Source organism: Tenrec ecaudatus, chromosome 12, assembly GCF_050624435.1.
Source record: "Tenrec ecaudatus isolate mTenEca1 chromosome 12, mTenEca1.hap1, whole genome shotgun sequence".
NCBI classification, from domain to species: domain Eukaryota; kingdom Metazoa; phylum Chordata; class Mammalia; order Afrosoricida; family Tenrecidae; genus Tenrec; species Tenrec ecaudatus.
The window spans coordinates 61,496,787-61,568,875 of NC_134541.1; the positions used below are offsets into that span (position 1 = coordinate 61,496,787).

Below are 72,089 nucleotides of genomic sequence, written 5' to 3' on the forward strand. Positions count from 1 at the left end.
GCATACAGATTGAATAAGTATGATGAGAGGATACAACGCTGATACTTCTCTTTCGTGATTTTTAAACCATGTAGTATTTTCTCGTTCTGTTCATACAACTGCCCCTTGATCCATGCACAGGTTCTTCATGAGCACAGTTAAAAGTTACTAATACATTTGATACTCAGCTTCTTTGTATTTGGGGTGCAGACCACACCCCCCAAAGAATATCCCTTTCAACTGACTAGCTGCTCGTCATGTGTATGATTACATTGTGGCAGCTGTTACCCACAGACGGTCGCTATGAATAGGTGTGTTAGTCCAGGTTGACTAGAGAAACAAATCCAGAGACCTTCATATATGTATAACAGAGAACTTTATATCAAGAAGCATTTATACAGCAATAAAATATCTCTTACCAGTCCAGATTAAGTCCATGAATTCTATATTAGTCCATAAGTTCTATATTAGCTCATCAATTCAATATTAACCTTTGAATTCCTCTTGAGACTCACGCAGCTCATGCAATGATGCCAAAGGCAGGAAGATCACCAGCCAGTGGGTAGAAAGTCTTGTCGAGCCAGTGGCTGTGAAGCATCTCCACGTGACTCTAGCTCCCTGTCTCAACAGCAGGAAGGTGAAACAGAGAGAGTGTGCCTAGCCACCAGTGAGCTATTTATCTCCATCTCATCTCCAGATGAGGTCATGAAGCCCCATCCCTTAATACTCTCAATTTGCCAGGAGATTATGTAACTATCATAATCAGCATTGACTCGATAGCAGTGAGTTTTGTTTGTTTTTATTGTTGGTGAGGCCACTATGTAGGTGATTGTATTCCTTGTTGTGCACCACATGTTTAGGCTCATAAAGCCATGTCCCACTTGCTCTGAAACTGTGTGATGAGACTCTTTGAAGGTGGCCTTGAGGAAATATATGCTGTCTTATTGTTTCTTGCCCGTAGAATGCAGTTGGACCACAGGCTCTTCCCGTTTGGTTTTCTTTTCCCGTAAAGAGCTACAGTCTTGGAAACCCAAGGGGGCACTTCTATCCTGTCCTATAGGGTTGCTATGAGTCTACATGGTTTTGCAGCATCTTTATAAACAATTGTGGATTCAACTCTTCTCTCAAGTTTTCTCTGTAATTATTTCTTAATTAGGGCATGCTTTCTCCCCTTTGAAGTTCAAAGTAACCTAAGCTAGTTGAGGTTTCTGAACACTCGTTTCATTTGGTTGCTAGATGATTTCTGGAGCCAACTCCCAACTCTAAAATTCGCAGAAGATGCTCCACTATAAAACATATCCAGAAACCAATCAAATGAGTAGGTTTCTTTTAGAAGACATTATAGAAAAATCTTAGGCAAGTTTTGATTGTGTAAACAGGTCTGTTAGGAGCCAAGAACAAGGTTTCAAGAACGTGCCCTTAAATCATTGGAATAAATCTTTTAGGTAATTGTTTCCTGCCTTACCAAGGGGCTGTGACAGATTTCCATCATCAGAGTGGAACAGTTCTGCAAGAAAGAAAAAAAAATTTTTTTGAGCTTGCATCCTAGATCTGCCCCTCTCTGGGATAACATTGTGCAAGTGACTTCATCTTTTAAAACTCTTCTCAGCACCAGTAAGACCTCACTGGTAAGTCCTCTGAGGACTGTTGTGAAGATCAAATGGGATAATGATGTGGGTGGGACAATGCTCATGACAGAGTAATGTCATCATAGCTCAGGAAAAAATGGTTCCTTCAAGCCTCATTGCCTTCTTTGGAAGGGATGGTCCTAAATTTTCTTATTATTATTGTCATTGTTATTTTGTGGTTGTTGAGAATATACACAATTCTGCGGTGTGTGCATGCACACTGATGGCAATGCAGTGTCATTGACTACATGGCTCCATCCCTCGTGTTCTGATAAACGGTCCAGAGCAGACCTGCACCTTGGAACTGCTCGATGACCACCCCACTCCCTGTGCCGAGAGCTGAGCAAGGTGCTGGGTATAATTCCTAACTCACGTCCCAAATCTATAACTGCAGTGCCAACCAAAAGAGTTCTTCTTGCAGTCAGCGCATCCTCCTCAACATATTTCCTTGAGTTTCCCAGCGTCTCTTGCTTCAAAATCCCCCACAAAATAGCAGCAAAGAACCCCACATCCAGATCCTCCGTGAGATGACCCCTGATAGTCTCACCTGCTGAGACTAGACTCTCATGGTATGTGGTCATCCAAAGGGGGTCCCATCAGAAGGCGAGCCCCTTGTGTACTGTTGGAGATTGTGGCCAACTCTGGGGAGGGAGGTGAGAAGAGCTGGGACAGGAGGAGGTCATGTGTAACAAATCAGGCACCTGATGGAGCTGTAACTATTCACATGAAAACATTCCCAGAATCTTTCTAAATCAAATTTTATGTAAGGTGATTCCCTTCTTTCTTCCCCACTATCTTTCCCTGTTGGCCAGTTCTGATCTTTGGAAGTTGGAACAAACAGGATCCCTGATATGAAAAACGCACTTGGGTGCTAATGAAATGTGCTCCAAGTCCACCAGCCACCCTGCAGGAGAAACATATGGCGGTCTGCTTCCATAGAGATGCTTAACCTTGGGAATTCTGAAGGGGGCGGGGGGTCTACTCTGTGTTATCGAGTCCCCAGGAATAGGAAAGGACTTCATGTGGCAAAGGGTTCTGGGCCTGCTCCATCTTTGGAATGCTTCTGGAAGGCAGGCGCCCTTTCTTCTCTCTGAGCAACCTTGTGGTTCTTGTTTGGAATGTGACGGACAGTACTGACTGCGAGCAGAAGAGACCTTGAGAACACACAGTGGGAGGCTGTCTATGGCTGAGCAAAGATGGACTGGGCTGGGAGGGACAGATTTCCTGAAAGCGCCTTGGTTGAGGAGTGGGACAGGGGCAGTTTCTGGGGAAGCACCAAGTATGCAGTTTGATTCTTTCCCTGCACTGGCTGTGATGAGGAGCGCGGTGGGAACTTCGGTCCAGTATTGCCATAGCTGCTGCGGAGGGGGGGGCGTGGGGGGGTGACACGGTGGCAACTGAAGGGCATAGAAGGGGTGTTCTGCTTCTCTCCTCACGGACACATTGCTAGAAGGCATCGCAGGCATCCAGGCTGACTCATCCGAGGAAAGCTGGTCTCAGGCCAAGGGAAGATGGAAAGTCTCTCGGGGTCACACATGCTGCACTTGTCGCCCTGCTTGGCCCGCATGCCAGCCAGCTCGCTGATCAGAAGCAGCGTAGCCAAGAAATGTGAGACCATTGTACAATTATCAAGGCTTTTTCCACTTCAGCAAGAAAGCATTCTCCACCCAAGGATGGATTACAAAGTAAATCACTCCTGCCTCACTTCAACAGTCAGTGAGGTAAGGAACCTGGTCGTCCTTTCTCCAGAAAGCTTCGTGACGTCGCTCGGTTTGTCTGCAGGAGATAGCTTCTGGGTAAGCTTACCCGAGCCTCCCTGAGCCTCCAGGCCTGGGTCCTAATAGGCTCAGCCTCCTCCGCTTCCTCATTTATGTGCTGACCCACAACCAGCCCACTGGGTCTTCTCCTTATAAAAGTTCGACAAGTCATTGCCACAATAGAAAGCAGCACTATCAACAGATAACAACCCCAGTCCAGATACAAACGACAATATGGACGAGTGTTGGAAAACTTATGCTCAGTCAACCAAGCGGAACACTCTGCTCCTTTGTAGATGAAGTACGGACGCCAGGCAAATGCCATCAAGACCAAAATGTATTAGTGGTTTGTTTGCTTGTTTGTTTTGCTGTTGTTGTTTTGACAGGGGAGAGAGGAAAGAGGAATGAAGATACCGTTCCTTCAGGCACTGAGCTCTGTTAAGGATAATGGAAATTCTTAGAAGTGAACAGTGTGACTCATTGAACAACCTAATGAACATAATTGATATCACTCAATTGCATCTGTGAAGGATAGGAAATGATCATGTTTGCTATAGAAAATGTTTGCTACTGCCCCAACAGACTGGACTGGAAAACGCTCCTAAGGGCCAGCAAACGATCCCTGAACTAACTACAAGCTTTTCTCTTGTGAACTGTTTTGTTCTGTTCTTTTTCAGTGGTTTGTTTTGGTTGTTTTGTTGTCTGGTTGTATACTGTTGCTTTGTTTTCCTCTGTCTAGTTTTCGTGCATGTTAGTGACTCCACAGGTCTGTCTGAATAGGACAGGCTGGATGAACTATCTGGAGGTAAAACAACGGGACCGACAGTTCCGGGGGGACTTGGGGTGGGGGGGTGGGGGGGTAAGGAAGTGGTGTTAACAAACCCAGGGACAAGGGAAAAACATGGGACCCCAAATGGTAGAGAAGGGGGAGTGGCAGGCCTGGTGGGAAATGATCAAGGGTAAGGTTGCTTAGAGAAGAGGTATACTCTAGCCCAGGTGGCAATGAAGCATGGTAGTAGGGCAGGAGGAAGGTCAAGGGAGATGGAGGAAAGAGCTAGGAGTCAAAGGGCATTCATGGAGGTCTAGACAAAGACATGTACATGCAAATATATATAGGAGGATGGGGAAATAGATCTATGTGTCTATATTTATAGGTCAAGTATTAAGGTGGCGGAAGGACCTTGGGCCTCTACTCAAACACTCCCTCAATGCATGAATACCTTCTTTTATTAAATTGGAACTCTATGATGCTCACTCTCCCAACACAACGGCTGGAGCCAAAGTGGGTGAACAAGTAAATGTGGTGAAGAAAGCTGATGGTGCCCGGCTATCAAAAGAGATAGTGACTGGGGTCTTAAAGGCTTGAAGAGAAACAAGCGGCCATCTAGCTCAGAAGCAACAAAGTCCACATGGAAGAACACACCAGCCTGTGTGATCGAGTGGTCCCAAAGGGATCAGTTATCAGGCATCAAAGAACAAAAAATCATATCATTGACTGCACACCTCCATGATAGGATCGCTGAAGACAAATGGGTGCACAAGCAAATGTGGTGAAGAAAGTTGATGGTGCCCGGGTATCAAAGGAGATAGTGTCTGGGGTCTTAAAGGCTTGAAGGTGAACAGGCGGCCATCTAGCTCAGAAGCAAATAAGCCCACATGGAAGAAGCACACCGGCCAGTGCGATCACGAGGTGCCCAAGGGACCAGGTATAAGGCATCATGCAAAAAAAAAAAGATATGTGTGTGTATGTATGTGTATATATGTGTATATGTATATATGTATGTGTATATGTGTATATATATATCATATTAAATGAAGGGGGAAGTGCAGAGTGGAGACCCAAGGCCCAAGTGTCGGCCAATGGAGATCCCCTCATAGAGGGGTTTAGGAGAGGAGATGGGTTAATTAGGGTGTGAGGTAGTATCGATGAAGAACACAGCTTTCCCCCAGATCCTGGATGCTTCCTCCCCCCAGCTACCATGATCCGAATTCTACCTTGCAGGGCTGGATGGGACAGAGGCTGTACACTGGTACATATGAGAGTTGGAGGTACAGGGAATCCGGGGTGGATGATACCTTCAGGACCAAGGGTGTGAGGGACGATGCTGGGAGAGTGGAGGGTGAGTGGGTTGGAAAGGGGGAACTGATTACAGGGATCCACATGTGACCTCTTCCCTGGGAGAGGGACAGCAGAGAAGGGGGGAAGGGAGACTCCGGATAGGGCAAGATATGACAAAATAACAAGGTATAAATTACCAAGGGCATATGAGGGAGGGGGGAATGGGGAGGGAGGGGGGGGGGAAGAGGACCTGATGCAAGGGGCTTAAGTGGAGGGCAAATGCTTTGAGAGTGATTGGGGCGGGGAATGTGTGGATGTGCTTTATACAATTGATGTATGTATATGTATGGATTGTGGTAAGAGTTGTTTGAGTCCCTAATAAAATGTAAAAGAAGAAAAGAGAAAAAAATGATTAGGGCAAAGACTGTACAGATGTGCTTTATACAATTGATGTATGTATATGTATGAACTGTGAAAAGAATTGTATCAGCCCCAATAAATTGTTAAAATAAAAAAAATTTTTTTAAAATAAAAAAATAAAACTCAAAAAAAAAATGTTTGCTACTAACATACTTTATGTACACACACATACACCTATATATAGTATACACCCCAGACATATCCCCATGATGTGAACAATCTTACAGTGACCACAGTTGCTTTCTTTTGGAATTTAAGATTAACCTAAGACTCCATTCCGTTACTCCAGACCTCAGCAAGAGCCAGGAGGGCTCTCTGGCTAGCTCCTCCTTCCACCGGGATTTGCTGCCTTTTGCTAAGGGGTGCTTGGACCAAGCCCTGCTCTAGATCCTCCCCTCTCCCCCACTTGCATAGACCTAAAGTTACCCTCAGGCTACTGTTGGCTTCCAAGAAAGCTCTTCACCCTCAGGACTTGCTCTAAAGGAAGGTGTGTGAGTCTGGCTGGATTAGAGAGACAAATCCATGGACACACATATATGTATAAGAAAGAGATTTATATACAAGAGCAATTGAACATTGAGAAAACATCCCAGCCCAGTCCAGATCAAGTCCATAAGTCCGATATTAGTCCATACGTCTGATACCAATCTATAAAGTCCTCTTCAGACTCACGAAACACATGCAATGACGCCGAATGTAGAAGATCACAGGCCAGTGAGTAGAAAGTCCTTGAATCCAGTGGCATTGGAAACATCTCAGCGCTGACAGGGGTCTCTGCTTTGGAAACATCTCATTGCTGGCAGGGGCCTCTGCATCAGGGTGGGTCCATGTGTCTTGTCAGCTACTATGTCTCCCAGGGTGTGAGCAGAGAGTCTCCAGCCTCCAAGAAGGAAATACTGGATTTCCCAGAAATCTCACAAGGCCATGCCCACACAGAGGCCTCATTGGCTATGATCTGATTGACAGGCTAGACTCCACTCCTACATCGTTAATCCTCAAATTTACAAAAGATTATATGCCTACCACAGACGGGCAGGAGCAAAGCCCTTTCACCTCTAAACCCCAGCCTGTCACCAAGCAAATGAACTGTGCCTTGTGACCAAGACTGTGCAATCTATAGACACTGCTGGAGAATGTGAAACTGACCTCTCTCACTTCACAGAGTTCCTGGATGAAGCACACATTTAGTACTTGGCTGCTCGCTGAAAGGTTGGCAGTTCAAATCCACTCAGAAGTTGCCACTGGCTTATTTCCACACACACACAAAATCAGCTTCTGGGAAACTGGACAATCGTGCTCTGACATATGTGAGGTTGCCGTACGTCGAATCCACTCTGCACAGTTGTTTTCTTTTCTTACTCTGCAGACAGGAGATGAGATTCCGAGAGAAGGGCTTGGATCTGAGACCAACACTTAAGTTGCCAGACGTCTCATCTGCTGTTCTTGCAGACTAGGTACTTGTTAGAATGGTTGGACTAAACCGGAACTAGGAAAATGAGTCACGTTCTCCGGCTGAAATGTCATTTCTCTTGCAAAACTTAATGTCTCCTCTTAAGACAGGTGCCTGGTACGACTGCATGGTGGGGTCCCTCTGGCCTTTCCTTGTGTCGCATTCTCATCCTCTGTTCTCACCACAGGACAGGCCCGGGGCTGGGGTCTACACATGTAGGTACTTTCCTCATGACAGCCTACTGTGTCTCATCCTGGAGCTGCGGCTTTCTCTGGGAGGGCTGTCCCTGGTCACTCTACCCTCTAAACACACACACACACACACACACACACAAACATTCTTTGACTTGGCCTCCAATTGGTTTCTTCTTAGCATGTAACCACAATCTACAATTCCTCTTTTGTTTGCTTGTTTCCTCAAGCCAAGTCTCTTACAGTCCCTTGCCATTTCCATACCAACTACCAGCACACAGCTGGCATGCAGTGTTCCACAAGTGTGCAGAATCAGTGAGTGGATGAGATGAGGTCCCAAAGGCAAGACACAGGTTTTAGACACCACTTTATTAGGAGCAGGCTGCTCTTACCATGGCAACCAATCCCCAGGTATACACAGTATACACAGCCAGACCACCCCCACATTCGTCAGTCTTTTTGTATTGCATAGACTGAAAAAGAAGCAAACTCATAGGAGAAGGCTAGGAAGACCCACGATGATAGTGCCCTGCACATGGGGGAGGTCACTCCCTAGGAGCAGGGAGGTTCCTCAAACTGTCCTTAGCGCTTCCCGTCCCCATTCCAGCACGACAAGGTCCATAAAGAAAGAAGTTGGGTCAGAAGCCTCCAATCAGTGCACAGAACAGGCGAAGGAAGCAGGGAATCCTAAGGCCAAGTTCTTCTTGGCCTATATACCACTGAGGAAGCTCCAAGAGCCTCCGGGTCCCCCTCCTTCCCTAACGTGAGATACCACTCCAACTTGTTATCCCAACTTTTTACATCTGCCCCTCGAGTCTTGTCTCTGCTCTGCCCTAGAGAACACAGATGGATCAGCAAAAGGTTCCAAGACAAGACCACCCTCTTACGTTGTCTGGGTGTCACACTTCTTTTTAAAGCGGCAGAGGGGGTGGGGCGCGGGCGGGGGGGGGGAGGACTGAGGGGGGGAGGGCTGCGGTAGTCACCATGACTGAAGAGTATTGAGGCCTGGCTTGTATCAGGAACAAGCCTGGGTGTTTTCCCTTGAAATGGTTTGTAAAGTGACTGATAGTAAGAGTTGCTCTGCTAGGGGCAGTCAGCCCTACTGAGGCATGCCCACCCCCGCCCCCTCCCCGCCCATGCTGCACAGCCCCAATGCCACACCCTCCTCTCCTGAAAGGACCACCCCAAGCACAGGACAGGGCTGTCGTCAGCCACCAAGTCTCCATTGCTGCACTGGTGGCCCCGTCTTCTGTTCACGGGCATCGGTGGGAGGCTTCCTCACCTCCCTATGCCCCCTAAGAGAAACTCCCACCTACTGGCCTCCTGCAGGAGCTCTCTCCTAGGTCTCCAGACTATGAAGGGAAAAAATGAAATAAAAAGCCGGAAGCCCTTTCCTCAGGAAAAGCCCTTGCTTTGGTACCACCTATGGCAATGCTCCATGGAAGTGGTACCGGAACTTGCTACACTACCCTCAGAACGAACTGCTCCAACGACATGCTAGAGTATGTGCGCCCTCAAGAAAGACTCTGCTTGGTCAAATGGTCCCTAATGCCCAAAGCGTCTCCGGACTTGAGCTCTCCGAAATATCCTGATTGTTCATCCCTGAACATGTCTCCGTGAACCCTGGTGGCGGTGTGGCTTCAGTGTGGGGCTACAAGGTCGGTGGGTCAAAACCAGAAGAGGCTGTCTACCCCTGTAAAGATCTACAGCCTCGGGGACCTTAAAGAGCGGTTTCGCTTTGCCCTGGAGGGTCACTAGGAGTCAGAGCAACTCAATGGCTATGGGTTTGGTTGAACATGTCTCTTAAGACAGACAATTTCAAGCACTTTCTGATTGGCAGCGGCTAAGGGTCTCCAGGGCAAGCCATTTATTCCTGATGCTTCCAAAACTCTTCCCCCAAGGAACATGACGAGAGAAACGGCTTCCAAAGTGGCCTCCAGAAGGTGGCCTAGTTGTGGAGGGGACAGGGAAGCATGCCCTCTGTGTGGTGGGCAGCTTGGTCTGAGTAGCCGGACATGTGGGCTGGCAGAAGCAGCAGGGAAGGGACACGGGCTGCTTCCCAGAGAGCATCACCTGAGGTAGCAAAGAGGGAACCCCATCGGCTGACTGAAAAAGCCAAGGCCTGGGGCAGCCAAACGAAGTGCCCAGGACCAAAGAGCCTCAAGCTGTCAAGACTGAAGCAGAGTCTGTGGACAGCCGGGTGTTCCACACCTCACGCTCCTAGGTCTCTCTCATCCCCCTCTCCCTCCTTGATGGGTGCATGCTTGTGGCCACTGTGCGGGTTCTCTGAGGTAATACAGAGATGTGGTCTCTCCGAAGGAAGAAGCCATACCAACTGGACCCTCCTCACGAGGTGAGACCTGGTCTTGGCAACCAACGGCTGACCCAGGACTCAGAGGGCCATTTCCACTCTACCCCAGGGACAGCATGCCCTCACAGTCCCTCCTCAGATGCCCTTAGCCAAGGAATCCGCCCCTCACAAATTCCAGCATCTTCGTTTAATAACTTGATCCCTTCTTGCAGAAGATCACAAGGTCCCTATTGATCTTCTACCTTGGTCTGCATGGTAACCACTTAGAACACCTGGCGTCCTGAAACGGAGCGGGGGAAGAAGGTTCTCTAAATGCAGCAGAGAGTGGCAGGAAGACCTCGGGGTTCCCTGTCCTTCCCATGGTGCGGGATAGTGGACCCTGCACCAATCATGCCTCATCCCACTCTCCCCTCCAACCGGCCTCCTCCCATTCCAGCAAGTTTTCCTTTGGTCTTCATCCCCCATGTCAGTCGGGAACGGAAAGTGGGCTGAAAACACCGTAAACTCCTGCCTTATTCAGAGAGGGTCAAAGGGCCTTTGGGGCCACCTGAGGGTGCCAAGCTGCTGGGCCATGGCTCTTCCAACAGCCTGTGACCTCCCCTGAAGGGGGGATCAGGGTCCCTGAAATTTGGCTTAGAAGGTGCCCATCCTCCAGGCCCCTCTGGATCTGGGCCTCAGGGCCTCTGCCCAGTGTACACACCTCTCAGCCCTTCCCACACTGGATGGTGGGGAAGTGGGCATGAGGTAGACTGAAGTCAGCAGCCTCCCATCCAGGCCAACGAGATGGTGGAACTCTCTCGACCTGGTCCACGGTCCTTGTCCCTGGATGCTTCAGGGTGGGCCCCAGGCCATTGCCCGCTGCCAACTCTTCCTATTGGCTCGATGGTGGCGGCACCAGTGAGGAGCAGAGAGTGAGAGGCAGAGAGGGTCTAGTTCAGCATGGCCTCAAGATGCAGAAGTCGAGTTCCTGGGGCTTCCGGTGCAGGTTGCACTGGTCCCGAGCCAGCAGTCGCCCCGCCTGGCCCACACACTTGAGCGGCCGTCTCTTAAATCCCCGACCACAGCTCTTGGAGCAAGGTGACCACGCCCCAATCTCCCAAGCTGGGCAGGGCTCCCCGCAGTCCCGTGTCACCGCGGGCCGATGGGCTGCATCACAGGCAGAGTCCGAGAGCTGCCCCGGGGAGGCGCGGCAGTCCACGCGCCGAGTCTGTGAGCCTTTGCCACAGCTCGCGGAGCACGGCCCCCAGCTGCCCGCCACCCAGCGGCCAGGGGGCCTGCCGTCGCGCTGCTCAACCTGGTTGGAGAAGCTGAGGACGCTGTTGTGCAGAACAGAGGAGCCCCGGAGGTCCTTGTGATGGGAGGACTTATCTTCCCGAGGCTCCTTGGGCAGATAGAAAGAGTAGCGCACCCGAGGCGGGGTCATCTTCCCCACAGACAGGACCTCCACAGTCAGTGGCTCCAGGATGGGCCGGGACGCCTGCAGACTCTCCACCGAGGTCGCGGTTCCGCTGTACCGGAGCAGGCTGCCCTTCACCACCAGGTCCCGCTCCACAGCAGATACCACGAAGTGCCCATTGAGCAGGTACTTGCCTTGGCCGTTCTTCAAGGCCAGGTAGTTGTCGTCGCCAATGAGCCCCTTGTAGCCCCGCTGGCGAATGTCGATGCTCGAAGCACCTGCAGGGATGGCCACCACAAAATTGTAGCCGTGCCTGGAGTTGGGAAAGAGGAGGTGGGAGAGATGTTAGACAGACACCTGGACAGAGGACAGCGAGCCCTCATGCCCCCTAACAGCTATAACTCTTCCCCCTTTCACAAGCCACAGGGCCAGGTCACTGTGATGACAGTAGACAAAGGACAACTAGGTTTGATGGCATTGACTCCTACAAAGCTCACCAACAATCTACCCCCCACCCCCAGACAGTCTGAAATGGCCTCGTGATCTTTCTTCTGCTGCAAACTTATCTTCGGGTGATTTCTGGCATGTAAGTGAAAGCACAAATTGGGGGATCAGACACATCCCTACCATTTCCCTAGTGTGTGTTAGGTTTCTGAGCTTCTCCTGGCTTCTAGTTCCTCGCTGGTAAATAGGAGATCACAACAACACATGGCCCATTGCAATGAGGGTGAAATAAGCTTAGGCAATTGCCATCAGGTTTGGGCCACAGTAATCACGCAATAAATATTGACTACAGAGTGAAGGGAAGAATAAATCGACACTGTCCATAACTGTGATAGGTAGGCTTATTGTGCCAACCTGGCCAGTAGGAACATGTGGGATTAATAAAGTTGCAGTATGATCGGAGGACCAACAAATAAATGGTTCAGGCCTTGGTGATTGGACCAGCATGCGGCTGCTTTAGCTCATTCTCTGCCTCAACTTGTGAGCTATACTACCTGTGGGAGAGCCAACCCATGGACTGTCACTAGAGCTTGAGGTTCCTGCAACACCTGCTTCACCATGCTGCTGGTGTGCAAATAGCTTGAGCTTGAGGCTGGTGGACCCTGTCTTGCTTTGCTTGAGTTCGATATCCCCTCCGGGCCTGCTTCACTAAGCTCCTGAGCTGCTGACTGTTGATGACCCGCCCAGCTGTTTACCTGCATTGCCCGTGGGAAAACTCAGTTGTCTGCTTCCTTGACCTTGGACCCAGCAGCCCTCATAAGTTGAAGGACTTCCAGTATATTAACTGTTCCACAGAAATGAGTTGAACTGAGCGCTCTGTACTGCTGTGTGAACTAATTAGCTGTTATATTCCTTTGTGCTGATTAAATATATATATTATATGTAATATATATATAATCATAAGTGCCCTGGTTTTGTTTCTCTAGAGAACCCTGCTTAACACAATATTCAGGCCTAGGAATTCTGTGGGAGGGAACCAGATCTAGCCCCAGGCTCAGGCGCAACCCAAATCTACCATTGGTATTTCAACAAATACATTTCTCTGGGCATCAGTGTCCTCCACTATACAGTAAGCTAGTTAGGCTGCAATTTTTCTAAGACTCCTTCCAGTCTCAGCATGTAATATTTGCTACTTAATCAATTAAGCAGGTCTGGCAGTATTTACATTTAATTCCCTGTGTTCCTTTTGAAAGAATAGTCTAGAATCCATCTACCTGTAGTGCCCAAGGTCCCAAGATAAGGATCTAAGAACTCTAGCAGATGGAACCACGTCCAGGGATGAGCGCTGAAGCGCAGGATGGCCATGTGGGCCTTCCAATCATCAGCATCTGGATCAGTGTGCTTTCCAAAGACAACATGATCTGCCCCCCAAATGAGACCCAGGGGACCTACCTGTCCCCATTTCTTCCAGAAAATGGATCAGGACTTTCAAAGAATGGACACACACCCCCCAACCCAGACAAGAAAAGGGGAAGTGCTCAACATTAGAAACCTCAAGCTAGAGAGTTCCCACTTAGGAGGACAATAGGAAGGCCCCCAAAATGGCCCTGCAGCTGGATCCCAGTGTGTTCCCCAAGAAGGGGAGACGCCTTCTAGGCTAACTCCCTGCCAGTCTCTCCTAACCCCAAGCCCCAAGGTTCAGGCTTCGGGTCTGAAGGCCTCCAATCACAGTAATGTATATCATTTGCCCTTTTTGAGCATCCACTCTGCACCAGGCACACTGCTAAGCGTGCTCCTGAGACGAATTAACATCATACTCCCAGAGCCAAACATGAAATAAATTAGTATTATGTCTGTATTCTTAATAAAAAAAACCGTAGGGATGATATCACTTGTTCAAGATCATGCAGAACGTGGTGAACTGAGATTTGAACTTGTGTCTCTTTTGCAGTTGAAATCTTGGCGGGCTCTAGTTCACACTACATCGACCCTCCCTGCCATTTCTCTGACACACAGCACACGCTAAACGATGTCTGTCCTGAGTAGCCATCTTTGCATTCAACCCCATCAGATGGTTGAATAAGTGCGCATAAGCCTTGGTGAAGGTAAGTATGGCTTCCATCACGAGGGCATTGGCCAGGATCTGGCATTGATTCTCCTCCAAACTCCCAAGGCCTGGAAGGAATCCCAAGTACTCTCCCTCCCCTTGTCCTCCACTGCCCCTTCCAGGCCCGGAACTCACATGGGCTTGGTGAAGAGTCCTGTCACCTTCTTGCAGCTCTTGTTGTCCCCACCACACACTCCACACTTGTCGAACTTCTTCTTGGAGCCCAGGTTCCCGTCACAACCTGCCTTGATGCACTTGCCTTGGACACAGACAGAGGTGGAGTCCAGAGTGCATGAAGTGCCATCCACCACCTGCAGGAGCAGGGGGGAAAGGAAGAGGATGCTCAGAGGGGAAGAGGGGCCCCTAGCCCCATCTCATCTCCTGCCCGGTGCTCACCTTGGGAGCCAGCACGTAGAAGTAACCAGTGCCGTTGGCTCTGCAGATGAGCTTGCACTTGTCCCGGGGAGACACACCTGAGTACTTGGGCACCCAGGACACTGCCAGGGTGAGCCGATTGGTGCTGTGGTTGTAGCCGTTGAAAGCCTCACACTGCTCCTCCCGAAAGCTCTTGCCAGAGGCTGTGGAAAGAAGAAGTACACACTGATAGCTACAGTGAGGAGCCGAGGAGCAGGCAAGGGAGGACAAGGGAGAGCAGCTTTTCGGGGTGGGGGGAGACACAGTTGTTCCAGGCCTCAGGCAGCTCATCCATTCTACCCTTGGCCTTGTGACCCCTCTCACAAAAGCCACGGCTGCCCTGCCTCCAAGGACTTAAGCAGGCTGGCCCCAAAAGATCAGCATATGGGCAACGCCACAGTGCCCAAGCTGTGTGGCACCTGCAGCAATCTAGCCTTACGCTCCCTTTTTGACAGGAATCCTAAACTTGGTCGGTGCTATGGACCCCTTCCGCAGCCTAGCAAAACCATTGGTATAAAAATGTAAGCGCATAAGATAACTTACATGAGATTATCAAGGACTGACATTATATCGATGTGCTAGGAGCCTTCGAAAAGTTTGTGGGGGAAATCCCATATCTTTTCATGTTTTCCCACAAATATTTTGAAGCTCCTCATACAACGTTTGATACGTTTAAAGCATGTTCATGATGCGTGGGCAGCTTTATTGAAGCACTACAGGGAGCGAGCCTACGAGGACGAGAGCGATTGGGATTCTGGAAACGTGAGGAACGCAGACGGCATCTTGTGTTACTTATAAACTGAAATATAATATGAAAATAGGCACGATCCCGACCAGTGACAAAGTCACAGATACAGTTGCTACTACTGTGGTTAGTTGCCTACATTTCCAGTTCAAGAAAATACTACAATCTAAAGTGCTTAGTAAAAAGAGAGAGGTATTTTTCCCCCTTGCTCAAATGCATAGGTTCCAGTCTAAGAATCCTTGCTTATAAAGATGGGCTTGGCAATATTCACAAATAAGAGTACTGCTAATAGTTTAGGCCTTGAACCATTTCGACTCCCAGTCTACGCATCCATAGGAGAATGAGTCAAAGATGGACAGAGAGGAGTGACTCTGAGCGGTATCTGCAGTGCTGCCTTTCCGGGGCTTGTCCTGCGGAATAGTCTTGAGTGCAAACACTCGCTGGTCACATGGAGGCAGGGAACGATTTCTAGCGAGTCTTGCCTCCCTTATCCCCGCTGCCCTGCTATCCTGCCCTCCTCACCTGAGCTGGGGCATGGTTCCAGGTTGCAAGATCGATATTTCACCCGTACTCCCTCGCAGTACTTGCCCCCATTGGCAGGGGCCGGGTTGTTGCACTGCCGCCGAGCCAGCTGAATGCCCCCACCACAGGTCCGAGAGCAGGGGCCATAGGGCTCCCACTTGGCCCAAGAGCCGTCCACCTGTGAGAAAGGGTCTGTTAACACTTCTGCAGAGCTCCTAGGTTCCACACCAGCACCTTTAGTCCGTATGAGAGCTAGTATAGAAGACCAGTATATGGCTATACTAGTCTCCTCACAGCCAAATTCGTAGCTCGCTGGAATAAAATCAACTTTGTATCATGAGGAGGGAAATGATGAGCCGATTGTCAGTTTGTCTATAGCCCACAAGCATTGCAATTAATTGACAGATACAAGCTTCTCCTATTATCAATCAGACAGCTTAGAAGAGAGGCCTCATCGAGCGACCGAGTCAAGTTGAGAAGTTTTACAATCGGCTCTGCCTCTAACAGATGGATGATCTTGAGCAAGGAGCTAAACCTCGTACATTTTAAGTGCTTCGTCTACAAAAAGGGAGCTAATCCTATTCAGAAACAAAGTTGCTGTAGCATGTCTTGCCACAGAGCAGGAAGTCAAAGGTAAACGTACTTATTTGTTAGTGTCTTTTTAAGAATCTCTAACTGTAAGGTATGGCCAGTCCGATTCCTTCCAACAGAGAGCCCTGGTGACACAGTAGTTATGCATTAGGTTGTAATACTCAAGATCATCCATTCAAATCCACCAACCACTCCTCAGGAGCAAGATGAGGCTCTCTACTACCATCAACAGTTACAATATTGGAAACTCAAGGGGGAAGGTCTACTCTGTCCTAAAGGGTCACTGTGAGTCGGCATCAACTCCAACAAGCTATATAACCATGAAAAGAAGGAGGAGAAAATGGTGCAAACAAGTCAATGCCAACTCATGGTGATACAGCCATGTGTCACAGCCTAAAAATACTCCATAGGGTCTTCTTGACCATGTCCTCTTTGTACCTGGGTGAGTTTGTACCGCCCGCCTTTCCATTATTATTCAAGCACAAACCATGTGAGTGAGCCAGGCATCTTATATCCTAACCAAGCCCACTGCCATCGAGTCAATTTGATGTCGAACTGCCCCAGTGGGTGTCTGAGACGGAAGCAGAAAACCTAGTCTTTCTCCCACGGAGGCGCCAGTGCCTTCAAAATGTGAGCAGGCCCACGCACAGCCCACGAGACCACCCGCACACTGAATATCTTCATTTCTAAGTGTTCTATCACTCAGACATTTCACAAGCACACACTTTTAAAAAAAGTCTGATCTTGACCTCAATCAAGGGCTGCATTCTAAAGAGTTTTACTGTAAGTGGTTCTAATGTTTGTGTTAAGAGGAGATGGAGATAATAGGTTGTTTAGCAATTGTAAAACTCTATTTGGTTTGGGGGTAAACTATGCCCTGTTGGGCTTTTTTGTTTGTTTCTTTTTTTTTAAGAGGGTAACAAGAGGATAGACATTTTATAGCTCTCATTATGTTTTCTGAGACTGACGGTAAAATGAGTATTAATTAGTTCCCTGAATGCATATCAGTTGAGCAATAGAGGAAGCGGCCTAGTGGCACAGGCCTGGGACAGAAACCCAGTCACAGTAATCCATGAAGTGAAGAAGCCACATGGAACTCATCGGAACTGACTTCACATCTCACATGTACGTTAACGTGTTTATCTATTCGGCATATTCATTCTAGCTGTTCTCACGTCAGGTCAGGTTTGCTCATTGTGGCATGTGGATGTTATCCTTTTAAACATCACTTTCCCGTAACCATGATTCCTCCTCAAAGCAGAGCTCCGCATCCTTTGGCCCCATAGATGTAGGACCGTCGGTGCCTGGTTTCTGGCCTCACTTCTCAATCCCTTTCAATTAGGGTTTCCTTCCCAACCTGGAAGTCGCTCCCCCGAATATCAACAGTGACTTCCATGCCCAATGACTGAACAAGACTAGGCTTAGGCATGCTTTACTCAGTGATGTCTTCCGTATCTAACTGTCCCTCGGGCTCCTGGGACAGCGTGCCTCCCTTCCTCCTCAAGGTCATTTCTTCTCGCTCATCTGCACAATAAATGTCCAAGGTGCTCCTCCCAGAGGCCACTCACTCGTAGAGCAGTCAGTCAAATCTGCCTGCTCTGTGCCAGGTACCATTGGAAGCAGATCCCTGCCCTCAAAGTGATTCCGTCCTAGTAGTTTCCGTCAGAACCAACCCAGCGCATGGAGTGTGTCTGGTAGCTTTAAAGGCAAAGAGAGACAGGAGGCTACTGTGCGGGAAGACTGTGGGGTCAGAGCGCCTGCTGTGCGGGAACTGAGGGGGCATTTAAGGAGAGTCTAAAGGAAGCGAAGGAAGGGGGCCAGGCGGACCTGGGAAAGGCGGTCCCAAGCAAAGGAAGCAAGAGGAAAACTCTGAGGAGGGACCTTGCTTGAGATTGCCAGCTTCCCAGGAGGCCGAAGCAGAAGAGAGTGTCTGAGAGCAGGGGGGCGGGGGTGGGGGGGGTGGGAGGGGGGTTGTGGCTGTCTTTGGAGAATGCTAGGCAGAGAAGCACCATGATCTCACTCACATTTCTTTAAAATCCTTTGAAAGCAGATGATAGCCATGGTTGCTCAACATGATTGATGCATTTGGTGTCCCTGAGTTTCGCAGATGAGACGATGTTGACTTGGCAAATGTCATTGTTATCTGCATTTTTAAAACTATTTAAAAAGGGAGGACCCTTGGCTCTAGGTGGGGAATCGTCTGAAAGGAATGCGATCAGAAGCAAAGGGTAATTCCAATAATCTGTGGTAGGTGGTGGTGACACACAGAGGCATGCACCAGATACAGCAGGGGAGGTGGTGACAAAAGGATTCTGGACATGTTTTGTAGATAGCTTCGACAGAAATGGCTGATGTATCAAATATGGAGTGTGAGAGAAAAGGGGGTTTGACCTGAACAACCGAAAGTTGCTGCCAGTGACCAAGTGGGGGAATACTGCAGACGAAGCAGGTTTGGGAGAGGCGACTGAAAGTTCAGTTTGCAGCTGTTATTTTAAGAGCTTATTGGACACCCAAATGAAGACATCGCAATAGTTAGACATCCCGCTCTGTGGATCAGGAAGAGGTCTGTGCTGACAGTAGAAATTCGAGATTCTTCAACATCGAAAGGGGTCCAAAAGTCATGAGTCTAGAGCAGGGCTGGGGAACATCCTGGCTGAGGGCATAAAAGGCCAGTGAACGTGAACTCATCAATACCAGCTAAGCCCTCGAAAGAAGAGAAGCCAGAAGCCGTCCCAGCCATCAAAGTAGGGGTGAGTTACTGAAGTGTCGTGAGGATGGTCCTCGAAGGATGTTACGAAGCTCGAAACGGCTCTTGGCAGAAACTAAAAGGGTTCCCTACCCGTAGTCTACAAGAATCCCTGAAGAGATGGAACGTGGTTCAAGAAGGCTGAGCCGTGGTGCCTGGGGCCGCCGTCACAGGAGGGGGGAAGCCAAGAGGCAGTGGGGCCTAGGTGCTCCCAGGAAGGAAGCAGACCACCGTACCAAACGCTACTGCTAGTAGGGAGGCAACATGATTTCTCGCTGAATTTAACAAAGTATACACTATTTGGCTATTTAATCCGAGTTATCTTGAAAGGATGATGGAAGTAAAAGTCGACGGAAATGGATTCAAAAGAAAACTGGAAGAGGAGGATGTGGAAAGAGCCGGTTTCCGCAATTCTTTCAAGGAGTTTGCTACATATTCAGCAGGGAACTTGGATGTGATTTATGAAGCGGACGGAGGGTCATAAGAATATTTCTTTAAGATATAAAAAATTTATAGCAGTTTTATTTCCTGAAAGGAATGGACCAACTCAAGAGAGAAGAAAGAGTACAAGAGAGAGGAGAACATAGAGTGAATCCCTGAATAGACAAGAGAGGGGGGCTTTCCAGTGCAAAGGGCAGCTCACCACAACAGGACACAGGTAAGTGCGGTACAGATGCCTTTCAATCTAAGCCCACGGCTGCTGCAGTCTTGCCCCCAAACTATCTTCCCAAAGCCGTTTCCAGTAGAGCCTCTGGTCTCCTAGCCCTCGTCTCAGATGCACCCAGAAATGCCTGACTTCCTGCCTGAGCCCCAACTCGTGGCAACCTCACAAGAAATGCCTGGGGCGCCAGCCACCCCTATGATCTGCTGAAGAGCAACTTGTTGTGATCCATACGGTTTTTCCGGGTTAATTTTCACAATTAAATCACCAGGCCATTCTTTCTTCCTTCCTTCCTTCCTTCCTTTCAACCTTTAAATAGTAGTTTTATCGGCAGGCCTTTCCTTTCAGTCCAAAATCTCTGCTGAAACCTGTTCCACATCCGCACAACAAGAAAGCCTCGCGGACAGACGGCAGTGGCCGCGCATGAGGTGCATGGGCCGGGAATCGAACCGGGATCTCCCACGTGGGAAAAAGCAAGCATACTACTGCTGAACTATGACTGCCCACAGTTGCTCCTGCTAGAATGTCCTTTTCTCCAGACCTTACTGATCCCTCGAGGCGCTACTCAAACACCACCTTCTCAGCACAGTGTTTTCGGGCTCTGTAAATCATGAATGAGTCCCTCAGCGGTTCAAGAGGTAACACAGCTTGACGGCTGTGACCTGCGTGAGGGCAGGGGAGGCTGGACTGCATCAGAGGCACCCTGAAAGAAAGGCCTGACCACTGGCTTCTGGAAAAGTAGCCACTGAAAACACCACAAGCCAGTTCTCCTCTGATTCACATGCAGTTACTATTCATTGGCAAGGACTTGATGGCAGTGGAAACAGACATGATCATAAATGAGCTCTCTCTGTTCTCCCACGTCGGGTCTTCACGCTTCCACCCTAACTCGTTCCTCGCTCTCGCCTCTAGACTGTGAGCCCTGTAAGTCTGTGATTTGGTTCTTTTTCTAGCCACCTCAGTACCGAGCGCAGTAACCTGAACATGGGAGACAACTGCCTTTGAAAGTCTACTTAAACATAGATTCCCAGAGCACAGGGAAAATATATATTTCAAATCATTGTCCACCATTGCCATCCCGGGAAACTGGTAAGGTATTTAGTAAATGCTTCCTTCCCACTCCCCAGTATTGCCTCTTCCCATATAAAACACGATGCCAATCCTCCGCCAGCAGCCAGGGATGGCCATCCAATGAACCAAGGGACTTCTCACCATCTGGAAAAATCACAAACCTTTCGCTACGCAAACCAAAAACCTGAAGATCGAAAGTCCTTGTGATAGTCAGAGACTAGTTGAGGTCCTGAATATGTAGTTGCCTGATTGCTGTTTCTATTTTTCAGGGGTGGGGGGGAGAAAAAAGGTTTGTCCAAAACAGCCAATAACAAACGTCGGCTCTGCATTCTGTTCTGGTGGCCAAGAGCCAGTCTAGTCATCTGTCTGCCTGTGGAGCAAATCCAAAAATATCTGAAGAGGAAAGAAATGAGGGAGTGACTCTCAATCTTGAACACTGAGCTCCAGATGCAAGGCTCCTCCACAGTGGCACCGGGTGCCGAGCTCAGGGCTAAGAGCCCAGCCTGTGTTGGAGACTCTTGCCCTGCGTTGAAAGAGAGTCCAATTCTCTGAGCTGTCGTCGTTGCTCCCTAGTCCACAGAGTTAGAGAGAATCGTAGTAAGAAACAGTGCAGCAATCTGTGACTGGACAGGCTCCTTGCAAACCAAGGGAAGGGAGAGTTCTGAGCTCAGCTGCCCTCCTTCCCACAGCACCCACCTACCCCCCACACACACACACACACATACACCCCCGGAGGCAGACTACAGCACTCACCTTGTATTTATTGATGTTGTGCCGCTCGACACAGACCCCCTTGAGACAGAACTTGCTCTCGCCACAGCTGGTGCCATCTGCCCAGGGGAAGTGGCGAGTCTGGCACACCATTTGTCCCTTGGCCTTGCCAGTGCACCACAGCTTGGCGCAGTACTGCATGTAAGGGCAGGGCTTGGAGCCAATGCCAAAAGCCAGCTCGCACTGCTGCTTTAGGGAGTAGCTGGTGCCAGGCAGGTCTTCAGGCAGCGAGATGGGCTTACTGGGCTCGTCCAGGAGGCAGGCCCCTGCAGAGAGCCCAAGGCAGTCATTACTAGGGGGGAGGGACCCCAGAATTTCAGGGTAGGGATCGAATGAACCAAGATATAACTGGGTCCCCTTTGAAGCCCCGTTCTTTGAGGTCATGCACAAATTACTGAGAGCCACAGTCGGTGACAGCCGCCTACCCCCAGCTGCCCCGACCCCTCAGTGCTACCCAGCTCACCATGGCCGTTGTCCAGGAAGTCGGTGATGATGGCAGCGCTGCAGGCTGACCACGGGCTGGCCCGGTCAATCTGGATGAGGGTTGGGGACATCATGTGGTTGGCTTGGAGTTTCCCAAACGCCTCTTCACACACTTTCACATTGTCGTGTGGCATATTGAACACGTGGCCTGTGGGTGAGGCGAGAGGGCTCAGTGGCACAAAGACAGGGCTGAGAAGAAAAGGCACAAGTTGAGAGGAGCGGGGCCCTGACCAGGAAGCCCACGTCAAGGGTTTGCAGCCTGAACATTTCCACCATCCGCCAATGCTTCGCAAATGTCTCAGCATCATGGATTGTGTGTCCTGCCCCTTCCTTGGTTGTGGGCTTGGTGAGGACTGCCATGTGCCTCTCTTCTCCAGCCTCTTCTTCCCACAGGACCCAATCCGGAGACAGTCTTCTGGTAGAGATGCTCTGAGAAGAGCTGGGCCGGGCCGTCAGAGAAGCGAAGGCAAAGCTATTGCTCAGGCTGATAGTCGCCTAAGGAAGGATCCCTCGGGTGTCTCCCGGTCTGTGGAGAACCCAGTGAAGACCCAGGAAGACCCCGGGGGAGCGTCCCTCCCTCCAGCCGCAGCCCCCTTCCAGCTCACCCAGCTCATGGGCCGTGGTGAAGGCCGATGGAAGGCCGTCATCCTCAATCACAGAACAGCTTCTCTTGGGGTCGCACATGGTGCCCACGTCGGCCATGCCCAGGGTGTCACAGGTAGTGGCGCCACACAGGTCCTGCCAAGAAGTGGGGATCAGGGACCAGACATCAGAGATACCAGAAGGGACCTGAGAGCGGCCAGATGGCTTTACAGGAGAATCCAGCTTTGGTGTTGGAAAGCCTGAGCAGGCCAGCACCTCTCCAGCCAGGCCCTTTTCCTAAGGGCTGTGAGGCAGTCACAGAAGACTAGCATCCGGGCATCAGGAGGAGGCTTCTGAATGCATCTCAGCACCTCACTGAAAAATGTGAGGAGGGAACGATCCTGTGGGAGGAAATTATCAGGCACGAATGTAAATTACAAAGTCCCTTCCTTTAGATAGAAATGGTCTTCCAAACCAAAAGTGCAGCCATACCCGCAACTGGGCAAGGGCCTGGTGGCAGTCAGCTGAGCCAGCGTGGAAGCTGGCACTGCCCATCCAGAGTAGTGGACAGTTAGGTCCTTTTGGAGTGACTGGCTTTGGGACAGCTAAAAATTCAATTCCGTTTCTCAGGCAAAAGGTCAGCAGCCCAGACCTTTCTGTTCCCGACAGAGTCCCTTGGGTTGGGGCAACTGTAATAGGGACAAACTCCTGTCTAGATACAGAGCATTGGCTCCAAAAGGTCAGGGGCCACGAGCTGCAGGGCTGCTAAAAATACATTGTGGCCTATGTCGACACTGAAGTTTAACTTACCGCAGAAGCTTGGGCTTCTAGCAGTAAACCTTGGCAGGAAGAATTTCCAGGGGATACAAAAAGGCAGGAGGGGCTCCTGGGAGGGGTATATCAAAGAGTATTACAGGGCCAAGGGCAGTGGATGATTTACTGAGGCTCTAGCCCAAATCTCTGTAACTCCCACCAAACAACCTTTCCCTGCATGGGTCTGAGTAAGAAGGTGGGGGAAGACACTGATCAGATTCACCTGCATGTGAATCAGTGTTACTAGGACACATTGTGATTGACATCCCAGGCACTCTGAGAAGCAGGGGGGAGTTATTTCACTACCAGCAAGAGACGGGAGTAGAGTATGTCCTCAACACTGAGATCCCTGCACAGTGAACTTCCTTAATCCAGAAGACAACTGTGGCACCAGAGGAACTGCAGCAGAACCAGGAGCCAGGGCATGAGACAATGCCATGACTTCCCAGGCCACAGAGCAAGTTAAGCTGAATGTTCTAGGGTAGAAGACTGGCTCATGGAGTAGAGCGCCTCTCAGTACTCAATTGGGAGAGCTGGATTTGCTGACACAAGGAGGTGGAGTGGAGCTGAGTGCATGCAGGCTGGCGCTTACTGGAGTGGGGTGCCTCTAGGCACTTAATTCAAGGAGCTGGGTTCACTGACCGACCCAGCTTGAGCTGAATGCCTTCAGTTTGGGACATTAATGAGCAGCTCTGAAGGAATTTTGTAACATGTCCTGACTGAACATCTGAGCATCCTGAGCATTTCTCGCCTACATTGTATCGTATTGACTTCTTTATCAACCCCCTTAGTGGTGAGTGTGGTCTGTGAGTCCCGTTTGGCCATTGCAATGAAAAACAAGAACCTAAACGGCAAAGCAGATAATGAGTATGAGGCACAACCCAACAGACCAGCATTGCATCTAAACCGAAGGAACCCAAGATATGGAAACAGGCTCAGATGCTAGTCCACCACACACACCTCCTCTTGATCGCATGTGTTGCTGCATCTCTTCCTTTAACTGCAAACCAATTCACAGCTTACAATAAACCAGTATAGGTAGTGCCTCATTTAATCCCCATGAGTGTGCTAGCGGGTAGTTTTATCACGACAGCGATTTCTCAGAGGTGGAGACTTAAGACTGCTAGAACGAATAATGATAGGCATGAAGTCCCAAGTGCTGACTGTGTGTGCACCTTGCACTCATTCCTAATCTGATCCTTGCAACCTCCCATGGACCATTATTACCTCCTTTCTCAATCAAGGGACAGGCTCCTGAGTTAACACTCAGGAGAAGGAGCTGAAGGGAGCCAGGGAGTCCACATATAAACTACACACACACACAGAGAGAGAGAAGCACACATACACACACACACACACACAAGTTGTCTCAATTATTTCTCCTTAGGATTCTGAGCATGCATGCATCTTTACACACACATGCTACTGTGGGTCAAAGGTGGGCAGCGGGGCTGGTGCTGGCCAGGGAGCACAGGAGGAAAATGGTCAGAGTACAGAAAACCAGCAAACCTTAATCCAAAGCACCCACAGGTTTGCCGGCTGAGCAGTCACTCCTGGCTTCGCACAGTCAGGTGATGGCCACACTGCCTAATGAGTGAATGGTTATTCTGGTCATGGAAGGGCAAGTGGGATCGGATGAACCCGGAGGACCCCAGAGCCAATCAGAGGTGGAGTGTGCACCCATCCATGGTCTGCGAACCTGGGGCTGTGCATCACACTTCTTCCACCCAGTGACCCCCCTGCTGCAAGGAAGTGGGGAGGAACCTTAAATGCCCTTCGCTTCGCAGCACCCTTCCCACTCCAAAGGCTCCATTCCCCAGAAAGCTCTCCATCCACAGAGCTCCAAAACCTGGAAAAACAACCCCTGCCGTGCAGGGCACGTGACTGAGGAACAGACTGGCGCACACTGGCTGGCTGTGAGCAGAGGGAAGGGGACCGAGGTGAGGGAGCTCCATGTGAATGTTTTTGCGGTGCACAGGGAAGAATGGTGGGCAGGTGGGCCATGTGCCCTGTGACTGGAACATTGGAGCCTCACCGAGGTGGGCGTTGCTGCAATCCTGTTGTCTACAGCGGGTACGGAGAAGGGGGGGGGGGGGCTCACATTGCCACTAAGACACCATGTGTACCCACCACTAGCAGAGAACAGGGATCAAGAAGGCTCATTAGCCCCATCACTGCTTAGATGGGGGACTTTGGACAAGTCACTTCTTTCCCCAAGGCTTCAATTTCCTTCTCTGGGGAAGGGCTAATTTTCTACTAGAACGAGTCCCTTAGCCACTACCCATCCCTATTCCAGGCAGCTCACTCTTTCTGGACCTCTAGATTATTAAGGAAACACACAGAACAATGTAGCTGCAGAGTGGAAATAACTCCAAAGCACAGCTACTGGCCCACCTCTGTAGAGGGCAAAAGGAGCTCACAGAAATGAGAGGTCACACTCCCTCGTCTCCCATGCAGATTACGAGCCCTGAGCTCGCCCTGTCCCAGCAGGGACACCTTCACCGGGCAGACAGAGTGCAGATTGGGACTGAAGGGGACACTGCACTTCAGCTGCCCTTTAGCTCTGCTCCACAGCTGTGAAGGCTTTAAAGCCAGCACCACCTTATTCCACAACAGGTGATTCTCTCCAACAAAGACATGCAGCTGCAGGCCCTTCCTGGCCAAGAGCAGCCTGTTCTTTCCAGCCAGAAATCCCAGTTTCCCTGGATCAAACAAGTGGAACAAGGACCAAGCCGGCAAACTTCCTGAGGGTGAGGGTGTAGCTGCAAGCTGTGTCCTGCTAACCAGTGTCCTCGTGGTGGGACGAGGCAGCTGCTTTGGGGTCAGAGGTTCGGCCTGACGTTCTTCCCCACAAGGGATCATGTGAAAAATGTCTAGGCCTCAGTACTGCCAATGCCTCCGGCGATCCTGCAGGGCCTGGGGATGCCCGGCGCAGAGGCCTCACTGCTGCCACGGGAGGCACCACCCTTTTGGAACGAACTCAGATGCACTCAGTTTGCTTTGAGCTCTTCCCGCTCGGGCACCGGTCTACAGAAAGAGGAACTCTCCCTGTTCCTTCCGACTGGAGGGTAGATGCATTTCTCTGCCCCTACCTGCCTCGGGATTTCTATTTGCTATTTCTCTCGGGAACTGCAACTGCTTTTCCAGGAGGCCCAGGGGGCATTCACGGCAAGAACCTAATTCCCTTGGACTATCCTTTTCTAAGTTTTCCTTACCATGAAACGCTTTAGGGTTTGAGTCACCTTGAAAAAAATAAATGCGTAAGGACCAACACTTTGCAATGGCTGGTCCCTGTTTACCAGTGCAACTGCCCACATCACCCACGCCAACGTAGCCTCTACCTTCTTGGCTAACAGCTGGTCTCCCTGATCTCCTTCCTCCTTTCTCCTTTCGCATGACATGTTCTTGGATGTCTAGCATTTGCTAGCATTGGGGAGAAAGAGAACCACTTAAAATGCAAGCACACACACACACAAGGGTTTCCACTGAATTGGGGAAAAAAAGAAGAAGAAAATTGGCAAAAGATAGGCAGATGCTTCAGAATTTAATGGAATGTAAATGGAATTAAAAAACAATGGAATTTCTCCGTGAACTTTTTGAAATCCCTTTATACATACATTCTCATGTCATCAACATCCCATTACACAGACATCCTAGGCATGAGCTCCAGTGTTAGTTGTCAGAGCCATGACATAGCAGTGGGGAGCTCCTGGGTGATATAAACAATGGAGTGCTTGGCTGTGAACCCAAAGGCTGGACGTTCAAGTGCTTCAGAAGAAAGACCTGCCTGTCTACTTCCTCGATATCAGCCACTGGAAACTCCATACAGCATACTTCTACTCTACACATACGGAGTCACTCTGAGTCAGAATTAATTGAATGGCCACTGGCCTTATCATGGCATTACAAGGGTTAAGATCTCATTATGCATATGAAAAACGGAAGCTTCGGGAGTGGGAATTATTCACTCGGCTGTACAATGAACCGTTGGCGCCTGGATCCAGGCCCTATGACCCCAAAACCAATAGTGTTCCTTTCGTCACATCACACTGCACTTGTCGGGACGCCAGCATTACAGGTGAAACCACCTGCCCTGCCATCAGTACCATCCTTTTCGCTTGCTGCCCATCAGAATCTCTGCCGTGCAATGCTGCATTCTCAGCCAGCCCCAGGTCTACTTTTGCTCATCATCTAGCGATTTAGTCCTGGGAAATATGACTAAGGTTACCTGGTGAAGGAGGAGATAACACACCAAGAGAAGAGGGCTCGTGACTCCTCTTAGGATATGCAGTTTCAACAGACTATGAACCCCTCAAAACATGGGAGACGGTATTATAGCAAGAAACTGAAAAGGCACAGCTTGGAGAAAGAATAAACCTTCCCCAGAAGGGTGCGTACCAACTCTGAGGATAACGGCTGACACTTGGTTAAGGGCAGTGGTGGCGTCCTCACCTTTCATGAAGAAAAACTGGGTTTAATCCCTGGTCCATGTACGTTCCGCACAACTCCCACCTGTCCATCAGTGAAGGCTCGCATGCTGCTGACCTACCGAACAGGTCACAGCAGAGCTTCCAGACTAAGACAGACTAGGAAGGAAGATCTAATAAATTATTTCCCAAACTAAGCCAATGAAAACCCTGGGTATTACAACGGTTTTCATGGGAGTGACACAAGCCCGGAGAGCATTCAGCTCCTTTGTACATGAGTCAACATGAGTCAAAGCTGACTTGATGTCCACTAACAAAGATGGAGTAAGCCACTGCCGTATGTGAGACCCTGTTCTAAGAGCTTTATATTGACTCATCTGATCCTCACAACAGCCTTACATGGAACACTAACCCCCATTTTACAGCCAAGATCCAGAAAAGATAAGTAACTAGCCCAGGGTCAAGCAGTCTAAACAGAGAGGAAGAGCAGTCATGTGGAAAAACGGGCTAAACTCTTACCACCGTTGGTCACGGTTTCCAGGCAATACCAACCCCAGTGCCAGCTTCCTGGGAACAAAGTTGTTGAGGAAGCAGAAGCTCAAGGGGGGAAGACTTCCAACCCTTCCCCCCTTCCCCAGAGTGCAGACTGTGCTAGTGGGCAAAAGTGGGAGAGCCCTGACGAGAGAGAGGCATCAGGATCCTGTGCCAAGATGTCTGCGCCGCCACCTCGCTGGTTGAGCAAGACGCTGGCTCCCTGCCTGACACCTGCACTGACACACTGACTCTGCTCCTGCGGTGCCCCTTGTCTGCTGACTCCCAGGGCAGAGGAACATACTCTTCTCCGAAGGGCCTCCTTCCTGCAGGAAAAAACCTGATGGCAACAAGCCAAAGCCAAATGCCAACCAAACCTACCCCAGCCAGCCCTGCAGTCTGACAGCCTAGAAAGTCGGGTGAGTGATTCCCTCCAGAGAGGGGAGTTCACTGTCCAAGCAATTCTTTTCTTTATTCAGCACCTGCCTTCCATGAACACCCCCTGGATGGCTAGATGTTTCACCCCCCGGGAGCAACAGAGAGCCAGCCACTCCGTCTCAAGGAGTATGCAGAGCACTTGACAATGGTGGAGGCCGTAGCCTACAAACCAAAAGCAGGAATGTGCAGTCAGGGAAGTGCTACGGAGACTTGCCAGGACAATGAAATCGGAGGCCCTGGTGGTCTAGGGGGTTCAGCATTGGGCTGCTAACTAAAAGGACACCAGCTCAAACCCCCCGCCTGCTCTGCAGGATAACAGTGAGGCGTTCTGCTCCTGTAAACACTGACAGCCTTAGAAACCCAAAGGGCACTTCCACTCTGTCCTCTGGGGTCCCTGTGCATCAGAATTGCCTTGATGGCATTGAGTTTGGGTTGGGGTTTTAGTCCTCAGAGTTGTACATCTTGGCAGGGGGGCCTGTAGGTAATTTAACAATATGCACTACCATCAACTTGATTGGACTCATAGTGACCCTGTAGGACAGAGTAGACAAGCTCCGTCAGGTTTCTGAGGTTAGGAATCTTTATGGAATCAGCTGATGGTTCCGAACTGCCGACCTGTGGACTAGCAGCGGAGTGCTTTAACCACAGTGCCACCGGGCTCTAGTGATAACAATAAAAACCAACAAACCCACTCCCATCACGTTGATTCCAACTCACAGCAACCCAATATAGTTTCCAAGACTGGGAAGCTTTACGGAAGCAGACAGCATCCCTCATCTTTCTCCCTCAGAAAGGCTGGCGGGTTTGAACCACCAACCTTGTGGCTAGCAAGCCAACACCTAACCTGCGCCATCAATGATAACAATCCAGAAAAACCAAATGCATGGCCATCAAGTTGATGCCAACTCATAGTCACCCTACATGATAGAGTAAAACTGCCCCTGTGTGTTTCTGAGACTGTAAGCCTTGAAGAAAACCCCAACTTTCTCCTTCAATGTTAACAATGGTTGCCATTAGTTGGGGGACTATTCTAGACACTAAATAACTTGTACCAACAAGAGGTCTGGAAGTTAAGTATCATTGTTGTCATAATCTCCATTTAGGGTGAAGGGGAAAAAAACTTACATCGAGTCGATACTGACTCATAGTGACTATAGGGCAGAGTAGAACCTCCCCTGCACGTTTCCAACACTTGACTCTGTACAGGTGTAGAGAGCGCCGTCTTTCTCCTATGAGAACGAAGAAGGTGAAGTTCAAACAGCTAACTCATTCGATGCCCGTTGCCAGAAAGTAAAAAAGCAGGATTCAAATTCAGCCCTGCCCAATTCCCAACCTGGATTCTTTGCGTGGTTTAATGAAACTGAGGCAACTGAGGCTGAAGGTCAAAAGACTAAAGCGAACAAGTTCAAAAGAGGGGAAAAAAGAGGCAGAACTAGAGAAGAAAGCCTCACTTGCCTTCCCTGACTCTCAAAAACCCAAAGCAAATGCCAACGCGCATTCCTCCCTCCACCCTTGCTCTGCCCCCGCCTGTGTTAGTCCTGGCTGACTTATTTGGTGAAGTAAGGAAGAGAGAAGAGTAATCCCTGTAGAAGCCAGAAACAATCGCAGTCCACTCCCCCTCCTATTTTGTGTCACCCAGAGGCCCCTTCTCCCCCAGGATCCAGCTGAAAATAATAGGTGCTCAATAAGCATCCATAAAGAATTATGCAATAGGGACTGAAAGCCAGGCAGTGGTGTTTGACCTGAAGAGAGAGAAAATCCAGAGAGATGAGGTCTGCCCAGAAATAGCTGGCTCCCGCTGACCAGTACAACAAGCCACAAAAACACTTCTCCCATAGAAATACATGTCCACCCAGGACAGCACGGCTCGAATTCTCCATAGATCCTGCTTCTCATCCTGGGCTGACCTCACCCTGCTGTCTACAGGCCAATCGTTCCACAAAATACGATGCACGCCCTTTCTTGGTGAAGTGACTTTGAATCTGTAAGTGCTTTGAATGATCAAATACTTGCGGATTTGTTTTTCCTCCCTAGGTCTAGTCTTCTCGGTGTTGGGATTTCAACATCGCACACACCTCTTCCACCTTCCCAGAGGACCGAGACTTCTGCCCAAGCGCAGCGCATACTGTTTGCACACACGGCGCCCTGGATGCCATTCGGCAGAGAGCACGCATGCGCCGCATGCACACGCCTCCTGTGGCCTTTTCTTCCAGCTACCTCCTGCACCTGGCTCAGGTAATGCCGCGGGAGCCAGCCAGGCCTTCCTTACTGATGCCTCCCAGGGAGAGTGAGATTGAGCCATGCGAATCTCTGGTCCCCTCCCCCATTATTTGAGAAAACCAAGAAATCGGTGACTCTAAATGTCACTTAACAGACAAAAGATGTTTTCGAAAATAAGCCCCATTTCTGAATATTGTATCCAAATGAATTAGTGTATATAGACAGATATTAGCATACACACACACACACCAAAACAAATGCACTGCCATGGAATTGATTTTGACTCATAACAATCCTTATAGGACAGAGTAGACCTGCCCCCGTGGGCTTCTGAGCTTGTAAGCTTTACGGGAGCAGAAAGCCTCATCTTGATCCCCTTGGAACAGCTGATGAGTTCGAACTGCTGACTTTCCGATTAACAGCCTATGCATAGCCGACTATGCCACCAGAGGCTCCTTATATGTGTGTATGTATGCATGTGTGTGTGTATAGTGTGTCTGCATGTATGTACATGTCCGGGTATGGATGAATTGACAAATGAATTCATTTGTATATGCAGATGTTGCATAATGGATATGAGATGCATGATCACTTGAGTGAGAAGCAGTGACGTCCAAGATGTGACTGACTTTTCGAAGCTATTCTGTCCATCGGAAGGCCAAACCAAATAACGGGGAGGGTGCCTATATAGATGTGTAAAGATAGGTGCTGGATATACAAGCATATGGCAAATATACATGAACATTTATATGTATCTATACCAGCAGCTATATACACACTAATTCATTTTTATATGTGTGTACAAAGATCTAGCAAGATATACCTATACATACATACATGCATACAAATGGACTTAAAAGGTACTAACCCACCCCCAAAATCAAACCCACTGCCCTTGAGTCGATTCCAATGCCTGTGGTTTTCGAGGTTGTAAATCTTTATGGGAGCAGACAGCCTCATCCTTCCCCTTCAGAGTGGCTGGTGGTCAACTTTAAGCTTTCATTACATATACCAAGATGCTAGTAAACGGAGTTTCAGCGGACGAGCTCATCCGTATGCCTTAACAGATCACTCCGAAAGTCTTTCTTCATGTCTTGAAGGAAGTAGTCAGCTCCTTCTCCAGGCGGAACGGCCTCAGTCGGAGAGAAGCTGTGAGTTCTTTTTCTCAGAATACTGTGTCTGCCCCCAGGGAGTTTAAGAATGAGAAGTTTCTAAGCCTCTGAGAATGCGGCAAGCCCTGACATCTGCGCTGGCAAAAAGGTGGAGGATGGACGTTTGCTCTAGAAACATACACACATACAGGCACGCCACAGACATATTTTGGGTGCGGTTCCAGACCACCACAATAAAGGAAATCTTGCAATAAAGCAAACTACAATTTTTTTTTGCTTTCCCGGTGCATATAAAAGTGATGTTTACACTATACTGTAGTCTAGTAAGTGTGCAATAGCATTATGAAGAAGTATGAAACCTTGTAAGAATTCCCAAATTGTGACAGAGACACAAATGAAAAATTCTGTTGTAGGGAAATGGTGCCAACAGATTTCTTTGATACAGAGTCACTACAAACCTTCAACTTGTTATAAAAAAGAAAGAAAGAACTGAAGCAATCTCTGCAAAGCACAATAAAGCAAAGTGCAATAAAATGAAGTATGCTTATACCTTGGCAATGGGCCTGCCCACACAGCAGCCTCCCCATGCTATGGCTTGACCCTGCTAAGTCCTAAGGTGAGAGCCGCTTCAAAGTCACCTCTTGGACATCCCTGCCTGACTCGAGTGATCATGCATCTCACTCCCATTATGCTTAGACCACATAACTCCCTAGGGTCCTAGCACACATTGCTGAGAAACAAACGCCCTCAGATGGTTGGCTTGCTTCTTCTCCAAACAGCATGGTCCATAGTCTCAGCAGGAGGCTTCCCCTTCCTCGGGCTGGTTCCAAAGAATCCGTCAAATGACCAGGGACCAAAATTAAGGTCTGCTGCATTGTAGTTAACAAATAGCCTCTACAAGGTTCTCTCGGGTATCAGATGAGGCAACAGCTGCTTTGCCCATTAGTACTTGCTGTTTTCAGCCAGCAATCAGACTGTAGAACAGGGGTCAGAACCACTCCTTTGCAGTGTCCCCATCACTCAGTCCCTTGCCGGAGCTGGGCAGTGGTAACTCTACAGGCCTCCCCTGGAAGAATGAGAGCAAGGAAACTAGCTCAGGCCAAAGATGCCCCTAGAGAAACCAGGTGGTGGGAGGAGAAGGCTGGGAAATGGAAGGAGTTCAACTCCAAGAAGGGACTAACTGCCAAATGGGTTAGTGTCAAAGGCTCTAGCTGCAGGCCTTGTGCACCAGTCCAACCCTGGCCATTTGGAAATAAGGGCGAGTTAAAGCACTGAAGAACCCAGGTTTCTCTGTTATCCCCAGCATGTTGTGGTTACAATAAGGAGAAAACAAGAGCATAGCCTAATTTCAAGTCACACCACCCCTAAACAGATCAAGCCTATGCCTGGAATGACCCATTGTCCCTGTTTCTTGTATCTGAGAAAGTTCAAGAATCCAAACACTTCACAGGACCCAGTCACTCCAATGTCCGTGAAACTGAATTTGCATAGATGAGAGGTTATTTGAGCGAGGGACACTTATTTGAGAGAGAAAGGCCGGGTTCCCTAAAGTGCCTGTAGGCTCCTCTGCTGTGATCCTGGCTACACCCTCCTGCCATGTCCCTGTGGCCGCCAAATTAGGCACTTCCCAGCCCACTCCATTCTCTTTGGAGAAGCAGCGCTGCTCTGCTGGGCATGTCCATCTTCCCAACCATCAACTGGAGTCTCTTCTATGGTTGTTGCTAAACTAAGACACTTGCACACTGGCACCAAGGCCAAGGTCACAGACTTGCCATCAAGTTTTAATGAAGAGCAGCGGGCATGAGCAACTTTGCCTTCTGCACTGTAGTATACAGCCCATCAAACGTGCCATCTTTCACCCCAAAATAAAAGGGGGGCAGACTGTGAAGGATCTTTCCAACTCACCTACAACCCAAACAGCCCCAGCCCAAATGGGTGCCCTACCTAGCCTGCCTGCTCTGAATGGCTTGAAAGGCCCCAAAACACAAGGCGTAAGCCGCCGCAGAAGTGCACATTAAGAGAAGCAGCAGTGCGGGAGAGAGAGTATGCATCTGGTGTGTGAATCCCTCACCACAACTCAGAAATTTCCCCTCATGAGTCCCCTCTTTTCCCATTCAAGTGTCCAAGATAGAGAAAAGATAACCGAGCAGATTACCCGCAAGAAATGTCGCCAGGAGCTGTACTGGGATGCTTGGGTTATCTTCCAGCTCTACAGCCAGTGCAAAGACTCGGGGGAGGTGGCTGAAGGGACTTATGCGTTCCAATACAACTGGGGCGGGACTTTCAGGCTGACTCCAACAACATCCTCTGAGCGCCTCCTGTAGGCGTAGGAGACAAATTGCAGCTTCTAGGAGGCAAATTCCTGCCTGGTGCCCCTAAGTGATTGATTGATTGATTGATTGATTGATCCCGGAGGTTCTGATTGGCTGGACCCGGTCAACACCTTCCCGAGCGACCCACTAGCCTCAAACTGCCTCCTTGCACGTGTTCCGCTAAGTCAGGCCGTTTCTGGAAGTCCAAAAGAGGAGTGGGAGGAGATCAACAAAACTTTAAGCTTGACACAAAAGAGATTTGCAGAGCTGTTTAGCGCGGTTGCCCTAAGATAATGGTGCTACCTTAGTGCCGAGAGGCGGCGGATCTGCTCACCTGCCTTGTGAAGAGGATGGCGGTGTCCCAGTATTCGGGGTGCTTGTCACTCACTTTATTCAGCTTCTTCTGCCAGGCGCAGAAGTTGCGCAACGTCATGGCTGCGTTGCCCGTGACCTTGGGCCCGGAGTCGCGGTCTCCTAGAAGCAGCACCTTGACCACCACGATGTTGATGGGGTTGAGGATGCTGGGGTGGCGGTAGAGCCGAGCCGCCGTGGCCAGCAGCGTCAGCAGGTAATGTTCCAAGTCCGCGCCATGGAACTTGACCATGGACTCGTCTGCCACCACCAGCGTCTCCACATAGCGCGGGATCGACACGAAGCGCTTTGCGCGCGCGGACCTGTGCCGGCCCCGCCTCTCCCCTAAGCCGGCCCGACGCAGCTTGTAAGGGTCCAGCGCCCGCAGGATGGCCGGGTTCCAACCCGAGGCCACCCCGCAGCGGGAGGTCGCGTCTCCAGGCCGCCTGCCAGGGACGTCCCGGCGCTGGAGAAGGTGCGTGCCCTGGCGGGTGCGCTGAGCCGCGGGCGCGCTGGCGTTGGGCAGCGGACTAATGAAATACTCCGCTCCCCCGTAGCCAAAGGCTCCGCGCAGTCCTCCGCACAAGCTCACGGCGGCGAAGGAGCCCGGCTCGGCGTTCACGTTCCCCGAGTAGAAGCACCGCTGCAGCTCTGGGGAGCTCCCCGCCAGGCCCCGGAGCTGGACTCCCAGGTGCTCGGTGGTGAAGGCAGGCGCCAGGAACTGGGCATCTGGGGTCAGGTGGAGATAAAAGTCCTCCTGAAAGGCTGTGATCTGAAAGATGAGGCCCTGCTCCCCGGCGTCCTCGGGACCCCACCAGTAGTAGTGGCGGCCGTTGATGTCCGGGTCCAGTCGGATGGGGATGACCACCTCTAGCTCTGGCTCGGAGCCGCTGGCTGGTCGCCCGGCGAGGGCCAAGGTGAAGATGCCCAGCAGAAGCATGGCGCCGGAGCCGCGCACAGCTGTGGACAGAGGGAGGGCTCGACCCGGCTGCCTGCAGCCAGCCACCGGAACCGCCAGCCCTCCGGGGCGGCCCGCAGCTCCGAGGAAGGCGGCAGAGGGACAGATGCACCTCCCGGAGTCCCGGGCGTGCACCAGGCAGCCCGCGCTTCCTACCTGAGCCTTTGGGGCAGAGCGCTCCCTGGGAGCTCAAGTACAACTGCAGGCGAAGATTTGTAGCCGAGAACCAGCTGGAGTGTGGGCCCGCCGCTGTGAGCCGCGGCCACTCGCAGCGCGGCAAACCAGGCGCTGGGCAAGCCTCTTAAAGGACCCCTCCTCTTCGGCCTGCCCAGCCAGCGCCCCTCCCCCCCTCTCTTCCCACCCTCCCAGAGCTCACGCCCCAGAGGCTCGAGCTCCACCGGAGAACTCTGTCCCGCCTCCAGGACCGAAGAGCCACTTGGCAGGGAGGGAGTGGCGGGGAGCTCAAGCTGGAGGCGTGGGCTAGCGGAATAGGGCAGGTTCTGTTGTCTTGCATACGTTTTTCCCTTACACATGGGTCACTTTGGCCCTATTGGACATCTGTCTGCTTCCTGTAGCTGAAGGCAGTTCTGTTCGGTTCCATCCCCATCCTTCCCGTTGCAACATCCCAGCTGTTTCTCAATCAAAGCGTCCCCTAAAAGTCCCAGGATTAAGAATTCTCCCTGGCAACATTCTGTTCCGATAGGGCAATTTCCTGGGAACATGGATCTCAACCCTAGGACTGCCCTTGCTTAGAGTCTGCAGGAATTTTTAACACAATTGTTAAATATCATAAGCTTACAATCAGATATATTATATTGAACCCAAAGGAAATCAATCCTCACACCGCAAATCATTTTACAATTATTGATGCTCTTGAGCAGAAGTCCCTGGAGAGCACAGTTAAGCACCTACTAGGAGAAATGCTGAAGTTTGGACCCACGCAGGGGTGCCTCAGAAGACAAGCCTGGTTATCTGGTTCTGAAGGTCACCACCTCAAAAACCTTCTGAACTAGGTCTATCCTGCACCCATAAAGTCACCATGAGCTAGAATGGCAATTAACAACATTTTCTTTGCCCTGCCAGAAGTGCCAAGCCACTGGGACGGCAACTCCCAGAAAAGAGAGCAGAAGATGGGAAGATTACCCTATTAGGTACTAGTCAACATCTCTTCCCAACTTCTCCCTCCAGGACTGCACCAAAGTATCTTAAAATAAGTCTCGGTGAGAATATGTAGAGAGGTCTTTCCCTGGGGCACGTTGCACCAGTGACGGAGCTGGAGAAGCGCATCGTGTTGGGGGCCATGGAAAAAGAGAAGGGCCTTTCATGGGCTGAAGCATAAGAATAATTGCAAGGACGGTGCAGGACCAGGCAGTATTTCATTCTGTCGTGCCTAAGTTCGCTGTGGGTCAGAGCCGACTCGATGACACCTGACAACAACAGCTGACCTACAGGGCAGGCCTGGGGGTACAGTGGGCGAAGCACTGGGCTGCTATCCACAAGGTCAGCGACTCAAACAACCAGCTGCTTTGAAAAGCAAGTTGAGGCTCGGTTCCCCTAAAGATGTACAGACTTGAAAGCCTTCCTGAGCGCTTCCACTCTATCCTACAGGCTCACGGAGAGTCTGAATTGACTTGATGCAATGGGTTTGGGGCTTTGGGGTTGATTGAGTTTGTAATTCAAGGTTGGCGATCCAAAACCACCTAGGAGCAAGCACCACTAAAGAAGTCTGGCAATCTGCTTCCTAAAAGATGACAGCCGAGAAAACCCTATGAAGCACTTCTGCTTTGTAACACAGGCTGTCACCGTGTGTCAGAATCAACTCAATTGTAATGGGTTTGGTTTTTAGTTAGACTTTCTAAAACGGTGTTATTAAGTGGATGCGGACTCATAGTGACCGTATAGGGCAGGGTAGAACAGCCCCCATAGAGTTTCCAAGGTTGTAAACCTTTACAGAAGCAGATTGCCTCATTTCTCCCACGGAAAGTCTGGTTGGTTTGAAGCACCAACCTTCCTATTAGCATCCAAGTTACTTAACCAGTGAGCTACCAACACTACTAGTTAGAGGTTTCAGGCATGCACACAGGTGAGTGGGCTCTTAAAGCATTCACTGCCTGAAAAGGACATGGAGAGACTGGTCTGCGTCTGAAGGGCTGCGAGGAAGAGTGGCTGATAGAGAGGGCCAGAAGAACCAGTGGACACCAGAAGTATTTGTGCTTTCTGCTTGGGTTTATCTCATCCGTTCTGCGGGCCAACTACTGGAGAAGACATCAGAGGAAGAAGCTGAATGTGGGCCAGGTAGGAGATGCCAGCAAGCCACAAGTTCTCCTCCAGTTTGGGGGAGACCCTGAGTGAGTGGAGATTGGCATTTCAAGCTCTGGTCCTTGAGATACTTCTTATCTCTCCGTAGACTTCTTTCTTCTCCCCAGCAAGCAAGGAACGTTTCCCCAGTCTCTCATAGAACCTAGAAAGTCCTCCTAGGATCAAAGTTTACAAGAGGAGAAACCTGGAGAGAGAAGCGTGTGATGATTTTGAAGCATTAGGGGTGTGATGTGGAAGGATTTTTTAATTGTCTTGAGAAAGTGCTGCTCAAATAACACCTCTGTCGTGGAAATGTGGTGGTGGAATTTCTTATTATAGCTCTTTTACCCCAGTCTCTGTGACTCCCACCGAATGATTGGGTGGGACTATGCAAATGGTGCATGTAACACCAGTAGAGGAGATTGGTCACCACCACCCCTGCCTCCCTAACCCCACTCCCCGCAGCTCTAAAGATGAGCCATGTTTGCAGCAGAAGCAGGGAACCCCAGGACTGTTTGGGAAGCACATGCCCAAGATCTCTGTCTGAAGTGGCAGAGGCCACCAAGATCAGATGCATCAGAGACTATAGCGCACAGACTGGCAGGAGCAGCACCAAGACTGCGGGGTACCCTCTGCTCATGTGGCCCAAGACCACGGAACTGCAGGGCAGAGTGACAGATGGGCTGTCTTCCAGGCCCATGGAGGCAAAGGCCAAGAGACACATGGCTGAGAACCCGTGAGAGACTTGGATGCTTCCTGAGAAGACCAACGATTCCATCCTTACCGTCTGCTGCTCGTGACTTGTGGTAACCTATTAATTTCCTTAATAAACCTCTTTGTTTAAGTACTGTCTGTGAGCTTTCTGTGGCCAATACCACAAATTAACAAACCCACCAGAGATGGAGAGCGGCGTGGGAGGAATGGTTGGTGAAGAAGGATGACTCATGGAGATTTGTCTGATTCCCTGCCTCACGGCGATAGAGAAGTCTGAGGAGGTCAGATATGTACACTAACTTGGCCATTAATGGCAGAAAGTTCCAGAAAGTTCAAGCTGGTCCATGAGAAAAGAGTACTTTTTGCCCATGCTCTTTATCCCATAAAGATTCACTCTTAGGAGAAACTCGCAGGGCCTTGGAACAAGATGACTGAAATACCCATAATCCCACTGGGACCCTTCCTTGATTGAGATGCAAAGGGCTGGACTTGGCTACACAAACAAATAAGGGATAGATGTTTTTCCTCTCTAACTGAAAGGGAGAGAATGCCTGGGGGGGGGGGGGGGTATGTGAAAGGTCACAAACCCCATGAAGCATAGTTCTACTCTGAAACACAGGGAGACCCAGAAGTCACAAGTGACTCATGGGAATGGTGTTTAATATTGCTGTAACTCTTATTAACAGCGATCACTTTTTATAAAATGAAGCTTTACTCGACCTCTAAGATGGTCACTATCACCATCCTCTCAAGTTTTCTGGTGTTCCCAATAAAGAAGGGACAAAACGAATGGGAGCACCCTCTCACAGCTCTGCCTGGGGCCTTAGCCATTACTTCAGTAGCCCTGCTTTCACACAGACTCTGCAGTCACCCACCTTAGCGCTCCCGGTCCTCTATGATCTTAAGCTCTTTGGGGAATAAACAGTGACTCCTCCCCCTGGGACGACCAAGACCTCGCCTATCCTGTCCACTTGGCCTCTGTGCCTTCCATCAGCTAGGCTTCCCTTCATGTATCAGCTCGAAGGTCACCTACTCCGTGATGCCTCCCTGGACCACCCAATCTAAGAAGCTCCAAATGATACACTCTTATTTTTTTGTCCTCTGCCTGAGGCTATTTTGTCCACTTGGATCTTTACATCTGACTGTATTTCCCCCACAAGAATGAGAACGGAGCCCGGTTTCCATGTCTCCAGGGCCTGACACAAGACCTGGCACATCAGCGCCCTCCATGAAGATGGAATGAATAAATCGACTTAAGTCCAAGCTCAGCTTGGTGATTTGCTGTCTATGACACTCTGGGAGGAAATCTTCATCTGGGCAGAACGTGGATAAGACTATCTCATAGGAGAGCTCTGAGACACCTGACACACTGCTCCCTTAATTGTCCATCCCATACCCCTCTGTGAACCTAGCTTAGTACCCTCATTTCACAGTTGAGGCAGTCACGGTCCAGAGACAGAAAAGAACCTGTATAAACATCCATAGCTAACTGCTACTCCATCTCGGGAACGCTTTTATCACTTTTTACATAAACACTTGGCTCTAATGGAATCAATGAGCTTGACTTCCTCGGCTTAGAAGCTGCTGTGTCAGCATGTATAGCTTTCTATAAACCATTTCTCCATCATAAATTGCCTTCCTAACCTCTTCTAGGCCTATCTCTATCCCTCACTCATGTAGGAAGCCCTTTGATTTCACGGACGTGGCTCTGGCTGCTCTTTCCCCTCAGATCCTTGGATATATGTGTACTCAATATATAACATATGCATATTCGCTTGAGCTTGCTTCCCCTTGGCAAGGGAAATGTTCAATCTTTTTCCTGCTAGGAGTCTACAAACATACTGGGCTGGAAATACATTCAAATCAGGGATATATATATATATATATATATATATATATATATATATATATCTCCTGGAGATGGACTATATCTATAGTCCATCTCCAGGACAGTCCCCAGAATATGTGTTGACTGCTTGGCAGAGCCAACTGGATGCCAGGGATGCCGGGCCAAAAGGATCAGCCCAAAAGGATGATGCACCGAGGCCAATAGGAGTCAACCACAAGGATTCAGTTTGGAGACTTTGATATTTATGTCTTTCCTCACCAGCAGGACCAAGGATTCCATCTGTTTCCCTGTAAAATCAAGCCCCTTGTGTCCCTCAGCCATGAGAAAAGAGTGGTAGGAAAGAAGACACCAGGAACAAGCTTTATGGGCAAGGCTAGATTTTTATAGGGAAGGAAGTAACTGGAAGAGGTCTCCCGGTTCCTCAAGGTCAGATATCTTAAAATTACTGCCTTATAATATTTGGATTTAGATCAGTTTTACATGGCAACATGAAAACAGATTTAAGGATGTAACATGTTTTATGCTTTACATCTTTATCATGGGTTGTCAGAGATCCCTGCACACTCCAGATGTCCCTAATCTATCCTTCATGGGAATTGTGCCACAGAGATGGGCAAAGCAGACACCATGTAGACAGTCTCGGCTCTTGGGAAGCTTCCTGGAAGGCCCAGGGGAGCATCACACTGCTGAGCCGCATCGTGGACAGGCTGCGCAACTGATGGAGCCCCTGCCAATCTTCCTCCAGATGTGGAGACAGCTGAAGCAGCTGGAGACTCATCTAAGGCCCATGAATTATAGCCCTGGGCCAGGGTCCATTTCACAGTGTTCAGAGGAAATATTTAACTCTGCTCTTCCCACTGAGCCACCCTCTCTGATCCCTCACCCACTCACCCACCCTGGATTAAGCATTTAATAAATGTCCCTCAGGGAAATAAAGCCTGCACTTGTTCTCTTGAATGCTGGGAGGTTAGAACCAAAGAGTTCTGATTTGGCTCTGAGAAACTCACCAAGCAGTGATTCTAATATGCCTCTTTCTCCAGCCCTAACCCCCCAGTCCCCCACCCAGTCTTTAAAAACAAGCTCCTTGGCTTCTTAATGAGTGTTACTGATTTGCATATACCAAAGTGAATTACCTTGGAGCTCTCGACAGTTCAGAGTTCTTCTGCACCTTCAGCTGTCAGGATGAGTGAGAACAGGATGTCTAGAATAGAGGTGGAATGAATATTAAATCCCCAAGGTCTTGTGCAGGGAAGTTGAAAGCAATTAACCCTTTCTGGTAATGGAGCTTCCATCTCCTCTACTCCTATCAGTTACTTTCATCATCATCATCACCAGCCAAAATAGTAGCTTCAAGACTGAACCTGAACTTGAAACTCCGGTCCTTTAGCTTATCAATAGTAAAGGACCACCTCTAAAGTACTTCTTCAAAATGCTACATGAAGCCCCAAGATAAAAGTTATCTGTAACCTCTTCCCTGGAGGACGGACAGCAGAGAACTGGGTGAGGAAGACGTCAGATGGTGTAAGATATGATAAAATAATAATTATTTATAAATTATCAAGGGTTCAGGGGGAGGGGGAACGGGAGGGAGGAGAAATGAGGAGCTGATAGCAAGGGCTCAAGTAGAAAGCAGGTGTTTTGAGAATGATGATGGCAACATATGTACGAATGTGCTGGACACAAATGATGTATGTACGGATTTTAAAAAGAGTTGTATGAGCCCCTAATAAAATGATTTTTTAAAGTTATCATCCCCCCACCCCAGTGCTGTCCTCTTGCAACAATTTATTCTTATTTATAATAAAAAATATGTGATGTATATCTAATGTGATTTGTAAATTAGTCTTATCTATTATCTCTTTTTACCCTGGCAAAAACACTTAGTGTGAGAGACAGGAGGAATTATTAACATCTCCCCTTTGGGTAAGAAGAACTAAGGTGTTTTAGCCTGGGTGGACTAGAGAAACCAATCCAGTGACAGTCATATACGTGTAAGAAAGGGCTTTCTATCAAGAATTAATTATATATCAAGAAGACATCCAGCCCAGCCCAAATCATGTCCGTAAGTCCAATACTAGTCCTTACATCCCTCTTCAGACTCATACAGTCACGTGCAATAATGCCCAATACAGGAAGATCTCAGGCTGGTGAGTGTAAGATCATGTAAATCCAGAGTTGGTGGGAAATATGGCAGGGCTCACACAGCCCTCCGAGGCAGCAGGAAGGACGGTGGAGACAGAGAGAGAAATAGAGACTGGCTTCCAGAGAGTATCTAGATAGCACCTCCAAGTGAGGTCATCAGGCTAAACTCCACCCCTAAACTTTCATAGATCTTCAAGTTGACGTGAAATTATGTAACTGCCACAGTTGGCTTTAATTCTTTCCATCTTCCCAGTGTCTTTCTTAACCTTAACCACTTTGTGCTGACATCCGTTTATTGTATATTGCCTTCCCTTTCATACAAGTTACATATATCTGCCCTCGAGTTAGTGATTTCCCTTCACTTCCCCTTCCACCCCTGGTAACATCAGATCATTTTGATGGAATGTAAATTAAAGAGCATAGAATGCTTTGTAGACAGGTGAAAGGATGGAAGTACCTCCTTCAGAAGCCTATGGACCTCAAAGGAGTTCTATGTCCAGAAACAATAGCTTCACATTTTTATATTTGTGTGTAATAAAGGGTTTTATTATTTTGTACACGTACATCTTGATCAGAGGACAGCACTGAAGCTACAGCTCGGGGAGAGAGACATGTCTGATCAGAGCACACAGGAGCCAATGAAGGGGGATGAGAAGAGAGTGGAGCACATTCTGGTCCACCAAACCCTGAGGACGATATTCCTGCTCAGAGCAGCCATTGCACAGAGAGGACCATAGGGTTGGCCCCAACCTGAGACATGACATCCCTCACTGACCCATAGCCCTACAGGGGACAACACTGGAGACACAGTGCAGGAATTTCGCCTAATATGACCCCACCACACTGAGGCAAAACACTAAGGGCATGCAACAGAACAGCAAGGGGGGCAGAGCAACGAAGTCCTCAAGGAATACCAAAAATAGACTGGATAACACTCCCAAAAGTCAACCAACAGACCTTAAACTATTTACAGGCTTTTCTTTTCTTTTCTTTTTTTTGGTCTTTGGTTTTTTGTTGTTGTTACTGCTTTCTTTTCGTTTGTTACTTTGTTTTGCTCTGTCTTGTTTTTGTGCATATTGTTATCTATGCAGGTCTATCTAACTAAGATAGGTGGGATAAACAATCTGGAGGAGATAACAACAGAACTGATGGTTTTCAGGATGGGGGATGGGAGAGGGAGAGGGTGGGAGAAAAGTAAGTGGGTGTTAATAAACCCAGGGACAAGGGAATAGCAAATGATCTAAAATCAATGGCAAGGAGGGTGCAGGAGGCCTGGTAGGGCTTGAACAAGGGCAATGTAACTGAGAGGAATTACTGAAACACAAATGAAAGCTGAGCATGATAGTGGGACAAGAGGAAAGTCAAAGGAAATACAGGAAAGAAGCAGGAGGCAAAGGGCATTTATTGAAGTCTAAATACAGGTATGTCCATATGTAAATATATTTATATATGAGGATGGGGAAATAGATCTATATGCATATACTTATAGGTTCAGTATTAAGGTAGCAGATGGACATTGGGCCTCTACTCAAGTACTCCCTTGATGCAAGAATACTTTGTTCTATTAACCTGGCATTCCATGATGCTCACCTTCCTGACATGATCACTGAAAACAAATGGGTGCATAAGAAAATGTGGTGAAGAAAGCTATTGGTGCCCAGCTATCAAAAGATACAGTGTCTGGGGTCTTAATATAAACAAGTGGCCATCTAGCTGAGAAGCAACAAAGCCCACATGGGAGAAGAACACCAGCCTGTGTGATCATGAGGTGTCAATAGGATCAAGTATCAAAGAACAAAAAAATCATATGATTGAAGGGCAATTGTGGAGTGGGGACCCAAAACCATCTGTAGGCAATTGGACATCCCCTTGCAGAGGGTCAAGGGGAAGAGATGAGCCAGTCAGGGGGCTGTATAGCACCGAGGAAACATGCAACTTTCCTCTAGTTCTTTAATGCTTCAATCCTCTCCCCCTATCATGATCCCAATTCTACCTTACAAATTCAGCTAGACCAGAGGATGTACACTGGTACAGATAAGAGCTGGAAACACTGGGAATCCAGGAAAAATAAAGCCCTCATGACCAATAATGAGAGTAGTGATACCAGGAGGCTAAGGGAAAGGTGGGGGGGGGAGGGGGAACTGATCACAATGATTTACATATAACCCCCTCCCTGGGGGACAGACAACAGAAAAATGGGTGAAGGGAGACACTTGGTAGTGTAAGACATGACAAAATAATAATAATTTATAAGTTATCAAGGATTTGTGAGGAAGGGAGGTGGTGGAAATGAGGAGCTGATACCAAGGGCTCAAGTAGAAAGAAAATGTTTTGGGATGATAGCAACAAATATACAAATGTGCTTGACACAATGGATGGATGGATGGATTGTGCAAGCCCCAAATAAAATTATTTAAAAAAATAAGTCACTATAATTAAAACCCAACTGTCATTATTTTTAACCTTCCCACAAAAAAATACATCCTGACTTATCTTCATATGTACACAAGTTAGTTAAAAGAAAATTCCTAAGTATCCAATGAGTTGCTTTTAGCTGGGCCTATTCTGAGTCAACAATTAGCTTTATGGCCCTGAAGTGACTGGGTCTACTCTCATTGGAATTTTCATAGTAAACCACCGAAAATACTCAATAACAAGGCATATTATTTAATTTGCATTAAAACAGTATTTTCCAACAAATTAATATTTACTCCCTTCTTTCTCCCATCTATGATCTGTGACTAAGGGGACTCAACACATCTACTGCAGGCATTCTGAGCCCTGTAAGGACCAAAATTCCTTTGAGAATGCCATGAACAGTGTGTGGACTCACCCTGAAAACCCACAGCACACACATAATGCCCTATAACTTTGGTAAATGTGTAGCTGCCCAAAAGCTCAGTCTTCATTCTCTAGAGCAGTGGTTCTCCACCTTCCTAATGCCACAACTCTATAATACAGTGCCTCATGTTGTGGTGGCCCCAACCATAAAATTATTTTCTTCACTACTTCATAACTATAATTGGGCTATTGTTATGAATCAAGCGACCCCTGTGAAAGGGTCTTTCAACCCCCAAAGGGGTTGTGACCCACAGGTTGAGAACCGCTGCTCTAGAAGTTCAGCAAGATTTAGCTATGCCCAAAGAAAAGGACGGGTTTTTGTCTTATTGCATTAACATATAGGATATTGTTAAACTATTTGAAACTCAGATAGGATTGAACCAAGACCTAACCCTCAAACATCAGTCCTTGGATTAATGACAGAGAGGTCAGGGTCAGGTTTCAGTCAAAATCAGTGCTCCATTTTATTTGAGTATGCTAGTTAAATGACCCTGAGGGGCACACACATTTAAGCACTCAGCGGCTAAGGGAAAGGCTAGTGCTTGGGATTCACAGGGAGGCTCCTTAGAAGAAATGCCTGGCCATCGGCTCCCGAAAGAACACGGGTAGTAGCAGCCCTGTGCAGCACTCTGCCACTCTGATAGGGCTCACGATCGCTTGGAATCAAGTTTGCAGTAACTTGTTTCTTTTCTCTTTTTTCTTAAATCATTTTATTGGGCACTCATACAACTCTTATCACAATCCATACATACATCAATTGTGTAAAGCACATTTGTACATCCGTTGCCCTCATTATTCTCAAAATACTTGCTCTCCACTTAAGCCCTTGGCATCAGCTCCTCATTTTCCCCCTCCCTCCCCACTCCCCTCTCCCCTCTCCCTCATGAACCCTTGATAATTTATACATTATTATTTTTTTCATATCTTACACTGTCCGACATCTCCCTTCACCCACTTTTCTATTGTCTGTCCCCCAGGGAAGAAGTTATATGTAGATCCCTATAATCGGTTTCCCCCTTCTACCCCACCCCCCCTCCACCCTCCCGGTATCACCAGCCACTGTCACCACTGGTCCTGAAGGGATCATCTGTCCTGGATTCCCTGTCTTTCCAGTTTCCATCTGTATCAGTGTACATCCTCTGGTCTAGCCAGATTTGTAAGGTTGGGACCATGATAGTGGCAGGGGGCAGGGGAAGGAAGCATTTAAGAACTAGAGGAAAGGTGTATGTTTCATTGTTGCTACACTGCATCCTGACTGACTCATCTCCTCCCCGGGACCCTTCCATAAGGGGATGTCCAGTTGCCTAGAGATGGGCTTTGGGTCCCAACTCTGCTCTCCCCCTCATTCACAATTATATGAGTTTTTTGTTCTTTGATGCATGATAAGTGATCCCTCCGACCCCTTGTGATCACACAGATTGGTGTGCTTTTTCCATTTGGGCCTTGTTGCTTCTGAGCTAGATGGCTGCTTGTTTACCTCAAATCCTTTAAGACCCCAGACACTGTATCTTTTGATAGCCGGTGTCCATCAGCTTTCTTCACCACATTTACTTATGCACCCATTTGTCTTCAGTGATTGTGTGAGGAAGGTGAGCATCATGGAATGCCAGGTTAATAGAACAAAGTATTCTTTCATTGAGGGAGTACTTGAGTAGAGGCCCAATGTCCATCTGCTACCTTAATACTGAACCTATAAATATATGCATATAGATTTATTTCCCCATCCACATATATAAATATATTTATATGTACATACCTTTATTTAGACTTCTATAAATGCCCTTTGCCCCCTAGTTCTTTCCTCTATTTTCTTTTACTTTACTCTTGTCCCACTATCATGCTCAGCTTTCATTTGGGTTTCAGTAATTTCTCTCAGTTACATTACCCTTGATCACTCCCTACCTGGCCTCCTACACCCTCCTCACCACCAATTTAGATCACTTGTTGTTCCCTTGTCCCTGGGTTTGTTAACACCACTTCCTTTCCCCCCACACACACACCTCCCCTCTCCCATGTACCCCCAGAACTGTCAGTCCCGTTGTTTTCTCCTCCAGATTGTTAATTTGTCTTCTTTTCATTGAGTGACCCAACCTCCTGGAGTATTGATGTCGTTATTTATGAAAGTGTTCTGATGATTATAGTCAGGATGCATTGAATTCACAGAGTGAATAGCATAAATTAGGATTCTTATCATCAGAAAGTATGAGACAGGTCTTTCCCTCAGAAGCAGTAGACTATAGCTCTCTTCACCTAGGTGGGCCTTTAGCCCATGGAAACAGAGACAGGAACCCAAAGGAGTGCTCTTCCTCCCGTGTCCCCTCCTAGCACACAGTCCCTCCCCTTCCACCCTCAACATCCCTTGTCTGTGCCCTTCACCCCATCACCACCACCATGTTTCCTAATGATCTAATTATTTCTGTTCAGTCCTCATCATCCTTTCTCAAAATTTGCTGCCAGGGTCGCTCCTTGGGACCAAGGATGGCAAGACTTCATCTTCCATATTTTGGAGATGTTGTCAGGAGGACCAGTCCCTGGAGAAAGACATCGTGCTTAGTGAAGGAGAGAGGCAGCGAAAAAGAGGACGGCTCTGGGGAGATGGACTCACACAGTGGCTGCAACAATGGGCTCGGGCATAGGGACAATTGTGGGGACAGTGCACGACCAGGCAGTGCTTAGTCCTATTGTGCACAGGATCACTGTGTGCCAGAAGCGACTCAATGGCACCTAACAACAATGACACCAAAGGTAAAAATAACTGAAACCAACTTCGTTGTTCTCCTTTCTTGTACAATTATACCTTGAAAGGATGAAAGCCTTTTCAAAACAAAGAATTTCAGGCAATAGCACGGACTGCAAAAGGAAAAGATCAAAGGGGTGAGAAAATGGCTTTCCCAGCAGAGTCACCTTTAACAGCTGTGCACAGCCCAGCCCTAAAGGACTAACTCTCATAAACTAGGACACTTCCCCCCCAAACACAAATCACATGTGCAGCAGCGGAGCCTCTTCATCCTCCTCTCTCTCAACCGTCACGTCTTCCTGAATTCAACAGGGCCACAATGGGAGGGCTCCCTTTGACTAAAGTACTGCTCTCCGAATGCCGGTCTAGCATCTCCAGGAGAAGTGATTCGTGGAACCGTGTCCCTACCTTTCACTAGCCCAGTCCCTGCAAACCTCTCGATCCAGTCCGCATACCTCCGTGTCTCTCTGAAAGTCAGGAAGGGAGGAGGTTATGCAAGTGAATCTCCTGAACCACAGAAGTGAGAGCTGAGAGCCCAAGAAGACATGACTATTCCAACTGAGTGTCCACAACCCAACCTGCATGAGGCTTAAGGGCACTGAAAATTATAGGGCCCAAAATGCTGGTACTGTCAACCCTTGAGCAACATGGGTTTCATCCAGGTACAGAGAATATTAGCATCCTACGGTGTTCTAGGCAGATACACAAAACACTTCGGCTCACTGCAATACCTGCAGGGGGTGGGGGAATCCACATGTAAGGCTGGCCCGCAGGTCAACCTTGTGTTGCTCGAGGGGCGACTGTATTTAAGTAAAGAAGAGTGTAAACTTATCCCTTCACCCCTGCCAGTGGTAGAGGAAAAGCTGCTTGCTGGCTGCCTTGGCTCAGCCCTCATTTACAGCTGCCTGTGAACCACAGAGCTGAGCCAAATGTTCCCCTTGAGCCCACTTGTCCTGCTTGAGTTCCCCGGTGCCTTGCCAGACACCGCCTTCTTCCAAAGACATTTCATTGTTTGTCTCCCTTCTTTCACGTCTGAACTGACTCAATGGTTGTGAGGTTTTCTGCTTTCTTTCCTCCTGCTCACACCTCTATATAGCGCCTTATCACTCATCCACTCATCACAGCCTAGAGGTAATAGGATTCAGTACTGCCATTTCGTAGTCCATCTGTGAGTCCAAGCCCTGTGACTTCTCCAACACTTTCAAGCTGTGGTTTTTGAAGCTCCATCTAAGACCTCCCAGGATCAGGCAATGCTGTGTTCTGTTACACGTGGCTTCGCCAGGAGTGGGAGTCTGCACAAGGACAATCACTCCATGGTCGTTCACAGGGCAATGCACCACTCAGCTACATTTGCCTTGCAAATCTGCATTTCCAGTCCCATCACTGCCTCAGCTATATTTCTGTGGATCCGCCTGCACCTAACTACCCTAGAGGGTCGTTAACAGGTCTGTAAGACAAAACTACTTCTCCTCCCACCCCCACCACCACCATGCACATACCCAAAGCAACAGGCACAGACACATGCAACCTCACCCTCCTCCTTCCCCCCACTCAGTCAATCTATTCACCCTATCTGTCAATTAGTCAGCCCCATCTCCTCCCTTCCTTTGAGCCTCCAATTGGCGTCACTGCTAAGTCCTGACAGTGGATTACTGCTAGGTCTTGACAGTGCTATTTCAAAAAACAGAACAAAAACTGCAGTGGATTCCCCTCCATCTGAACTGCTACTCTCTTAGCTCGGGGCTACGGCATCTTCCTTGAATCAAGCCCTAACACATCTTCCTTATTTCAATCTCATCATAAGCGCTAGAATTATGTTTCTAAAAGACAAATAGAGTTATGTTACTTCCCTGCGTAAAGGAGTTTATGAGCTTTCACGGACCCCTGGGAGAAAACTTAAAGTATGTGGAGTAACAGACACCACCTTCCCACACGCTGGCTTTCCTAAGTTCATTTCCTGCCATCCTTGCCAGCCCCTCACACATCAGACCTGCTAGGACTAGACTCTTTACCTTCCTCAAATGAACCAGGCTCTTGAGTGTCTTTCTATACTAAAGATGTATAAACCAGCTTATTGCACACTAAAACACAGACTTCACTGCCTTCTCTATGTTCTCATGATATAATGATTCCATCCTACCCTGAATACCAGGCTTTGTACACATAGCTTTATCACTGTACATATTATCCACAATTTATGACACAGTTAAGGTGCAATAAACCACACTACAATTGTCCCTCTATCTAACCCGGTGCAGGAAGGAAGTGGGAGGAAGTGACAGGAAGTTCATGCATGGAGCACGGAGGGTGAAATGCTGAGTTATGTGAACACACTCCAAACATTTGCTCCAGATCATAAGATGGAAGAGACCAGTGGGAACAATTGTCCAGATGGCAAGAACACTGAATTTAGAATTTGATATCATCATTGAAGAACGGTTCAGAGATAGCAAAGAAAAGGAATTGACAGATAGGGACTTAATAAATCTTGAAGAGGAAGGAAATGCAGAAGAAAGCGTGAGAGAAAGGAAAATATGTGTCCAATTTTTTTCACAGTGAAAGTATTTAGGTAGAATTTCTATAAACCAAAAGCTTCCACGGCTTAAAAACATGGTCCCATATGCTGACCTGCCTGCTGAAGTCAGTAGGCAGATACAGGAAACAGTGAGATGTCTCTGCATCAAATGTATGGAGAAGAAAAGAAAAGGTTCATGCAGACAACTCTCACTAATTTTCTGACTAGAAACACTACCCCATTTCCAAAACTACTTCAGATGTCCCAAACCTGGCAAAAGTGCAGTCTTTGCCACAACTGCTAAGATGCCGATGATGTTCAGCTCCTCATCATTGGAGAAAAATTCTATGACGTGCTTATTTTAGGTATGCATGTCTGTTTTAATATATGTCTGTAATCCCATATGTAATGTTTCAACCCCCAAGGACATTGATAACAAAGGGCAATCATAAGGAAAACCTTTTTTTGTTTCTGGAAATGGAACGAAAACTTTTTTTAAAAAAAACCAAGGATTCTCCTTAAAGAAGAACAGAGCCATCGGAACGGAACTTTGTTGCGGGTTGGGTCCTCCCTGTACTTACATTCCTTGTAATTATTTGGCTCTGTATCTTTCCCTCCCACCAGACCGTGAGTTGTCTTAATGGGAAAGGTGATCGAAACTCTGTTGCCCTTTGTGTCTAGACTCATGTCTGGCCTTCTGTTATCACTTACTGGAAGGGAAAACTCAGAGAATGGGAAACTGAAAAGAGGAAAGAGGAAAATTCAGAAATTGGAGAAAATTAAGTGCCGCGCAAGGAGAAGACATAAGATTGGAGGAGGAGCCAGAGATATGGTAACAAAGAAGAGAACTGAAAAAGAAGGAAATTGAATGGTCATCATTTCTCGTATCACCATTACAGAGGGAAAAGTGTGGTGGGAGATGTCGAAGTTTGGATTAAAACGCTTTTCTATGCAAGAGCCCCAGCCCATGTCTATCCCAATCCTCCCCGCCCCATGGCTGCTCCAAATCCTCCCCCGCCCCACGGCTGTTCCAAACCCCACTCTCTTGCTAAATCCTAAGTCCTTTCCTATTTCTCTATCATGTTTAAAGGAATATGAAGTTATCCTTGCATTCTGGACAATTTCAGACCAAGTGAAATGCTCCTTAGTAAATTACTAAATTGGTTTTAATTGTAGGAGGTTCTTTTACAGAAGAAAGAAAAACAAAATGAAGCAGTCTGAATGAAGATAGCCTGGTTATGGTTGCTTAGGGAAGATGCTGAATTATAACAGCAAGTCCCCTGTCTGCCACGGACCCTGATTTCTTGTCAGCCCTGACACCAGACCTCTCTGTGATCTTGGTCATGCCATTCAAACTCTCTGAGCCTCAGGTTCTCTGTATGTGAGAAAATGGAGTTAGATGTGACATGGAGAGAAGACTAAGCTAAGAACCCAAATCTACCCCTTGAATCTGCTGCTCATGAGCCCTTTAACTCTGGTCAAATGCTAGGTCTCAACCTTGCTAGGTCTCAATGTCCTCATCTGTAAAACAAGAGGTTAGAGAGTGTTATCTTTTAGGAAGCTCTGTAAGGTCTTCTGATTTCTATGCCTATATTGGAAATCTCTAAAACCAATGATCAGACTCCAGACAGAAGGGATCATAGGAAAGAATGTTCTGAGAGGAAAAAAAATTCCTATAACGTCAGGAAGTGGTACAGTTGTATGATCTGCGCCAGCCCTCCATGTCTGAAAGCAAGAATAAAAACAAGAGCAGAAACTGGGGTCCTTTTCCAGAATTTTTTTAATGTTCATTTTCTCCACTACACAAACAGTATATAAAACTTAGAATTGATGGAATCTGAAACATTCTGTACTATCACATCTCCCCCAATCCACGATTGCCCTTCTAGCACCACACGGCTGGGACATCCCCCTGAGGGAGAGCTCCACCTCTGCAAATGTCTGCGGATTTGTGGGCGGAGCCGACCTTGGTATGTGATGAGCAGGTAGCATAGGTTTTAGTTAGGAACCCAGATTTTTCCATAATCCTAGAGCCATGGTATCTAAAACTTTTTGCATTAATTACTTATTTTTGTTCACTGCCCTTGGGGGTCTTAAAATTTAAATAATCCTAGTAAGAGTTGCTATCCAAGTATTCCTACTTGAATGGACCACCTTCTGTGCACAAGAGCAAATGGTCAAGTGCCCTAGAAGCATCGAAGCTATAAAAGAAGTGAGATCCTGAAGATGAGGGGAGACGTGCCAAGGAAAACTCCAGATCCTTTATAGCTATTCTCCCAAGACTCGTGGGAGTACATAACGATGCTGATTATGAGGAGGAGGAGGGGAAGGCAGAGAGGGAATAACTAATATATCTATAAGATTCAGTGCCGAGAGGTTGCTTGGTTGCTACCCAAAAGTTGGAGATTTGAATCCACCCGAGGCACCTCAGATGAAAGCCTTAGTGATCTTCCTTGGAAAAGTCAGCCATAGAAACCTCTATGGAATCATTTACAAGAGCAAACACATGGGAACCACCTAAGTCCCCCTCAATGGATGGCTGCATACGCAAAATGGGGGACATATTTACAATGGAATACCACATCAATATAAAGAACAATGAAGAGTCCATGAAATATATGATAGCGTGGATGGAGCTTAAGAACATACTGCTAAGTCAGCTATATAACAACAAATATTGTACAATCCCATTTTTGCAAGAAGATAAGAATAGATATATATCAAGAGACTAACGTTCATTGGTGGCTACCAGGTAAGGGTGGGAGGAGAAAAGATTATGCTCTAGATCATAGATACTTGTGATTTCTGGGAGTTTAGAAGCTTGACAGTAGTCAAGTACAATCATGGTCCTTACTTGTCAGGAGCAAAAGAGTAAGAAGGAAACCAAAGTCTCAGAGAATATATAAACCTGCCAGTTGAAGAGCCAGCACTAGCCAGGGAATCAGAAGAACTAGATGATGTCCAGCGACTCCTGACGGTTTTGACTAGAATTACAAGGGATGATCCAGGAAGACCAGCAGATAGTGACTTGACAACACAAAGACCCGCACAAGCAGCTCATGATCAGAAAGGGGAAATGCTCCCTTTCTCTCCCACAGCCTCCTGGGGACAAGAAGTATGGCCACCCTACCCCACACCCACGCAACAGATGACTTCTGCTCCACCTGAGGTCAGAACCATACCTTCATAGATTGGAAGCCGGCTGCACCACCCCCGAGCCTGGTGGTGCATTACCCATGCTTCATCAGACCAGTAGAATACACAGTGTTGGATGAGTCTCCTGTTGCTGGAAATCCCTGAGCAGGCAGTAACTTCTTCCATAACCAGCTAGCCTGCCACTAGCTGCCCTTTGAGCCCCAAAGAAGTCCCTTCCATAATTAAGCACATTGACTTCATCCATCTCTGAGTGACCCTGACTCTAAACACCAAATAGTCCAGCAGGAATTCAAATCCCCATCTTCTTGGCTTGAAGAAGACACTGCCATATATGGGGTGCCCAACCCCCTAGAGTTTCCTCCTGCACCCACCTGTTTTCACCGTTCTTTGTGTTTTCACCTTTCTATCTTTCTCATCCCTCGTTAGTCTTTCTTTCTTGGCTTCCCATTTTTGCTCTCACCAAGAGTGACATACCCATCAAAAACGCCCGTCTAATAGAATGGTGAAATTAGGACATTTCCAGGTAAACAGAAAGTAAAGAATTTTTTTTAAACCAGGACAGCCTTACAAAAATAATGAAGGAAGTTCTTCAGACAGAGAACCAATAATTTAAGGCAACAACCTGAAAATGACATTTATGACAGCAACCTGGATTTGGGAGAATCCAGCGTGAAACAAATCTACAAGAGCGAAAATAGCGAATGAGGTACATCGTTTTGTAAGTGAAAACAATTACAAGTAAAAAGAAGAAATGGTGTCACTAAAGAAATTCCAAATGGGCAGGAATTCAAATAGATTCCAAGTTAGAATAGACTTGTCTAACCTTAGAAGGAAATTAATGAATTGCAGAGTAGCATCAAAGAAAATTAATTAAAATTCTCATCAAAATAAAAGGAAAATAATAAAGATTTAGCAAACACTAAAACAACAGGAAAGAGCAGTTAATACGATAATTATTCAGATTTATGCATCAACTACTAAAACCAGTGATGAAAAAACTTATCAATTCTATCAACTTCTTCAGCCTGAAGTTGATCAAATACACATTGATGTGATCAAGATGCATTGATAATTCCTGGCATTGGAATTTGAAAGTTAGAAACCAAGAGGGAAGATAAACAGTTGGAAAATATGGCCTTGGTGGTAAAAATAAAGTTGTCAATTAAATGATAATGTTTTGCAAGACCAATCATTACTTCGTTACAAATACCCTGTTTTGCTATACTTGCCATACTCAATCTAAGTGAACAAATAATCCCAGAATCTGGACTGCGCAGAGAAGAATGCAGCATTAAGTTTGGAGGAAGGCTCATTAATAACCCGCATTATGCAGCTGATACAATCTTGCTTGCTGAAAGCCAAGAGAACAGGAAGCACTTGCTGATGAAGATAAAAGCCTACAGCCTTCGGTATGCATTACAAGTCAATGAAACAAGCAATTTCACAACTGGACAAACAGACAACATGATGATAAACAGAGAAAAGATTGACATGGTCAAGAATTTCATTTTACTTGGATTCACAATCAATACTAATGGAAGCAGAACATCACACAAGGTATTGCACTGGGCAAACCTGCTGCACAAAACGTCTTTGAAGGGTTAAGAAAGTATCACTGTGGGGAGTAAGATGTACCTAATCCAAGCCATGGGATTTGAAAACATCTCATGTGCGTGCTAAGACTTGGCAGTGACTATGGAGCACAGTGGAAGCCCAAAACCCACCTATCTAGTCAGAGGAAGTCTCTGGCAGGTCCCCTTTGGCCCCTCTGGCGAGGGACTTGAACAGCTTGACTATCAGACAGAAATTACTGGAAACTTGATTATGATGGATCAAGCCACCATCTAAAATGCGATGGTATAATATGACATTTGGTCGGTTGACCTCCCTCTTAACCCAACCTGAATTTGCTCTAGGCTTAATTTTTTCTCACTTGTTCCATGTCAGAAATCTATTCTCTGATTTTTTAAAATATTGTTGGTGGTCTTTTCCTTCTTATGCTTTATTTTTACTTTATTATAATTATTTTCTTCTTTCTGTTTCATTTTGGTTTTGTTTTCATTGTTTCTGTTAGATTTATGAAGCACAGAAGGAGTGGGTGCTTGGAGACAATAACTGATGCAATTGTTTATCGGGGCTGGTGGGTGGGGAGAGCGAAGGGAATTGGGGACCAAACAATGAATACAGGAGTGGGGAGGTAGGACTAAAATTGATTATGATTAAATATATACAACTCCATACATGTGCTTTATACAATTGATGTATGTATATGTATGGATTGTGGTAAGAGTTGTTTGAGTCCCTAATAAAATGTAAAAGAAGAAAAGAGAAAAAAATGATTAGGGCAAAGACTGTACAGATGTGCTTTATACAATTGATGTATGTATATATATGAACTGTGAAAAGAATTGTATGAGCCCCAATAAATTGTTAAAATTAAAAAATATATATATATATACAACTCTTCTTAAAAGGCATTTAACAATGGAAATGTATGATATGTGAATTTTATATCCAAAAAAACCTATTTAAAAAAATTTTTTTAAATTAAAAAAAAAAAAACTAAAGTGAACCAATGGTTACCGTAGGTGAAGGAGGAAGAGTTATGGCTTAGGGGGACATTGAGTTTATGTTAATGGTGGTGGAATAATTTGGAAAAATGATATCAATAATAGTTGTACACAAGAAGGATATAATCATAGAGGAAAGAGCTAAGAGGCAAGGCATTTATAGGTGTCCAAATAAAGGCATGTATATATGTAAATATATTTATATATGAGGATGGGGAAATAGATCTATGTGCATATATTTATAGGTTTAGTATTAAGGTAGCAGATGGACATCAGGCCTCCACCCAAGTACTACCTCAATGCAAGAATACTTTGTTCTATTAAATTGACAATCTATGATGCTCACCTTCCCAACACAATCGCTGAAGACAAAGCAGGTGAATAAGCAAATGTGGTGAAGAAAGCAGATGGTGACCGGCTATCAAAAGATATAGCATCTGGGGTCTTAAAGGCTTGAAGGTAAACAAGTGGCTATCTAGCTCAGAAGCAACAAAGCCCACATGGAAGAAGCACACCAGCCTGTGCGATCACGAGGTTGTCAAGGGGATCAGGTATCAGGCATCATCAGAACAAAAAAAACTCATATCATTGTGAATGGGGCGGGGGGGGTGTGGAGTGGAGACCCAAAACCCATTTGTAGGCCACTGGACATCCCCTTATAGAAGGATTGCAGGGAGGAGACAAGCCAGTCAGGGTGTGATGTAGCAATGATGAAACACACAACTTTCCTCTAGTTCTTAAATGCTTCTTCCCACCCACTATCATGATCCCAATTCTACCTTAAAAATCTGGCTAGACCAGAGGATGTACACTGGTAGAGATAAGAGCTGGAAACGGGAAATCCAGGGCGGATGATCCCTCAGGACCAGAGGTGAGAGTGGCAATACCGGGAGGGTAGAGGGAGGGTGGGGTGGAAATGGGGAAACAATTATAAGGATCTACATATAACCTCCTCCCTGGAGGACGGACAACAGAAAAGTGGGTGAAGGGAGCCGTCAGACAGTGTAAGCTATGACAAAATAATAATTTATAAATTAACAAGGGTTCATGAGGGAGCGGGGAGCAGGGAGGATGGGGAAAAATGAGTAGCTGATACCTGGGGCTCAATTAGGAAGCAAATATTTTGAGAATGATAGCAACAAATATACAAATGTGCTTGACACAATGGATGGATGTATGGATTGTGATAAGAGTTGTATGAGCCTCCAATAAAATGATTTTTTTTAAAAAAAGAAAACTCCTTAGAAGAGAGGATGGCAAGACTCTGAACCAAAAAAAATAACAAGAAAATCCAAAAACAAAATTAGCTTCGCTCCGGGAGATGGACATATCTGATCAGAGCACACGGGAGCAGATGAAGGGGGAGGAGGAGAGAGTAGAGCACAGCCAGGCCCACCTAGCCGTGAGGATGATGTTCCTGAGTAGAGCAGCCAGTCCACAGAGAGAACAACATGGCTGGCCCCACTATGAGAAATGATGCCCCTCAGTGACTAAGGGCGATACAGGGGACAGCACCGGAGACACAGTGTGGGAATTGCACCTGACCTGATCCCACCACACCGAGGCAAATCACTGGGGGAGTGCAGTGGAACAGCAAGGGAATGGAGTGGCAAGGTCCCCAGGGAATGCTGAAAGTGGACTTTGGGGCCAAGGTATGGTGCCCCAACAGACTGGATTGGAAAACACTCCTAAGGGCCAACAAACGATCCTTGAACAAACTACAAGCTTTTCTTTCTTGATGTGTTTTGTTTTGTTCTTTGTCAGTGGTTTGTTGTTGTTGTTTTGTTGTCTGGTTTTATACTGTTGCTTTGTTTTCCTCTGTCTTGTTTTCGTGCATGTTATTGTCTCCACAGGTCTGTCTAAATAAGACAGGCTGGATGAACAATCTGGAGGAAAAACAATGGGACAGACAGTTCCGGGGGGGACTTGGGATAGGGGGAAGTGGGAGGGTAAGGAAGTAGTGTTAACAAACACAGGAACAAGGGAACAACATCGGACCCAAAATGGTAGTGAGGGGGGAGTGGCAGGCCTAGTAGGGAATGATCAAGGTTAAGGTTACATAAAGAAGAGGTATAGCTGTAACCCAGGTGGGGACGGAGCATGGTAGTAGGGCAGGAGGAAAGTCAAGGGAGATGGAGGAAAGAGCTAGGAGTCAAGGGGCATTTATAGAGGTCTAGACAAAGACATGTATATGCAAATATATATATGAGGATGGAGAAATAGATCTATGTGTCTATACTTATAGGTTTAGTATTAAGGTGGCGGAAGGACCTTGGGCCTCCACTCAAGCACTCCCTCAATGCATGAATACTTTCTTCTATTAAATTGGCACTCTATGATGCTCACCTTCCCGACACAACTGCTGAAGCCAAAGCGGGTGAACAAGTAAATGTGGTGAAGAAAGCTGATGGTGCCCGGCTATCAAAAGAGATAGTGTCTGGGGTCTTAAAGGCTTGAAGATAAACAAGCGGCCATCTAGCTCAGAAGCAACAAAGCCCACATGGAAGAAGCACACCAACCTGTGTGATCACATGGTCCCGAAGGGATCAGTTATCAGGCATCAAAAACAAAAAATCATAGCATTGGCTGCACACCTCCATGATATGATCACCGAGGACAAACAGGTGCATAAGCAAATGTGGCAAAGAAAGCTGATGGTGCCCGGCTATCGAAAGAGATAGTGTCTGGGGTCTTAAAGGCTTGAAGGTGAACAAGCAGCCATCTAGCTCAGAAGCAATAAAGCCCACATGGAAGAAGCACACCAACCTGTGTGATCACGAGGTGCCAAAGGGATCAGGTGTAAGACATCATCCAATATATATATACCATAGTGAATGAAGGGGGAAGTGCAGAGTGGAGACCCAAAGCCCATTTGTCGCCCACTGGAGATCCCCTCACAGAGGGGTTTAGGAGAGGAGATGGGTCAGTCAGGGTGCGATGTAGTACTGATGAAGAACACAGCTTTCCCCCAGATCCTGGATGTTTCCTCCCCCCAACTACCATGATCCGAATTCTACCTTGCAGGACTGGATAGGGCAGAGGTTGTACACTGGTGCATATGGGGGCTGGAGGCACAGGGAATCCAGGGTGGATGACACCTTAAGGACCAGGGGTGTGAGGGGCGATACTGGGAGAGTAGAGGATGAGTGGGTTGGAAAGGGGGAACTGATTACAAGGATCCACATGTGACCTCCTCCCTGGGAGACGGACGGCAGACAAGGGGGTGAAGGGAGACTCTGGATAGGGAAAGATATGACAAAATAACCATCTATAAATTATCAAGGGCTCATGAGGGAGGGGGAAGTGGGGAGGGAGGGGAAAAAAGAGAACCTGATGCAAAGGGCTTAAGTGGAGAGCAAATGCTTGGAAAATGATGGGGGCAGGGAATGTGCAGATATGCTTTATGTAATTGATGTATTTATATGTATGGATTCTGATAACAGTTGTATGAACCCCTAATAAAATGTTAAAAAAAATTAGCTTCTCTGAAAGAGGTCTCATTGGAATGTCCTGGATGGAATAAGGGAAAATGTGTAACAAAACCCCAAATAATAATTTTTTTAATTTTAAAGACTTACTGGTAGGATAGAGACTGATAGCCCTCAATCACCCTTCAGTCTGGAAATGAACTCACCCTATGTCTCAATTTTCTGCCAAACAATAGACAGATCTATAAGGGTAATGTTAAAACTAGAGACATGTGCACACCCTAAAATAATCAACCATTCAAGATCAAACTGGGAGGCTATGACCAAAGAAAAGGGGGTCAGGAAGGAGAAATTAAAACAGGAATCAGGAAGGAAGTGGAGTAAGTGATGTTACATTGTAGGAATTACCATCACCGACATGACACAAAATCAGTATAAAGTGTTAAGTGGAAAACTGATCTGCTCTGTAAACTTCCACCCAGTTCACAACAAAAGTTGTTGGGTTTGGGTTTTGTTTGTTTTTTAGTAAATTGAAATTTTAAGAAGAAGTGAACCAAGTGAGACCAGAGGAATCACTGAGACTCTTGCCCTGAAATACTCTTTAAATCGTGAACCACAACTATCGCAAGGTCACCTGTGAGTGAAACAACCAAGTGACACACAAAATAAAGTGTTACACTGAAGTACTGTGTTCTAGCCCCAAAACAACGCATATGAGACCGAAAAGCCACCATTGACTCTAAACTTTGGAGAACTGCTTTGGAGTCGGCAGCAAAAATGAGACAATACGGGTCAAGGGAAGGAGGGTGCTGGCTGCAGAACAACCAGAATATAATTTAAAAGAATGTTGCCATGGGGGAAATTCGGCAAACACTTGAATGATGGTGCCCAGCTATCAAAAAGATATAGCGTCTGGGGTCTTAAATGCTTGAAGGCAAACAAGCGGCCATCTAGCTCAGAAGCAACAAAGCCCACAGAGAAGAAGCACATGGCCTAAGCAAATACAAGGTGTTGGATGGACCATGTAGCAGACACCAAGGAACAAAAACGATCATTGTGTGATCACCTTCCTCACATAATTGCTGAAGACGAAGGTGTGCATAAGCAAGTGTGGTGAAGAAGGCTGATGGTACCCTGCTACTGAGAGATATAGCGTCTGGGGACTTAAAGGCTTGAAAGCAAACAAGCGGCCATCTAGCCCAGAAGCAACAAAGCCCACACGGAAGCAGCACACCAACATAGGTGATCGTGAAGGGCAGAGGAGACCAGATATCAAACAACAAAGGTGGGGTGGTGGTGAGAATCACATCACCGTGAAAGAGGGGGAGCACATGATGGGGACCCAATGCCCATCTGTAGACAGCTGGACATCCCTTCCAGAGGGGTAGTGGGGAGGAGATGAGCCACTCAGGGTTCAGTGTAGCAACAATGAAACTCAAAACCTTCCTCTAGTTCCTGAACGCTTCCTCCCCTCCCAATTATCATGACCCCAATTCTACCTTGCGGACCTGGTTATACCAGAGGATGTACAGCGGTGCAGTAGGGATCTGGAAACACAGGGAATCTAGGACAGATGAACCCCTCAACACCAGCAGTGGGAGTGGCGACACCAGGATGGAAGGGGGCGTAGAAAGGGAGAACCGATCTTGGAGATCTATGTGTAACCTCCTCTCTGGGAGATGGGGAGGTGGGTGAGGAGAGACGCCGGGGAGTGTAAGGTAAGATATAATAATTATTTATAAACTATCAAGGGACCAGGGGGAAGGGGGGAGCGGGGAGGGAGGGGGAGGGGGAAAAAAGGGAAACCGAGCTGATTCCAGGAACCCAAGTGGAAGGTGAATTTTGAGAATGACGAGTGCAACGAATGTATAAGGGTGCTTTGCTCAATTGATGTATGTACGGATTGTGATAAGAGTTGTATGAGCCCCAATAAAAAGATTTATTAATTTTTTTAAAAGTGTAGGATGGTGTTCAGCCTGTCTATCAGGTCACAGCCTGATGGTACTTCCTTGTGAGTGTGGCCTTCTCATAAGAAGAGCTCTAGGAACCTCCCCTTCTCTCTCTGTCTTCACCTTCCTGCTGCAAGAACCCTGTGATGCTTCCACCAGCGTGGGATCCACACAACTTTGCACCCACCGGCCTGTGATCTTCCTGCATTCTGCATCATTGCATGTGGCTGTGTGAGTTTGAAGAGGGACTTAAGGACTAGTATCAGACTTACAGACATGAGTTGGACTGGGCTGGATGTCTTCTTGATATATAATTACTTCTTGATATAAAGCTCTTTCTTACACATAGATGAGTGTAACTGGATTTGTTTCTGTATTCAACTCAGTCTCACAGACAGTATCAGAAACGCCAAGGACAATTTCACCCTGTCCTATGGGCCACTATGGCCGGAATTGACTGCAATGAGTTTTTTGTTTGTTTGAGCTCAAAACCATGCACATTGGTTTGTGCTCATATTTTAAGTCTGAAGGGGAGAGCTTTCCATAGTTTTGCTCTTAATTTGATGGCCTTAAATAGGCTCCTTGTCTGCTCTGAAATTTTGTCCTCTGTTCTGAAAAGCCCAGCTCCTTTCTTCCGTCCCTCCCTCTTTTCCTCCCTCTACAACAAAGAGAAATGGGTTCCGCTTTGCAAGTTGGTGCAATAAGAAAAAATTATATTATTAAATGCTCTTGATTGTTTAGAACATTTCCGATTCTCTTCTGGTAAGAGCCATTAGAAATAAATGTGATCAGACTTGCCTCTGGCAGTTAGAATCATTGAGGAAAATGTGGGAGAAACATATTGCTTGCATTCATGATCAACCCCAGAGTGAATGGGATGATAGTCTTAAGACTTCCTCACAATGAAGGTAGTCCCTGGACACCCCTCAGCTCGGCCATCTATCCCAGGCTGCCTAATAATCTGCATGGAGAAACACAGAACTGATAAAGACCAGAAATGGAGATAAAGAAAGGAATGTAGCAGAGAGAAAAGCAAAGGTTATATCAGATAAGGCAAAGATCTCCAACCTTCTCTAGATAAGAAATATCGTGAACACCTAGATTTTTGTAGTTTGTCTAGTTTTGAAGAAAAGCTGTTTCAGACTTGCATAACCTGATAGCAGAAATGTCTAACTTCTGAAAAAAGATGCTCTGAAACCAAGAAAAGGGTGAGTGGTGGAGCAGGAGGCAGAGGATAAACCCCAAATCCCAACAGTGACACCTACTGTCCACAAGGTGGTCAGACAAGCATAACCTCCGCTGCCATTATCCAGCAAAGGACAGGTAATTCCTACTAGTCTGTGAGAGTAGCAATCACAGATGTACTCCCCGTGAAACGCTATCCAACCTTACTCAAATGTCTTTCCTATACATGCCCACCCCCATTATACCGTAACTGGAAAGAGCAGGGACCATCTCTTATGCTAATTTGGGTGCCCAACTATAAGCCCAATACTTATTCACTCACGTCAAGCCCATGGCAACTCAGAGACCCCACAGGACAGGGTAGAATGGCCCTTGTAGGTTTCTGAGACTGTAACTCTTTATGGGAGTAGAAAACCTCATCTTTCTCCTTCAGAGTGGCTGGTGGTTTCGAACTGTTGGCCCTGTCACAGGTTAGCAGCCCAACTATGACACCATTGTCCAAAATATGTAACTCATTGAAAGCACAAATGTTTATGTTTTTCTATTTCTTGGCATATTAGATGACATTAAAATCTCTTTAGCAAGCAACTCAATGACCATTTTTTTCACACTAAATTTTGTATTAGTTTATATCCACCCATCAGTTTGTCATACCATGGTGACTTATTGGTTGCTAGATGCTATGCTACCAGCAATAAAATGACCAGCATGTTGAGGACATGTCAACAGATCTTCCAGACTACAAAAGACAAGAAATAAAGACTTAGACATCTATTTCTGAAAATGAGCCAATGCAAACCCTATAGATGGAAACAGGATATTGTCCAATATATCACTGAAAGGCAAGCCCCCTACACTGGGAGGCATTCAAAATACACAGTGGCCACAACAAGAGAGTCAAGCAAAGCAAGGATTATAAAGATGGCACAGGAGCAAGCAGCACTTACATTCTGTTGTTCATCAGGTTGCCGTGAGTCAGAGTCAACTTAACAGTAACTGACAATGGTAGTAAGGAGCCCTGGTGGTGTAGTGGGTTATGTGTTGTGCTGTTAGCCATGATGTTGGCAGTTCAAAACCACCAGCCACCCCTTAGGGAAAAGCTGAAGATTTCTACTCCCATAGAGTTACAGCCTTGGAAACCCACAAGGGCAGTTCTAGATTTTTTTAGTCTTTGGCTGCTTGAGCGTCCTCAGCCATCATGACTGATACAGTAACCATCCGGACCAGGAAGTTCATGACCAGCTCACTACTTCAGAGAAAACAAATGGTCCTTATTGATGTCCTTCACCCTGGGAACGTGACAGTGTCTAAGACAGAACTTCATGGGAAAATGTAGCCAAAATGTACAAGACCACGCCAGATGTCATGCTTGTATTTGGCTTTAGAACCCATTTTGGTTGGGGCAAGACTCCTGGTTTCCGCATGATTGACGAGTCTATAAAGAAAAAGAGACGTAAACACAGATTTGCAAGACATGGCCTGTATGCGAAGATTAAGACCCGCAGAGACCAACACAGAGCAGAATGAAGAAAGTCGGGGGGACTGCAAAGGCCAGCGCTGGAGCTGGCAGAAAGTGAGCTGGGATTGGAAAACAGAAAGACTTAAGGTTACACAGTGACTTGCTCTGCACTGGTTATGTGGATTTTTCACCAGAGAATTAATAAACTATAAAATCTTTTGTGTAGAAAAAGAAGATGAATATGAATCAATGGTTTCCCAAACACTGGGTGAAGTCCCAAACATTCCAAATGATAAGACTATTTAGGACAAATAAAAAAGTAAGTACCGTGTATACTCGAATATAAGCTGACCCGAGTATAAGCCAAGGTACCTAATTATTACCTGGGAAACCAGAAAAACTGATTGACTCGAGTATAAGCCCAGGGTGGAAATGCAGAAGCTATTGGTGAGTTTCAATAATCAAAACAAATGAAAATAAAATTACTAAAAATTGAGATATCAGTGGGGCAATGTATTTAAATATTTATTTTAAATAAAAAACATAAATAAAAGGACAACAAGTCATTTAACATTAGTAAATCAGCACAGTAAGTGGAAAATAGGTTCAACAAAAACAATAAGGTATCAACAATGATATCTTAAGAGTACTATTCCCTGAGCTCAATCAGCAACCAAGCTAAAATGTAAAGAGTTAAAATCCTTCAAAACTGGATTGCTCATCATCGTCCGTATCCCAATGCAGAGCTTCAGCTGGTGTGAGGTCATCATAGACGCTGTCCTCACTGAAATCACCGTCGTCACCAGCACTGCTGTCATGTTCATACAAAGCGCAGTCTTCACTGCCATCCACAGCATTACTAATACGACATTTCTGGAAGCCATGTCGCACCATGTCTTCTGGAATGTCTTCCCATGCATCTCGAACCCACTTTGCTATTAACTCTATGTCAGGCTTCATGAGATTTCCTCCTTTTGTTAGTCGGGCTTGACCAGATGACATCCATTCATGCCACTGACCTGTGTATAAGCTGAACCCCAGTTTTGCAGCACATATTTTGTGCTGAAAACTCGGCTTATACACGAGTATATAGGTAGGTTTAAAAAATCCCGCCAGCACAAAAATGATGGCCCAAGTCAAGTTCTATGTAAATTGTTGAATGGGAAACTAATGGGCTCTGTAAATTTTCACCACAACACAGCGTTTAAAGACAGAGAAATAACGGCTCGGGGGGAAGAAAAAAAACATCAAGTGTGGCTGCCTGTGCTGTGTTCTCACTATGATGTAAGAACCAGGAAACTCTCCCTCCTTTATATGAAATTCAGGGCCACGGTCACTGGACAGTAACCAAGTTGGAGAGAGTTGACAGGACTTATAACCAGCACGTATCATTTTACCTAGCGTGAAAGAACTCCATTTATATGGAAGCACTATAACAGCCTTTGAGAAAAACTGTTCATTCCCTTCCTGGAAATCTTTGGGAAAGGACCAGTGTCCTTAAAGAATGACACTGGCATCGGACAGTGTAAGATATGAAAAAGTAATCATAATTTATACATTATCAAGGGTTTGTGGAGGGGAAAATGAGCTGACATCAAGGGCTCAATTAGAAAGAAAGTGTTTTGAGAATGATGATGGCAACCAATGTGCAAATGTGCTTGACACAATGGATGCATGTATGGATTCTGATAAAAGTTGTACACGCCCCCCAATAAAATGATTTTTTTTAATAAATAAATAAAATTTTTAGAAGAATGACACTGGCCTAGATGATCTCCTGAGTCCTGTCCAGCTTTGTTGTGCCATAATATAATCCTTGCTTCTACTAAAAAAAAAAAAAACATGAACTCTGTGCTTTACATTCACCTCAGAAAAGTATTACATTTAATTTGCACATTCATTCATTTGACGTTGTTTAAGAATCTCGTCGTCCCCCACTGATTACCTCGGTGACCTTAAGCGAATAATCTAACTTCTCTAAAGCGTATGTCTGCAAAGAGGTGTTTTCCAAAGAATTTTCATAAGGAGAAAATGTTTGTGAGCTGTTTAGCACGGTGGTTGGCCCACAGCAAGGACTCACAGAATGCAAGTGATTATTCCCAAGGATGGAATGAAAACTAAATTTAGATGAAATGAGCACATAGATAGAATAGTGCCTGGCCCGTATCAAGCACTCAGTAGTAGTGAAAACATATGAATTGAAGATAAAATGTTAAAGCAATATAGTTTTAAATCTTCGCAGGAGGGGTAGCCTAATCTTTTAGGAAAATGCCTACCATAACCTTAGGACTTGAGGAATGCTGGAGGTGCTCACAGAACCCCAGGGAAGTGGCCCAAAGCCACTGCTGCTCCACGGGCGAGGCATGAGGGGTGCTGCTTGGCACAGACTTACAGCCTTAGACGACCTGAAAGGCAGTTCTACCCTTTCCAAAGGGTTGTTATGAGTCGAAATTCACTCGAATGGGTTTTTAATCTAATTAAATAATTTTGGGCAAATCACTGAAACCTCGACATTTCTCTTTGGCCTCTGCAACATATAAGTGGGAGTGGATTGCCTGCTGCTACTGTCTCTTCTGATCCTAAAGAGTCTAGAATCCTAGAGGCTATCAGAAGCTAGTGTATGCAATAAATTTATAATATACACTCCAGTAAACTAAGAAATAACCAGATATGAAGGAGTTACACACAAACAGTAAAAAAGTTCTGCTGGGTGGAGCTTTCTTAGTACGCATTTGTCCTGCTAGGCAAGCATCCAGCAACTCACTCTGAGGTAGTGCACCCAGTGGCATTGCCTGGGAAGGTACTCTCTGGTCACAGTGATTTTTTTCATAAAATCAGTTCTGCTCAAACCTCATTTTTTGTGATAGCTGATTTAAGAGAACAGTGAGTGGCTGTGAAATTTTGTTTCCTGCTTGGGAAAAATGCCGTAGAAACTATTGTGAAGCTGAATACAGCTTGTAAGGACAGCGCTATGGGAAAAACTCAAGTATACAAGTGGTTTTCTCATTTCAAAACAGGTGAAATGTTGACTAGTGGATGACAAACCTTGTTCTGGACATCCATCAATTTCCCGAAGAGACAAAAATTTCCACTCGTAGGGCATTTGGGGTTAGTTCTACCAGCACAGACCTTTAATCAAGACTTCTCTTTAGAGCAGTGGTTCTCAACCTGTGGGTTTCAACCCCTTTGGGGGTCGAAGGATCCTTTCACAGAGGTTGCCTAAGACCATCATTAAACACCTATTTCTGATGGTCTTAGGAACCTAGACACTGCTCCTCTATCTGTCTCCAGGTGGGTCCACCCACATGCAGATATGCCCATGTATGAGTACCCTGCATGAAGGCTGTTTTGCTTCAAGACAAAATTTCATTTATTTGTAATTAAAAATAAATATTTCACCATATATAATTACATATTATTTTTGTGATTAATCACTGTACTTTCATTATGCTCAATTAGTCACAATGAAAAGACATCCTGCATATCAGATATTTACATTATGGTTCATAACATTAGCAAAATTACAGTTATCAAATAGCAACGAAACTAATGTTACAGTTGGGGGTGGCCACAACATGAGGAACTGAATTAAAGGGCCGTGACATTAGGAAGGTTGAGAGCCACTCCTTTAGAGGCTATGAAAAGATTGCCTTTGCCACCAGGGCAATGCACCTGCTCATGCTGCCATCTCAGTGCACCAGTTTTGGGTTAAAAAAACAAACTAAAATCAGCATGCCTCTCTTGCCCCACGCACTGACTTCTTTTTGTTTCTTCATGAAGAGGGACATGAAAGGACAGTGATATGACAACATAGAAGAGGTTAAGAAAAAGCAAAGGAGGGGCTGTCAGCCATCCAGACAGATGAATTTGAAAAAGGTTTCCAAGAATGAAATCGCAGATCTGACCAATGTATTAAGTGTAATAGAGAGTACTTTGAAGGTGATAAGGTTGTTTTATAAAAAGGAAAAATTTAAACACATAGCTTTGAAAAACAACTCCCGGGCTTTTGGGGGTATCCCCATCATAAGTACATACCAAAATGATCCTATCACCAACTCATAGCGACCTTTCTAAGGGTGTAAATCTTTATGAAGATAACTAAGCTCTTTCTCTTACAGGGCCAGCTGGTGGGCTTGAACCACTGACCTTGCAGCTATATGAGTATAAAAGTCAATTAAAAACTTAACATTCACAATAGGCCTCCAGTATAAGGCATCATAAACATATAGATCCTTAAATTATTAATGGACTAATGATAAAAATTAATTGCCAGATATACAATTAAAAACAAATTAATTTTTCATTTTAATTTTGGATGCCTTAATTATAATTTTATCTTATGTCCAGAGCAAGAGATTATTTTGAGTTTCTGATTCCATAAGAATTATAGATACAGAGTCTCCGTGAACCCACATTCAGAAGCCATAAGGTGAGAAGCAGCTAGGTCTGCTCCTGGAAGCCTGGAATCAGCCAGTCTGTAGGTGGAGGCCTGTGGCTGCCTTCCAGTAAAGCCTTCCGAGCACTGCAATTGCAAAGCATTATCTTATTCCTATTACATCTAACTATTTAAAAGTGTAAAAAAGAAAAAAAAACAATCTTAGCTAGCGTGCTCTCCAGAAACAGACTCTAGGCAGCATTAGAGAGAGGATGACAGTTTGCACTGCCATGACCCTGGGGGGAGAGGCTCCAGTAGCCCCTCAGGTCCAAAGTTCCAGGCTGATCAAATCCCCTATACAAAATGGTATATAGTACTTGCATATAATTTAGGTGCATCCTGCCATATACTTTACATCATCTGTATTTTATTTATAATACCTAATGTAAATGCCACGTTAAAACTCTACACCGCCTCTTCACTTTTGAGGAGTTGATTGCCCACTGAATTGTTTTCCCCTCCCACCCTACCCCACTGCTGCCACCACCACCATCTTTAATCTGTAGTTAATTGAATCTGCTGGCTCAGAACCCAAGGAGATGAGGGTTAATTGTATATACTTGGGAGAGAATGGAGCAATGTAGGAAATCCAAAATTGGTAGCATATCCCTTTGGGTTTCCAGTGGTGGGTTGGTTACTGGCTTTATGGTACTCTTCATCTGGCAGTTCTTTAAGGGCTCTGACTGCATGCCAGCGTCGAGGAGCCCTGGTGGCATAGTGGGTTACGTGTTGGGCTGCTAACCGCAAGGTCAACATCTCGAAACCACAAGTTCCTCTGAGGAAGAACAGTGAGGCTGGGAAACCCACAGAGGCAATTCTACTCTGCTGAGTCAAAATGCAGGGCGTTTGGGTTGAAGTATAAGCAAATGTTAAGACAAGACTGCCACCTTGTGGTTGTACTAGAAAGTGGCCGCTGCCACCCAGGATGCTACCAGCAATCCCTAGTTTCAGAGGGGATGAGAGGGCAAAGAGAGGGGGCAGAGGGGGCAGAGCACCAGCCAGCAGTTGCTGTTATTGTAGCTGTTGAAAGGAGGCTAGACAAAGGGCTTTCTCCGTCCAAAGAACTGTCCGTGAAAGCATTTCCTTCTCTTTAAAAAAGAAACTCCCAGAGCCCGGTGCCTTCTCAATCAGGGTATGAAGACACCCAGGACCTCAGACTCACTGGTCTGGTTAGGTCTCTCATTTCTGGTCATCCACGAAGAAAGAAAGGGGAGCCAAGAAAGGGGAGCCGGAAGCACGTTCTCAATCCAACTCTTCGTTGCTCTTGCAAAAGATAGAGAAAGAAATTCTACCGGAAATACTAGCTCTTGAAGATCAAGGTTTACTCTTGAAAATGACTAATAAGGAGCTTCAAGAAGCAGTGGCCAATGAGTAAATGCTGTAACATCCCTGAAGCCTTTGGCATGGTGTTTTGTTTGGGTTTGCAGAATCTGTGGGAAAGAGTTGAAAAGGTCGCTTTTTCCTCCCACTTCTCTAACTCTAAGAATGTCCCCCCAAAATGTCTGAAACTTAAGTCATCTCTATCCCCTAAATTTTCTAGGCTGGGAGACTCTGTGATGTGCTAGATCTGAGAGTTTATCTTTTGGTTCAAGTCAGTATTTCTGAGGAAACAGAGAATAAAAGGTTGGAAGGAATTGGTGGTTTGGGCGGCATAGGGAAAAGGACTTTCACTGGGACAAATAGTGGCAGAGTCCCTCTGGAAAAGGATAAGCACCAAGGGAAGGCAGGCCTCTGCTCTCAAGTTGTGCAATCTTTTAATCCGGTCTCCCCGGGCAACAAGGTAGAGAGCCTGCCTACCGCCCATAATCACTCTGTCAACTAATATGCACATTCTGAAAACCACTTCGATGGAGGCGACTTCACCTTAGCTGGGTCAATTTCTCAAGAGAGGGGAAAGGAGAAGACCATTCTGTGGCTGCCATGCAGCATTGCGTTCCGGTCACCCAATTCAACTGATGCTCCTGCCACGGGGCTAATCAAACCTGATTGGAAAATCAAGCCAAGGTGGGAGAAGGGGCTCAGATATGTCTTGGAGAATTTGCTTACACATCTGTTGGTGGATAAACTAAAGGGAGCAACCTCCCACCAAGGGGGGGGGGGTAAAAAAAAACTTAACAATACTTATGTGGAGCTGATGGGGAGAATATCCCTAGTACTGTGTTCCTAATTGGACACTTTTGACTTAGTTTCTATCCAGCCCAAGGTCACCTTGGCCATGGGACTTTAGACTCTGTTCTTTCAAGGTGCACACCATCCTTCACAGGCCACACCAGACGGATTCCATGTGGGAACCCCATGAAGTGACCTGGGCTTTTCCCAAAATTCACCTGTAGCAGGTTTAAAGAAGTGACATACTCCCTTGGACTTAAAAGTGAAATTCCCTGGTGTAAGGAGAATGCTACCCCAGGGTCATGAAATTGGTGGTCTTTGAACTTTGGTTCGAACCTCTTGCCTGGAGGGTACCCAATAACTGATGGCCTGGGACTACCAAATATTTACTGTTTTAATGCTTTCTTTGCTTTTTTATGGCATGAATTAGCCATAAGGTATGGCTACACATTAGGTGTGGTTCTGCTTTGTGAGTGAGTGTTATTGACAGTTTTCCCTATCACCAACCACCATTGTCCATGTCGATAGTGTCCAGTCACTTAAGGGTTTAATCTGTACAGGTCAACCACTCACGTATCACCGTCCAAAGCTGACCCACACTTGCATTATTGCCATTTCTCAACAGTGTTTTAAACCCTACACCACTGGCTAAATGAATGGCATTATCTATAGAAGGACCTTATGGCCCTAGTGGAATGATTTATAATCTCCTCCATCATAAACTGATAATGATGTCTCTAAAGGGAGCCAGAGACACATAAACCAGAGATGTGTGAATGTATTTGGGGCTCGCACTTAACTCTACCCTCAATCTGAGAACAATTCATTCTTATGACATGGTCCTCCTCAATGCTCACCCTCATGAAAAGGCCACTGAAGAGATGGGTGTTATAGCACCGTGTGGTGAAGACACCAGATGGTGCCTGGCTATCAGAAAGAATAGCATTTGGGATCTTAAAGGCTTGTCTTCAAACAGGTAGTCATCTAAGTGAGGAGTCTAGAAGAAACACACCGGCCTGTGTGATCAAGGATAGTAAATAATTAAATACAAATCCAAAGGAGGGAATGGTATCAGATCTTAAATTGTGAACACCCAGTTTGCAGAAGGCTATGGAAGACAATGGAGGCCCCAAATCCATTGGCAGGGTCCACACATGGGTTAAACCTCTGGTGAATCCCCTGGGACCATAGTTGAGGGATGTGAACAGCTTT

The 72,089-nt window shown here is 46.9% G+C and overlaps 1 protein-coding gene across 1 annotated transcript; it reads right to left on the bottom strand.

Annotated features, from left to right (window-relative positions):
• Window positions 1-7,838: 7,838 nt before the first annotated feature.
• On the bottom strand, window positions 7,839-35,801 carry ADAMTS15 (ADAM metallopeptidase with thrombospondin type 1 motif 15). Its single transcript, XM_075564072.1, has 8 exons — window positions 34,516-35,801; window positions 22,352-22,484; window positions 21,727-21,894; window positions 21,246-21,529; window positions 15,424-15,601; window positions 14,139-14,320; window positions 13,878-14,053; window positions 7,839-11,504 (listed from the first exon to the last, which is right to left on the bottom strand). The coding sequence occupies exons 1-8, from the start codon at window positions 35,470-35,472 to the stop codon at window positions 10,730-10,732; spliced, it is 2,853 nt and encodes a 950-aa protein (XP_075420187.1). The 5' UTR covers window positions 35,473-35,801; the 3' UTR covers window positions 7,839-10,729.
• Between the last annotated feature and the right edge of the window lie 36,288 nt (window positions 35,802-72,089).

Excerpts from the sequence above, each read along its gene's own strand:
- ADAMTS15 (XM_075564072.1), bottom strand. The coding sequence starts at position 35,472 with ATGCTTCTGCTGGGCATCTTCACCTTGGCCCTCGCCGGGCGACCAGCC. Across the intron at positions 21,530-21,726 it reads CTTCCTGGACAACGGCCATG|GGGCCTGCCTCCTGGACGAG; the intron begins GTGAGCTGGGTA and ends GGCTCTCTGCAG. Across the intron at positions 11,505-13,877 it reads GGACTCTTCACCAAGCCCAT|GCACGGCTACAATTTTGTGG; the intron begins GTGAGTTCCGGG and ends TCCCAACTCCAG.